The 72,089-nt window shown below is 40.8% G+C and overlaps 1 pseudogene across 1 annotated transcript; it reads right to left on the reverse strand.

The window, feature by feature from the left end:
• Positions 1–12,213: 12,213 nt before the first annotated feature.
• On the reverse strand, positions 12,214–40,235 carry LOC308650460 (charged multivesicular body protein 2a-like; annotated as a pseudogene). The gene is made up of 2 exons: positions 40,141–40,235; positions 12,214–12,881 (listed from the first exon to the last, which is right to left on the reverse strand). The product of its transcript is annotated as a charged multivesicular body protein 2a-like (transcript).
• Between the last annotated feature and the right edge of the window lie 31,854 nt (positions 40,236–72,089).

The following is a 72,089-nucleotide window of genomic DNA, read 5'->3' on the forward strand; positions in this document are numbered from 1 at the left end:
AATGCACCATCTCATCATTTCACCTCTGAACAGTCTTGCATTGTTTCACACATGAGCTTCTGGGCGCTCCCACCTATCTACACCATAACAACCTGTATATGAAATATAATTACTAAATGTAAAGGGCAGAAGTCGCTTATTGGCTGAATCTTCATCACATCTGCATGTGTAAGACCAGTGCTCTGCGGAGAGTGGGGGAGTATAACCAGTGCCAAGGGGGAGGACAGGCACAGAGAATGGGGATATGAACTTTAAAGGCACAGCATGGAATTAAAAATCTCTACCACCATCCTCTTTTCTCCTAGTAGATGACCATCCTCTCTGTGCTCCACAGAGTGGGCAGCTGTGGAACTCTTCAGTTTCCTGCTCATTTAGATCATTTTTTTTTTTTGTTGTTGTTGTTCTAAATAGAATGAATGAAAAAGACACACTCCCAAGAAGTAAAAATTTAAATTTCACGGATTAAGAAAATACATTCTATAAGGATGGAAGCAGAAAAAAATTCCAGGTGACACACTGTATTAATCAGCAGTCCCTAGAGCAACAGAATCAATAGGACATGCCTGTGTGTTCTGACAATGGTGTAAGCCCCAAGTCCTAAGTCGGGAAGGCATGGGTCCCAGGAAGAGCGGTGTTTCAGTTGAGTCTGAGGGAAGGAAAACAAAATAAAAACCAAAACCAAATCAAACCATAACAATTGAAAAACAAAAACAAGACCTCACATCCTAGTTCCAAGGCCACCAGGCAAGAGGAATTCTCCCTTACTCAGGGGATATTTTTGGCTTTATTCAGGCCTTTAACTGATTAAATGAGGTCCATCTACATTAAGGAAGGCAAAGTTTCTTTAATTAGTCTACCAATTTGAATGTTGGTTTTATGCAAAAACACTATCACAGGAACACCTAGAATCACAGCTGACCAAATCTATGGACACCCTGTGGCCTGATCCAGTTGGCACATAAAATTAGTCATCACATTAGAAAGGCCAGCCTCAGACTTTTTCTCCACTGCATGTATATTAGGAGGCAGTGGCTACCGATTTTGAGAGATAAAGATGTGGTCCGAAAATGCTGTATCCCACAAGATGTTATTCATATCACACAGTAATAATCTTGGTTTTCAAAAAGGCTTTGAGCCAGGTACAAGGGGGCATGTCTGCCATCCCAGCAGCTGGGGAGGCTGAGGAAAGAGGATCGAAAGTTCAAAGCCAGTCTCAGCCACTTAACAAGGCCCTGAGCAACTTAGTGAGACCCTATCTCAAAATTTTAAAAACTTAAAAAAGGGCTGGGGATGCAGCTCCGTGGTTAAGTGCCCCTGGATTTATTCCCCAGTAACAAAAAATAAAACAAAAAAGTCTTTGAATAGTAACAAAAATGGCAGAAGATAAGGCGTACATAGCTCATAAAGACATAAAATGATATTTAATGTTATAATAAGGAAGGCAAAGCAGAATAAAAAAACCTGTGCTGTCCAACAGGAAAAATTAAAATACTGAAATCTCTCATGATGTGAAGAGCTTGGTCTACTTGTAGGCATAATTTTTTGTGTGTGTGAGGAGGGGGCAGGATGCCATTTTGTAAAGTGAATTTAAAGTTATAAGAAATGTTCAAATCTTTTACTTGGCATTTCCATTTTTTAGTATTTTTTTTGGTTAAGGCATTAATAACAGGTTTGCATGAGGATGTCCGTGGAGGATTGGAACGACAGTGCTCTCCAGTAACATAGGAGGGAATATTTACAACAGCCCATCCACACCAGGGAATGTCACACAGCTCTAAAAAGCCATGCTTTGAAGACTAATGAATGACTCATGTAGCACTTGCTCTCTAATACTACATGAAAAAGGCAAAATACACAAATTGCAAATACAATACGTTCTCAATTTTGTTTGACATATTTAGAGAGAGAGAGAGAGAGAGAGAGAGAGAGAGAGAGAGAGAGAGAGAGTTGGAAATCTGGAAGGCTAAACACAAAGACGTCACCAGACCTTAGCTATAGGAATGAGATTAAAATGATCTAACTTCTTAAAATTTCCTCTATTCCTCAGCGTTTATTCTGTGAACTTCTATTTTAAAATTCTTTTATTTAAAAAAAAACACAGGTTGGTTATTTAACAACGATTATTTATAAAAGTGTCTTTTGAAAACGTACGTTGCTAAGAATTTCAGCAACGATTACTTATAAAAACAAATAATTTGTCCAGCTGATAAACTTATAAAGAAGCAGGATATTTTTTACTCTACTACTGAGGCAAAGTAGGTACAAACTAGAAAAAAAATCTTGCGGAAATAAATTTAGAAGTGTGTAAAAAAAGTAGCTTCAAAATACTTCATTCTTTTTGACCTAGAAATTCAGTATATTAAGCTGTACTTAAAGCATAGACTTTCACTGAAGTGTTTATATACATGGTAGTTATTGCTATGCATTTGGAGTGACCCAACTGTTAGCAGTAAAGTCATGTTTAAAAAATAGTAGACTCATTTGTTACAAGATTCATCACACTTTAGAAACCATATTATGAAAAATAATTCGAAGACTGTGAGGTAAATATGATACTAAGTAAAAAATGTAGATACAAGATTGAAGTAGGATAAAACATTTATATAAACAAATGAAAGAATTTATATAGTAATTCTTTGTGGATAGTGAAATTGTAGATAATTTTTAAAAATCTTGTAGCACTTTTAAAAGAACATGTGTAAGCCCAAAAGCAACAACAAGAGGTTTTAATGGCTCTCAGTAGCTTACAGGGTATCTCAACTCCCTAACAGTCCCCCAGTCCTATGCCCAACCTGTACTCTGAACACCTTGACTCATTCTCCACCTCTGTCAAACAGTACCCGGTCCTGCAACGGAGCACGGTCATTACACCTCTCCAAGCAAGCTGGGTTCTTCTTTGCATGCCTTCGGGTTAAGTTGTTTTGCTTCCGAGAATCACCTCCCCTCTTTTTCCAATCCATCCTGGTTAATGGTTCATTAAACAGATCAAACATCAGATTAAGTATCACCTTCTAGAGAAGGATTCTAGATCTTTCCAGATAGGCAAGTGTCCTTACTCTCTGCTCTGATATTCCCATTCTTGTAAACTCTTACCACACTGTCTTAAGATTAGTTTTCTATTTCTTTCACTAATATTTAAAAGGTTTGAAAACTTGCATGAGACTCCTCTGTATGTTCTATGGCACCTTGTAGGTACCAGGAGACTCGATTACAGGCATTCAGTTACATAGTTTTGGATTAATGGATTACTGGTTACACACATTTCAAATTCCTAAAAACATAATCACCTGTCAAAACAATCACCAATGAAAACAATTCACAAGGATCCATTATTTGATTAGAATTTTATTTTATGATATGAACTGTATTTATCAACTCCTGATGTATTTATTTCTATCACAGAGTTATACACAGGCTTAGTGAACAAGACAGACTTAATACTACGTGTGGAAAACAGCCATCCAACATGTTTGGTCTCTTCCACGTGTGCTGTTTGCAGCTCCAACACACATTCTTGTTCTATTACTCTATTTTCCATGTTGTGATGCAGCAGAAGCTCCTCACCAGAGGCTGCCTGATGTTGGATTTTTAGCCTCCAAAATTGTGAGGTTATTGACCCTTTTAAAAAAAGTAAATTACACAGCCTCCGACATTTTGTTATAGCAGCACAAATGAACTAAGACTGTCTCACAACTCAAATATCAAGACCCACTGAAATTTTTTTTTTTTTCGATTCTTTTCTGAGGATCTAATTCTACCCCACTATCCTGCAACACCACACTGTTCACCACCTCTTTTTGGTTAACACATCTACTACTGTGATAACCCCTCATTGATTTACTGCCTTACTTGGCTTGTATATTATTCCACAGAGCTTTGATGCTATTTACTCAGAAAAATAGTGTTCATAAATGTAATCAGAACTCTTTTCAGGCTGACATTCAAGGACTTTCATATCAGTCTTAACCGCTCTGCAATTATAACACCTGTTTTGCCCCTGCATTTTTCTGCTGTTTCAAATCAAGCTGATCCTCCTCCACACACACACATACATAATTTCCTGCCTTTGATCATATCAGATCCTCCCTGGAGCTCAGGTGCCTCCTCTTCCTAGAAGGGCCTGTTACGGTCTTGGTACACCCTTCTCCTTGTATGTACTGGCTAGGGCACCTATTTATTTGATTGTTCATCTGCTTTCTCAGATTTTAAGGTTCCAAAATCTGCTAAGGAAATTGTGAGTTTTGTATTCCATAAATTCTCAGTTTGACCCTGGGTCTTGCTAAGTTGCCCAGATTGACTTGGAACTTGTGATCCTCCTGCTTCAGCCTCCTGAGTCACCGGGATTACAGGTGTGTACCACCATGCCTGGATCCAAGTGCATATTAAAGAAATAGGAAGGTCAAGGTTCCTCTTAGTTCTGAATTAGCAATCAGAGCGTTCAGCTCACTGAAATGTTTAGTTTCTTCATTTGAGTGGTTGCAAGAGGTTCTATTTATTCAGGAGCTACTCTAAATCACCACTTGAGGAAATTTCTCATGGGTAAGTCCCACTTCTTACCTTACCGATCGGGCTGCCTGACCACTCCAGGGGTTTTGATCTTGTTCTGAGTAGGGGTAGGGGTTGGAGGTAGGCTTTTGGTTTGCAGTTGTCACATATTATATGTCAAGTTTACAGTCTCATACAGTGAAATAAATAATCTGATTATTTCTGAATGAAACAGGCTAAGAAAGTTTCTCTTTAAATAAAATAGACTTTTGTGTTTTTCATAAATTATTTGAGAATTTTATTATAAGTACCCAGTGTACATAAATACAAAAAAGATTTTGACTGTGGAATCAAACTTATCCCAAGAAAAAATGTGTTATTATAGTTGGGAAAGTCCTGTAATAAAATAAAATAATAAAAAAATATTTGTTAGTAGTTGAAATGTATTAAAATCCAGGACCCAATATCTCTGAATCCACAATCCTTATGTTCAATGTATGTTGGCAAATATTCCTTACCCCTGATTATCATATAGCTCATAGCCTAATTCATACCCCTAGTTTGTATTGATTATATCTTAATGTCCTTCCCCATTTCTTATGAACGATTTCCCCTGATGTTTAGATATTAGATTGCTGAAATATAAACCTTAATTCCACTATGGAAGTTGGTGTGATTTGTTTAATATTCTTTCAACATGTATTGAGCACCTGCTGTCTAGGAGATACAGAGATACAAATATAAGGAAAACAATATCCCTTACCCTCAAGTCAATTATAAGTTCATAAATAGAAAAATAAGTGAATAAAATGCAAATAAATAAATATCACATGCATAGACCCAGAATACCACATAAATCAAATATGTCCTTTCATTAAAAAATCAACAGATCTCAGAACAGGGTAGACACTGAATAGATATGTATTTTTTTATTAGATGTTTTTGAATGAATAAATAAATTAATATGAAAGGGTTAAGGACATGTCACATCACAAGATGCTCAAATGGTATAGTCATATTTTCAATCTGATATCACGTGAGGATCTCTAACTTCAGAAGGACTGCCCGGCCTGCTTTCTACATGCAGCAACAAAGCTTTATTTGGGCAGAGTGTCTTCTACTTCCAAGGCGGGAAGACAGCCTTAATCACTAGAGACTAGTAGTGAGATTGTAATGAATCTGAATAAATAAACTTATGGCATAACCCTTATCTTCCACTATGGCAGTAAATGTATCCTGTCATCCCTTTACAAGTTATTTATTTCTTTATTTATGTGATTTATTTTTGAGACAAGGCCTCACCATGTTACCCAGGCTGGTCAAGCTGGCCTTGAACTCTGAATCTTCACACCTCAACCTCCCGAGTCGCTGAGTTTATAGATATGCTCCACCACAGGGGCTCCTTGACAAATTGTTCTTTGTTTTAAAAAAGTATAAAACATCATGCTTTTATCTTTTATTTGGATTCCCGTTTCTCATGAAGTTTTTTTTTTTTAAATTATGAAATTTAGCGAAATTTGCATGTTTTCCCCTCATTAATCAGCTTTGTATTAACTGGGTTTCTAATCTAGCTCCAGAGGCCACATGAGTGCTAAAGGTGGAGTTGGTGGGGGGCGAAGTAGAGGGGTATCTCCCTCTCCTACAAATGCCTGCCATATATATATATATATATATATATATATATATATATATACACACACACACACACACACACATATATATAATACATAATAAAGTACATAACTAAAATATCAGAGAAAACAATGTTGGATGTTATCTTGGAAGAGATAGAACTAACTCTGGAGTGATCTCAAGAGAGGCTGAACATGGAGTTAAGGTCCTTCTCGTCAATGGGCAGAGTGGCCGTAGAGTGCAGTCCATTGGTCTCCAGGGCCCCACTCTGTCCTGGTTGGGGATCCCTGGAGGCCTGGCCTGCCTTGAACACATGATCTGGGGCTAGCTCCATGAATGACCCAAGAGGTTTCCTTCCTGAGTCATGATCAACCAGGTTCCCAAATGGGGCACTGGATCACTTTCCTTCCTGTGCAGTTCAGTGAGGACCTGTGATGTAGAAAACCCTCTGAGGTGGGGAATAAACATGAATTTAAAAGAATCCATCCTAAATTAAGTTACTAATGGTTTTGATCAACTGCATCACCAATGTTGCAGACTTTCATGAAATTCGTGATATTTGACAAATAGGTAAAGTCCATTAAGTATTCATTTGGAGAGAAAAAAAAATGTTTACTGAAGATGCCATAATGCTTTTGGACTATCTAATGACAGATAGGACTGGAAAGGCCATTTGTGAAATACATCTGACACAGTAAAAATCATCTCTTTCCAAGAAAGAGCAGGGGATCCTTCTCAGACTTGAGCTGGTGAGAAAGGATTGGTAGATCCTTCAGCATTCTCTGATCCTGCAGCCTATCTCCTGAGAGGTCTGTGCAGGGTGAACTTTTCTTTCTTTTCCTATCTTATATTTTGAGAATGGGGAAGGTCAAGGCAAAAAGAGCAGAGGGCTTTGCAGAGGAATTACAGATTGGGCTCCACGGAGTTCCTCTTTCCTCGGCTTGTTGTCAAAGCTGCCCACAGTACAGAAAGTGCTCTTGGTCACACTGATTTGTGCTTGTAAATGTGTTGCAAAACCTGGGTAGGACTGGCTAGAGCGGTCCAGTCTTGCCGGTGCAGTAAAAATAAGTGAAAGTTGAAAGCATTCTGGCAACCAAACCCCGACCCAATAAATTGAAGTTTACTGTTAACCATCTCTTCTCAAATTCATTAGGCAATAGTTTTAGTTTTAAAACTATCAATACGTGAGTGGCCTGAATGCTCACAGGGTGCTCAGGGACCAAGCCAAGAGCTATGAGCTCAAACTTTTTGTTGAAAGCAACTTTCAACTGAAGACTGAAAAGATTAGGAGAGGTTTGGAAGTTAGTGTCTGGCTGTGCCTTAAACTATTTTGCATTAAACGTCACTGACAAATTCATGGCACCGCCAATAAAGAGAAGATGAATAAAGCCTATAAATTCTCCTGGGCTGCTTCTGGCTATTTTTTTTTTTTAGTAAGGTGTTCTACAATAATAACATTGGAAGGATCAGGCTTAAAGGTTCATGCTCTGGATCCCTGAGCCAGGCAGGGAGAACAGAAGATACAGGGGTTCTTCCTCGAAACACACTCTAGGTAGGTGAAAATGTGGATGACTTCAGATCTTCTATTCAAACTTTTCCCAGGAACACTTCTATGCTTATTTGCATAAACATTCTAGGTCATATTTGTGTGCCACTCTTGCTGGCTTTTAACATTTTTTCTGTTCATGTTTCCTAAGAGCCTTCACTGAGGCTGGACTTTGGGGTACTCGTCAAATCTGCATTGGGTCTTTAAATCAAGGCTTGGGGGGTTGCTCTCACGTCTGAAACCTTCCTATTTTATTATATTTTTTGAGTATCTGGGATTGAACTCAGGGGCACTCGACCACTGAGCCACGTCCCCAGACCTATTTTGTATTTTATTTAGAGACAAGGTCTCACTGAGTTGCTTAGTGCCTTGCTTTTACTGAGGCTGGCTTTGAACTCGTGATCCTCCTGCCTCAGGCTCATGGGATCACCGACATGCGTCACTGTGCCCAGGTGGAACTTTCCTTTTTGATGATATTTCTCCCATTTTTTTCTTCTTTTTTTTAATTTTTAATTTCTTTCCATTCATCACCACTCCCTATTCAGAGATTTTCCCAGGGCCCTGCATCTCCTGGCTCACTTCTTGCATGGTTACCATTTGCTAGACTCCCTCCCAGGCCTGACTTCCCAGTGGGTGCTGGGTGCTGCCTCCGCTTTGGGCTTCCCTATGTCTCTGGGCCCAGGAGGTGGACTCTTGGAGACAGTGTGTATCAAGAGTCATGGGTGGAGCTTGTCTCCAGGAACAGATATGCTCCTTCCAGCCCTGTGTCAGGGATTCCTCAGGTTGGGGGGTGGGGCCTGGGAACTTCTGTGTTTTAAAAATGTTCCAGGTAATTCTTACGCAATCAGAAATCAGACATGTCTTTTGGAATGACTGTTTTTAACTCCAAGAGAGCTCAAGCATGATGAATTTGAGATAGGCAGATGGAGAGGGTGGGACCTCTCTGGAAGGTTTTGCCTTCTCTGACTTATGCTCCGAGGAGGCCTAGACCCAGGGCAAGCCTTTGCCAAGAGTGCAATGTGGTCAAGCCAGCCCAGGTGCAGCCAACTGATAGCCAATCAACAGGCGCCTGTCAGAAAACTCCCTTCTGAGTCATGCAACTCCCCTCTGTCTTTTTGCAACATTATTTTTTTGGGGAAAAAAAAAAAGATTTAGAGAAGAATGTTCCCAAGTTGACATTAATGTATCCAAGCCATTTGTGGAGTCCAGCCATTCTCACACTTGATATCAGGAATGTTTTGCACTTGAAAAGAATGGGTGACCCCTGAGAGCTTTTGACAATGCAGGCTGTATCTATTCATATTTACTGTGCTAGAAATTAAGAGTGAGACATATTTCCTTTCCTTTCTTTTTTTTTTTTTTAAGTTGGACACACTACCTTTATTTTATTTATTTTTATGTGGTGCTGAGGATCGAACCCAGGGCCTCACACTTGCTAGGTGAGTGCTCTATCACTGAGCTACAACCCCAGCCCTCCCCCGAGAGACATCTTTTCAATAGTCATTGAGTTCATTTATAAACAACAACAATAAACCATTATGTTCCTATCAATAACATAATTTCGAGAAAAGTAACCATGTTTTTCCAAGACAATAATAATGATGGAGAAGAATCATGTTGCTTTACATTTTAAAAATCTCTCTAATGTCTGGCTGGAGAGAAGGGAGCTCAGTTCTCATATGTGTTTCTGTACTCAGTAGCTGAGTTGGCTGTGACGTCACAGGCTGGAGGCTTTGGGAAATCTCATGACACCCTTGTGCAACATTGACATTTACTAAAATGGATAACATCTTGACATTCTCATCAAACAGCTTTGACCTTGTGGATCCCCTGCAAAGGTCATGGGGACCCTGGTCTACCACACTTTGGAAACCACTAGATAGCTCATCCTGCCCTGCCTGGGTTCTTAGTTCTCATGTGTATAAGAGATTATCTACAGATGTGGTGGGATATTTTCCTTGATGAACACACTTACCAACAGGGACTCCTAAGACTGCTTTAAAAGAATGTTCTTCAAGAAACATGTGGGAGCTGTACAACTGTCCTCTTTTGCTGAACTGGGCTGTCATGGAGCAGCAGCTGGATTTTGCTTGTCAAGTAAATGTCAGATGTGGGTGAACCTTCCCTAGAGAGTGTCCGCCGAAGATTGAGTAGAGAACTTTGCCAATATAAAGACTCCGAGACAGACTGGAGATGTGGCTCCGGGGCCAAGTGCTTGCTTGGCAAGTGTGAGGCCCTGGATTCCATCCCCCGCACTGCACAAAAACAACAATAACCAAAGGCCAAAAACCATATGAGAGTAAGTGGTGTACATGATGACGATGTGGCTCATGGAATTGTGACACAAACACCTTTATTTATAATATAAGCACAATGACTGGAAGGAAAAATATAGTTAATTTTATGAAAGCGATGTCAGTCTTAGTAATGTGCTGGTGGCAAACTTATTTATTCCACTTTTCTGTTTGAAGGGATAACTTTGCCTCTTCTGTCTAGACTCAGGTACGTATCACTGTGTTGTAATCTTTTTAATAAGTGAAAATTTCTCTGTGTCAGGTTGACTTATGTTCTGTCCTCTGGTTTGACAGGAACTGTGACATTAGGCTCTGTCAGAACCGTGAGTGGTCTTGTGAAGGGGTCTGTGGGGCCTGGGTCTTTGCATTGTGAATGGCTGTCCCTTGGTCAGTGTGGAGGACAGATGCAGCCTGATGGTGTGCAAGGATCCAGATGTTCGGGCTCAGCCAGCCACTCTCCAGGTGTATAGCTACCTTTTTATTTGACCTGTGTTGACATTTAAAAGCTAATTCACTTTCCTGTAGAGAGAAACTTATCAGAAAGTGTATATTCTAACACATCACATAAGCATTAAGACATTTTCGCTAGATATTGAAACTTGGGTCTTCACATCTTTACAGTTAATGACCAAAATATTTTCTCATTTTGATTTTAAAGCTTAAATTGCAAAAAAATAATTCCTTTGAATAAAAAAAAATACTTCTAGACATAAAACCATTTCAAAGTAGACTTTATTGTTATTTTCACAGTAGTGCTCAATGTCACAACCATAATTTCCATAAAATATATATAATTGCAATAATGTCCTACACTCTTAAGATTACCCACCTTGGAATTTTTCTTAGGTATGAAAAGCTTCCCCAGGTAGGAAATTACTTCTGTATTTCAAATGGCCATAGGACCTTTCTGTCCTACCTCAGCAACTCTGTCCTTGGCAGATGGTCTTCTCTTTCAGCAATAGCCAGTCTTAACCAGGGAGTGCTGGGCAGCTCCTGGCCATGGGTGGGGCCGGGTGTCCTCAGAAACCTTATGTGTCCCTCTCTTCTTATAGTTTCTAATGCTTCTCAAGGTCAACAGATTCCAACTCTGCCCTTGTTCTAGTTCACCACGAGTTTCTGTTCCTCTTCTGCATTGAGCCTAATTCTAGTTTTTAATTCTCCCCCCTCAAAACAACTCCTAGCTTCATGGTGGTCCCACTTCCAGGACCTGCACACACACAAGCATAGCAGGTGTGGGCGATGGTTTGACTGCATCCAGTAGAATGTGTACATGTGTGTGTGTGTGTGTGTGTGTGTGTGTGTGTGTGTGTGTAGTGTTGGGTTAGGGTGCATCATCCTGGTGGTACTGCTACAGTGGCTCTTCCTGTATCTACCCCATCTCTACCTTCTAATCAGTAAGGACACACTGGTGATATTCTGCCACCCAACTTCCATACTTAGCTTTGCAAATTCCATCCTTAGCTTTCTTGGGCATAGACCCAACAATGGGTTGGGGACCAAAATAATTCTGCCAGGTGCTAAGACTTTCCAATGTGGGACATAAGATTTCATCTCTGTGACTTCCTGTCGGCAGCCTGCCTGCCTCATTGTAGCCCACTCACAAATGTCTGGAAAGGACTGAGAAACTGAGATTCCAGGTGCCACACGGACACATAGCTGATGGTATAACCCTGAAGCAACATAAAGGGATCTGACAATTTTTTTTGTCAAGTGGGGGAGGTTATTTTTTAATACCAGACAAGATTTTGCAGAATAAACATTGTAAGCTAATGAACCTCCTTAAATTCCAAAATGTCACTGATTTGTATAGTTGCAAATTAGATATAGCAGTATGTGGTGCTATAGAAAACCCTGCATAATAGCTGGAGTCTACCCTTTGAGTTAATTGCATGAAAAATCTCTGCAATTATTTTATCAGACCAGATGCAAGGGAACGACTATTTCAGTCCAGATGAGTGTAGAGGGTGGACGAAAAGAGAGGGTGGGGGAGAGGGGAAGGGGGGAGGGAGAGAGGGAGAGAGAAAGAGAGAGAGAAACAAGAGAGAATCCCAGATAATAGGAAGTCAAGGTAACAACAGAAAATAAGGATATAGTTAGGATTCAGCTAGAGACTCAATCGCTCTTGGATAGGGATTTTGCCAATAGTATAACACAACATTTTTTGGCAGGGGGGAGAAGTTTCCAATTTTATTACAGAGGGGCATGGTAAAGACCCTCGGTGTCTGTTCCCCCACAGTCCCCTTGGCAGTGGGGTGGTTAGTCTCTTCTTAGGTTCTTGAGTCTCTCTTCCAGATCCGCGTCTGCATCAGCCAGGGCTGAAGCTGTGGCCTCTGCCTTCTTCCCACCAGCACCCACACTCAGTGAGCCTCCAGTGGAGGGGAGGTCTGAGGGTGCATCCATCAGGCTTAGTCCCAGCGCTTCCAGGACGTGGGACACAACAGCATCACTTTCCTCATCATTCATCATCTCCTCCTTCACGTCCATGATCTCTGCCTGCCGCTCAAACTTCATCATGATCTTCTGGATCTGGGGCAATTTCAGCGGTCTGTTCATGGTGCCCATGGCCTTGGTAACAAACACCCTTCATGGCTTGTGCCATTGAGTTGTTGGACTTCAATGTCTGTATCTTGAGGGACGCAGCCTGGATATTGGCACGCATCAACACAAACTTGCGTACCTCGTGCCTGGTACGCACCAAGGCTTTTGCCACGATGCTCACGGCATCCATCTGGCCCTGCTTGGCCATCTTTTTGAGATCTGCGATGATTTTCTTCTCCTGGGTCTCTGGTTTCTGTCTCTCCTGGTTCACCTCCCGCATGGCACAGTTCAGGGCCTGCTGGCTCTGCCGCAGTAGCTCCTCTGGTGTCCATGGTGGCTGGAGCCCGCTGGCAGGCCGGAGCTGGCACAGGGACTTGATTCTGCTTCTGGGTCACCAGCACAACATATTTTTAAACTTAACAACTTGTAGCAAATCTGGGATAGCCATGGTCCCTTAGTTCAGTTCCATTTTCGGAACATCCATGATGCCTTCCATCCACTGGGGTAGACATGTGGACCAAAGTGCCTCAGACATTCTGTGACTCCTGCCCTCGGGAAGCACACAGGTCTAGTGGAAAGACAGACAGATGACACTCTCCAGTGCAGTTTGACAAAACAGGAGATCCAGGAGTGTTCAGTTTGAAAGAAGCTGGTGGAAAAATGGGAGGGGGCAGTGGAGGAGGTCTGCTAGACAGGGGGACTGTAAGCGCAGACTCCTGGGGTGTGGAAGTCGAGGGGGCTTTGACTGCAAGTGACTTACTGCTGCTGGTGCCCCGAGGAGGCAGGGGAAGGCAGCGGAGGTCCTGGGGCGAGACTGGACTGGAGACTGGTGTGCGGGGCCCAGGATAGGGGAGGGCAGGGCCAGGCCTGGGGATTCTTATTTGCCGCTGTGTGAATGTGTTGATTGGCAGGATGGGGCTGGGAGGAGGGAGGAACAGGGCTGAGGGTGGGAGAGGGGCGTATCTTCATTATTTTGTTACATTGATCAAAATTTGGGGCAACATAACTTATTTTGCAGGCCAGTGCACCTTCTGCCTGTAAAGGTTACTTGAAAAACCAGTCCAAAAATCAAATATGATAAAGTCAAAGCATGTTAATAGGGAAATAGCCTCAGAAAATTAAATTTAAAAGATTCTTAATAGCACTTAGCTTTTAGATATAAGTCTTGGTGAGGTAGTTTCAGAATGTCATTCTTTTTTTTTTTTTTTTTTGGTCTCCTTCACAATTAAACACAGTTTAATCTACCATATTAAAACTAGTGACAGCTGCAGTAGTGCTATACGCCTGTAGCCCAAGAACTTGGAAGGCTGAGGCAGAGGACCTCAAGTTCAAGGTCAACTTGGGCAGTTTAGCAAGACCCTGTCTCAAAATAAATAATAAAAAGGACTGGGGAGGTAATCCAGTGGTAGAGAGCCCTCAGGTTCCATACCCAGTACCTAAATAAATACATATAATTAAAAAGTAAAGCTATTGAGTGAAGAATCATGATCTTAAACCCATGTAGCTATTTCTAGCTCCTCTCTATCGTACTGAGTGTATGAGAGTTGACTTACTGTCTCTGTCAATGGTATCTGCTTTTGCTTATTTTTATTCTTATTATATTCATTATCTATTCATTCACTTACTGTAAGAAGATCACTTTTTTTTTTCTATATTCCCTTCTTTCTTCTCCAGGATTCACTACTGTCCTTTGGTTATTTTTGTTTGTTTCCATTGCACAATTTCATCCTTTCCTACAAGTCTTTGTGTGCATACTCAATATTTTTTTTCATGGCTCTAAACTTTACATAAATGTTACTGCATTGAGTTTAGCCTTCTGCAATCAGCTTTTCTTCATCAATCTTATTTTTCTCACCTGTGGTAATACACATAGTTCACTTGTAATACCTGTTGTGTAATATTCCATCATATGGATATACTAAAATGTTTTTATACATCTAATTTCATCATATGTCCCAGGTTTATTATTTGAATATAGTACAACAGGCATTTCAACATCACAAAAACAGTTGGGATAGACATTTTTTTCTTCTTGAGAACATAGGCTGGAGTTTCTCTGGGACAGAGCTGGGCCGGAGGACGTGCACATCTTCCACTTGACTTCCTGTTGTCAAGTGATCCCTGAAGTAACTGTCTTGGTTATGCATCCCTCCCCCACCCCCAGCAAGTGGACAAGGATGCTTTGAAGTATGGTCAAGCAGTAATATTTTACAAATCTGATGGCCAGGAAGACAGTCGGATTCCTCAATTATTCTTTCCTGTTCCTTCAGGCAGCTTTCATTCATCCACAAAGTTTGTCTTATATCTGATTTAAAAACAAAACCCCAAAAGCCTATAACAGATGAAAAACAGGCTTGCATTTTCAAGACCGATGCACACTTTTCTTATTGCTAACGTCTAATATTCATTTAAGTCTTCCAATGCCATAGAATGCACTTGTTTGTGTCCATCTACTAAAAAAAATGATATGTTTGTGAGTGCAAATGGCTACCTTCCAATTAGATTTTTGTCTATTTCCAAAAAATGGAAAAACAGATTCAGTGATCCATAACTTCAGCTAAACATGTGTATGAACCCTCTGCGAAATACCATTTATCACAACTAAACTATTCCTGGATATGTCACGCAAAGTTCTAGAACAACAAAACAGCCAGGAATCTGCTACGTGCAAAGTCGAATATCCACAATTAAGACGACTTTTGAAAATGCAGTGACCTCAAACCATAAGCAGCTGCTCGATAATAAGCAAACAAACTTTGGCCAGGTACACTCAGGAAAGAACAAATAGATTAGCAGCTCAGCAGGCAGAGAGAGGATTTTCCTAAAAGAGAGGAGGCAATTTTCAGTCACTTCAAGCTTTGGAATAATATTTGTGAATCTTGGGCAGTAAGGAACGGGCCTTTTGTGAGGGTCGTGTGTCCCCTTAGTTAATGTTGTATACATGGTTAACAATGTCATTCACTGATGATAAGAACAACAATCACAAGCCTTAAATGTACACACGTGGAAGATTCTTGAATAATTATTCTTACAAGAAATGAGCTAATTTAAAGCAAAAAGGGAAAGTGAGAACCTTAAGATTGTCTAAATAACTATGGGGCATTTAATTAACTGCCTATTCAAAAAGAAAGGCAGATTTAAAGATTAGGCAGTAATAGAATTCTATTCTGTATTAAATATTTTGGGAAAAGAAAGTCTTAGTGATTTCAACAGTAATAGTTAATTTAGACAAAAAAAGCCAGGTGGATATCCTGAAATACTAATAATAGTCACATGGCACTCACCCCAAGCCCTGCCACTATTAACATACACACCTTAAGGTGATATCTCAAATATTTTAGAGGGAAAAAGCAAGCAAATGGCCACATGGATGACGGATACATCCAGAACTTCTATATTCAGTTACTGTTGTGAATCTATTAATGCCTCACGTAACTTATTTCCAACCATTCATCAAAAGTTGCTAAATACAATTCATTTTTGACATTTTACTTTCTTTCTGCTTACCTTGCTGTGCCTTCTTCGTCTCCTCTTGCTTGTATTACGATGTTAAATTACTTTCCTTCAAGATCTTTTTCATCTTCTATCATATTACATTTTTAAGTCAATTTCTAGCGCTATTAGGAAGAGATTTTCAAAGTCAAAAACATTATGTGCCATAATAATGCAATAATGCTCAAAAAATACTGCCTTTCGATAATAAAAACGAATTGGGCCTACTGGCTGAAATTCAAAACGAAGGAGAGCACAATGTTTTCCAGGATCCTCCGTGTATGCTGTTTAAAAATACACACACAGGTTATCCACAACACTCTGTCTAGCTCTGACACAACAGCTTTGTCTGACTGAACTGGTTTCCTTCAGGTTTATCCTTACGTTGGAATTAGTTGTGCTTTTAGGGTAATTCTGTGGAGCACTCATGAATATATTTAACGTATTTACATATTTATTTATAGAACCACACGACTTTATTAAATGTTTCTATACAAGCGTTCCTATGTGAAGAAAAAATGTATTAGTCTTTGTTTCTCATTTCAGACCTTGTAAAATATAGAAAAAATATATAAAAGTGACCAAAATTGCCCACATAATTAACATAATATTATGATGTTTCTAAAATAGTCTAATCTGAAAAGATTATATTGCTTTATAAACATTATTTAAGATATATTTTTAGATAAAATCAGAAACCTAAAAATCCAACCCCCAGAAGAGAAGGAAAAAAAATTAGAGATAGAGTTTCAGAAATACCTCCTTGTGTAATTTGAGAGATTGCCATGAAAACCAGGTGAGGTCAGGGCACAGAGGGACTTTCAGCCCAGATGTCAGAATCCCAGCAGATTTGACTTGGCTGTGACGCTCATGAGGGCTGTGCTCCAGGGCACCTCCTTTGCTGAGGCCCTTGGAGTTCCAGAGGTGGTCCTGTTTTCAAATCACCTAAATAGAGCTGAGCCTTCAAGGCTTCCATAGTTTACTGTGATTTATTTTGTTGTTCCAATAAAGCATCACAATTCATCCCGCCATCGATATTCCTAATTTTGTGTGCTTTTATTTAGAGCAAAGAATGCAGACACAGTCACCTGATGAAGCAAATAAAAATATATGTCTTAGTTAAAAGCAAATAATATTTCAGTGCAAAGTTTACTTCCAGAGAAGCCCATAGTAAATTAAAATCCCATCAAGCTGAAAACGCACTGAATGCACCTACCCTACCACACATCCTCACTTAGCTGCATAATACACCATGGCATGGGTCATTTCCCCAGGAGTCATGGGGCTGACTGGGGGCTGTAGTTACTGCCACTGCCTAACATTGAGAGAGGGGATTGGATCCACAGAGCCAGGCTGGTAAAAGATCCAAATGCAAAATTTGAAGCATAGTTTCTACTGAACTCGCACCATCTTCCCATTATCTTAAAGTAAAAAAAAAAAGAAGTCAAGCCAGGACATATGAGAGACTGTTTGGGTCAGTGTGTCCTCTGCAATATTTGGGACAAACTTATATTTAGAAATTTACTTGTTGCTTATCTGAAATTCAGTTTTAATCAGGCATCAGGGATTTACTCAGTAATCCTATAGCTGTTATGTAAGATTAAGATTCTAGAAAATCTGGCTCTTCCAGGTTTTTTCGCGTGCAAGAAGTAATCCATGAGCAAACTTAAGGAATCATTAGAATCTTTACTCTAGAACTGGAAGAAATACTAAGGACTTTCAAATGTGATTTCCTCAATCACAGATGGAGAACTGCTGAAAGATCAGACAGCTGGGCCTAGACCTTAGCAGGGCCTGTGCAGACTGTTAATAATGACGATAGCAACAGCCAGCTTTCAGTGACTGCTGGCTATGTCATGGGCACTAAGCACAGCCCTTTGACCGCACCTCTGTGAGGCAGATGGAGCTATCAACCCTGTTATTCAGGTGAGAACACGAAGGCTGAATTTTAATGAGTAGCTTAAAGCCAGGCAGGTTCAAACCCAGTCTAGGAAGCCACGGGGTTACACTCTGACCTCCAGGAGGAACCACCAGCCTCCCTCTGAAGGCTTCCTGACATCTGGGTTAGAGGCTGCAGGTTGCAACAGCTGTTCCACCCACCGGCACCTTACTTTCCTGCCCACTAGGTGGACATCAGGTGAGGGGACCGTCCAGGGGCTGCTGAAGGGCGTTGACTCTCAGCCTATTTACACGTGTGATTAGGGAAACCGCCAAAACCTGGTCAAAGCTGGAGCATTTGGAATTTACCCAGTTTCCGCTTCCCCCCAATTAAACAAAACAACCAACCAACAAACAAATAAAAACAACAACAACAAAAACCCTACTAAACAAAAGACACAAGGCTACAGTGTCAGTCAGAGGGTGGAAGAATAAGCTCTGGCATTTCAGAGCCACTTAAAAAAGTTCCTTATCCCCCATCCTGAACCAGCCATGTAGGTGAGAGAAAATACAAAATTCATTGTGTCTTGGCTTCATCATCTAGATGCAAATGGGATTCAGCGGGGGTGCGTCATTTCCTCCAGCCTCATTGTCCCCTCATTGTAGATCCTCTTGGATGCCTGTCTCTCCTCCCTCCTCCTCCGTTCCCTCCATCCCCCTCTCTCCTCCCTCTCCCTCTTTCCTTCCTCCTCTCCTCTCCCCCTCCATCTGTCCACCTCTTCCCCCTTCTCCCCTCCCTCCCCTATCCTCCTCTTCTTCCCTTCTCTCTCTTCCTCCCTCATCAGTCACTGACTTCCGGTTTTAGGGTCTCTGCCAGGATCTCTGCCCTCCTGCCTTGTGCAAGTGCTAGAAGATCCAACCTAGACTTGAGTTCCTCACTTTGGGAGAAGAAAAAAAAAATCAGGATATCCTCTGGTACTGATGATCCCTGCAGTGTACACTTGGTGAATTTAAACCTATTGTGGATTTAATGTGATCTAATGAGTTTGTTTAGGGAAAAAACTGTTCTTGGGTCATGGAATGACATCCGTGGCTCTCACCAGCTAGCTTTTAATTATGTGCTTTGATTACCAGGGCAACCAGGGGGAGAAACTGGGTCCCTTGGGTGAGCTCATCACTACCAGTTTAGAAAAAAAAGGAAAACAGAAGGCATTCTGTCTTAGATGGAGCCTTGCTAAAGCACATGCGTGCAGTGATTTTATCTCACTATGGCTGGATGGTAGCTGCTGCCATATTGGCGTCTGCCTCTTTCTAGACTGAACGGCTTGGAAAAAGAGACTGGAGTCCTTTCCTTGGAATCCTTTGGCCCCTCAGCTCACACCTGTACATTCCATCCCCCACCCCCGCCCCAGCCATAGTACCAAATACCCTACTTTGTACTAAGTTAGGATTTATTTTTCCTTAAATCAAACGGCATAGACATGTTAAATGTTTGGGGAAAGAAATGGGTGGCTTAGAAGCTTCAAGGGAGCAGCAATAGGGAGAAGCCATGTTTTAGCCTCTAGGAAGACAAGAATCTGCCTTGCAACCCTGAGATCACACTGGCCAGTTTAAAGGTGTGAGACACTGGCAGCAGTAGAATCCCTGGCTCTCTAGATCCACCTGCGTCCCTGGGTGTCTGCCACCTCATTGCACACAGGTCTGTCCTCCAAGGACCAGGGACCCTTCATTTCTTTGGGTAGTGAACCAGCTTTGTCCACTGGTGAAGCAGGGCCTGATGTCCCAGGAAATTCACACCCCTGGGAGCAGCTCTTGGCCGATGACTGACCGTGGTGTGTTGTGGTGAGCCGTTTCTGCGGACTGTGGTCGCCATTACAAGATGGCGCTGGCTCCGCTGTGGTCTGTAACAAACAACTCCTTATTTGGGAGAGTTGGCGCATGGTTTTTTAACACCCTATGAGAAAGCTCCACGTGGCAGCTTCGCATTGGGGCTTGAGATGCTTTATTAAGGCTGGGAGAGGCATCCGAGAGGAAGAAGAAGAAATATCAAGGACCTGAATAAACGGCTGAAAGAAGATTCCTGTTGTTGCGTCTTCCTTGCGGGCAAGGGGGTCGCGACAAGTGGTGCCGAAACCCGGGAACCAGAACTTTCAGTCGTCAGGGGTGGTGCACCGGATAGTCCCAGGTAAGTGGGACCCGCGACCAAAGCGGGGATAGTCCCAGTAAGTGGGATCCGCGACCAAAGCGGGGTCAGCTCCTCTACAAAGAAAGAGAGAGCCTCATATTTTATTGCAGCTGCAATGTGTACTTTCACTTTTGTTTTCTGTGTTTCTTTTGTCGTCTGTGTCTTTTGTTTTCTGTGTTTCTTTTGTTGTTGTGTCATGGGTGCCGCATCTTCAAGTCCGCTTCTCCTGGCCCTAGATGGCCTGTTACGTTCCAAGGGCCTGGAAGTGAAGCATCGTACTTTACAGAGATTTTTACAGAAGATAGATATTGCTGCACCGTGGTTTGCATTTTCGGGCAGCCTTACCATACCTAGTTGGGATAAATTAGGCAAAGATCTTGACTTTGCTTCTGAGCAGGGCATATTAGAGGGCGGGGTGATACCCCTTTGGAGAATAGTCCGTAGTTGCCTCACAGAGGACAGATGTCATGACGCACTTACTAAAGGACAGGAAGTTCTAGAACAATTACATGAGGAGAAATCAGAGACGGCAGGAAGTGAGGTATCTCGGGAGGATGGAAGTGTGCGGAGCGTGAAACAGGGGAAGAGGCGATTGTATCCAGATCTCAGTGCGCTGCGCACACCTCCATGTGAAAGTGGGTCAGAGGAAGAGGAGAATGAGGAGGAGGAGCTTGGGAGGCTGTCTCGCCAGCTAGGGAGTTTAGCTGTAGGAGAAGGGAGCAAAGATAAGCAGGGGTTCAAGAAATGTGATCCTCCGGATCCACCGCCGTATGGTGGGGGTGTTTCGGGGAGAGCTTTCCATGCTCAAACATGGAAGGCTGTTCACGCTGAGATGGGTCTTGCTTATCCAGTTTTTCAGGATGATAATAGGGGAAGATTCCATGAGCCTTTAGATTTTAAAATTGTGAAGACCCTGGCGGAGTCTGTGCGCACTTATGGGGTGGATGCCGCCTTCACACTAACTCAGGTGGAGAGTCTGTCTAGATACTGTATGACTCCCTCTGATTGGGCTAGCCTTGTTCGGGCTTGTGTTTCCCCAGGTAAATATTTGGACTGGAGAACATTTGTGTTAGAGGGCGCAATAGAACAGGCCGCCCAAAACCATGCGGCGGGACATCCTCATTGGGATAAGGACATGCTTTTGGGGCAAGGTAGATTTGCTAATCAACAGACAGGATTCCCTCTTGAGGTATATGATCAAATTAATAACATTTGCATTCGGGCATGGAAGTCACTTCCAAACAGAGGAGAGGTATTTGGTAATTTGACCAAGATTATACAAGGCCCTACAGAACCCTTTTCAGATTTTGTAGCAAGGATGGTGGACGCCGCTGGAAAGATTTTTGGGGATCCTGATAGAGCCATGCCCCTTGTTAAGCAATTGGTCTTTGAGCAATGCACCAAGGAATGTAAAGCAGCAATCGCTCCTTATAAGAACAAAGGCATAGAAGCATGGATGAAGGTGTGTAGAGAGATTGGAGGACCTTTAACTAATGCAGGTCTTGCAGCTGCTGTCCTTCGGATTGCAAAAGGGGGCGGTCCTGCCGCCGGAACGTGCTTCCATTGTGGTCAACCCGGTCATGTCAGACGTGAATGTCCCAAAAAAGACAATTTTACTGGACCTCCTCACGGTGGCCCTTCCAATGGCTTTCGTCTACCGGGGTTGTGTCCAAGATGCAAAAAGGGGAAGCATTGGGCAAAAGAGTGTAGATCAGTGAGGGACATTCATGGACAACCTATTTCAGCTGGGCCAAAAAACGGCCGACGGGGCCCTCGACCCCAGGGCCCACAAATATATGGGGCAGTGGAGAATGTTACACCCGAACCCGAGACATGGCCATCTCTACGCCATCCCATGAAACGCGGAGAGCCACTACAGGTGCCGCGGGATTGGACCTCTGTTCCACCTCCAGACTCGTATTAACACCTAAGATGGGAGTCCAATTGGTGGAAACTGAGTTCAAAGGGCCTTTACCACCTGGCACTGTAGGTTTGCTAATTGGACGTGCATCCTCTATTTTACAAGGTCTTCGTGTTTTCCCCGGAGTCATAAGTCCTGATACTGTAGGGATAGTAAAGGTTATGGTGGAAGCTCCAGGGGGCATTGTGTCCATCTCCCCAGGAGATCGGATTGCTCAATTACTAATTTTGCCTAGTTTGCATAATCACTTCCCTGCTGACTCAAGGTCACCGACAGGGAATGAGATTGGTGCCACCGGAGGGAATTGTGCTTGTTTGTCACTAGATATGAGCAATCGCCCTACTTTGGAATTAAGCATAGAAGGTAAATCTATTGTGGGATTACTTGATACAGGATTATTGGCTGCTAAATTAGAGCAGACAATTCATGAGGCCTATAAAGACCTAGTGAAGTTGTTAGCTCAATATGGACTGCATATTGCACCTGAAAAGGTTCAAACAGGGGATTCTATTAAGTATTTGGGAGCAACAATTGGGTATGGCAAATTACGACCACAAAAAATCACCATACGAACTCAGGATCTCCAAACTCTAAATGATTATCAAAAACTGCTGGGAGATATTAATTGGATACGAGGATATTTACATATTTCTAATGTTATGCTACAGCCTTTGTATGCTACTCTTAGGGGTGATCCAGATCTTACTTCCCCTCGTAGCCTCACTAAAGAGGCTAGAGCGGCCCTTATGACAGTAGAAGAAGCTATACAACATGCTACTTTATGCAGGCTCCAAAGTGATAAACCTTTCCAATTATGTGTGCTTGCCACTATGCGGCAGCCTACTGTTGAGCGTGCTCATCGCACCTTAAAGGAAACTTTACAAAAACAAAAGGGGGGAATAGGAGCTGAACATACTCCTAAAGAACGCCTGTCCTTAGCTCTCTTTACCATTAATTTTTTGAATTTGGATATTCACGGTCGCTCTGCGGCCGATAGACATGTGTCCCCTCAGCCCTCTGTGATTGGCTATGTTAAGTGGAAAGATGTTCTTACGGGCCAATGGAACGGCCCCGACCCCGTGCTGACATGGGCACGAGGATCTGTATGTGTTTTTCCCCAGGATCGCACGGAACCATTGTGGGTCCCTGAACGCCTGACAAGAAGAGTCTTGACGCCAGCTACTCAGCAACAAGAAATACCACAGCAATCCCGTGATGAGGATCTTCATTCTGCTGAGTGCTCTGGCTCTGGTGCTGGTGCCGATGACATGGATGACACCAATGCAGTGGTGGGCAGCGGCACGGGCTTGGCCAATGCCGATGCCGGTTCATGATTTAATGATTCCAGGAATGCCTCCCGTATCATTGGCGAATATTTGGCCGGAAATTGGTCCAGATAAAGCTATGATCATACAAGCTCTTGCAGCTTTAGAAAATGGCATCTCACCTCAAGTCTGGCTTGCGCAGATTAAACAGTAAATCTTTGACATGGTCGTTGCACCCCAAGTTTTATGAACATTGCACTGGGATCGACATGTCTTTCTTTGTTATTCTCTTAGTGTTGGAAAGCCCTTGCACTCTGCCGGCTTTACTGCCATTGCACGCAGATGGGTTTCCACACTAGTGCTTTTCTATCGCCTTAAGACCCGTGCCTTTCTTTTAGGGTGTTGCCAACTTGTTTGTCGTCGTATTTCTATACAGCCACAGTTCAGCCTCAGCCATCCCCCTTCGTCCACCATCATCACGATACAGGATGCGAGGCAAGGCACTGCACTTGAGTGATCCTTGAAGTGGACCTCAAGGAGAGCATGTCCTATTGCATGCGGGTTAGACGTGTCCACGCCCCGTCCCACGAAAAAAGGCGTCGGCTGATATGGCCTCAGATCTGGGGAAGGGCCCTCCTTGGGGCTGAGCCATACTATGCAGCCACTTCTGCACAGTGGGATAGGACCTCTACTCTCGCCTGTATTGTTTTTGGAAAACAAAAGGGGGAACTGTGGTGAGCCGTTTCTGCGGACTGTGGTCGCCATTACAAGATGGTGCTGGCTCCGCTGTGGTCTGTAACAAACAACTCCTTATTTGGGAGAGTTGGCGCATGGTTTTTTAACACCCTATGAGAAAGCTCCACGTGGCAGCTTCGCATTGGGGCTTGAGATGCTTTATTAAGGCTGGGAGAGGCATCCGAGAGGAAGAAGAAGAAATATCAAGGACCTGAATAAACGGCTGAAAGAAGATTCCTGTTGTTGCGTCTTCCTTGCGGGCAAGGGGGTCGCGACAGTGTGTGTGTGCTGGAGATCTAAGAAAAGGTTCAGGGATTTTGTACAACAGCAGTGGTTAATTTCTTCTCTTGATTCTGCGGGCCAGACCTTTCTGCATGGCCGGCTGTGTAGTCATCAGTGCTGTGTGGCCTGCGGTCCCTCCTAGTGGCATTCAGTTGGCAGCTGGAGGACTGGAGGGTCCAAAAATCTTCTTTCCTCCTGTCTGCACCTGGGTGTTCCTTTAAGGGGCCTTGCTGGCTACACAGCATCTCAGTTTTGGGGTAGATGAGTCTAGATTCTTCACAAGATGGTAATTGGCCTCCCCAGAGAGTATGAAAGTGACAACTTCCAGGGGTCTGACTGACTCAGAACTGGCCAAACATCACTTCTGCCTCGGCCTTCTGTTGAACGGTCTTTGTCTCAGCCAAGGAGAAGTAGACTTCACTTCTGGTGGTGAGGAATGGCCAGCCTGTGGGTTCAGCCAGAAGGAATGGTAGTTGTTACATTTGGAGACCATTTTCCACAGGGCCTAAACATCCAGGTCCCTCTAGTGTGTCCTACTGGACGGATCATCTACGGATTTTGGTACCATGGAGGTGGGAGGTCTTGGAACGATCCCCTGCAGATGCAGGGGGAATGCTTGTTCTCACATTCCCGCCATGTTTGGGAACAGGGTGCAGATGAAAGGGATGTTATGTCTATTTGCTCTTTTCCCAATCTTACAACCCTCAGGGACTCAGTGGCCTGTGATGAGGAATTAAAAGAAGGGGTATTACCTGCATCTCGTTTCTCTCCTGAACAGCCTCCTGGGAACTAGAACATTCACTGGATACATCCTCTCCATAGCCCTCCTTAAAGACAGGGCACTGTGAGTCACTCTGCATTAAGAGGTCATCAAGGTTTCCTAGGAATCTTGCTCTCACCCATCTTTTAATTAAACCACAGGTCTCCCATCCAGTGCACGGTGACTAATAACTTAGGCATGAGACACTGATGACAGGAGTGTGTTCCATGGTGTTAATCTCTGCGTGGGGAAAGGCAAAGGCAACCCCCTTGTAATATGTTCAAAAGATGGTTGTATGTTTCATACTTTAGGAAACTTACATACAAAAACCAAGTTTCAGTCCTGAGAAGACTAGCTCAGGGTGAATGGGGATGCTGGCTCTCGGGGATTTATTTTGTTCCAAATATGTCACCAGGTATCAAAAGCCAGGAACAAAAGCCCAGGGTAGGCACTCAGTAAATATTTGTTAAATAAACAAATTTCTGTATTCTCAAGAGGGATGACTAACGAAAAGGAAGCCTAACTAATCCCCCTGTTCTTTTATGGGTAATATGGCAGGAAATAAAGGCACCCTATAGGAAAATAGGGATGACTCCCTGGAATTGTTGAGGTACTTCAAGTCTACAAAAACTGATACCCACCTCACTGACATACAGGAAATCAAAGGTTAAATGTTTAAAATAACAAAAAAAAAATCTGACATAAAAAATAAGAGAAGAAAGAGTAATATTTTCAAAACAAGCAAACACAAACCCAAGAGGGGAAGTTATGAACTACCATTCTTGGATAGCCTCATATTCCCATGACCTTGACCTTTTTGAGTTCTACTCTGAAAATTAATTAACATAATTCACTGGGGGTTTTTCCAGGGGAAAGTCCAATTTTCATCTCAAAGTTTCATGGCAGGAAACCCAGAAGTAATGGATAAGCTGTCCCTCAGCATCAGTAGGGGATTGGTTCCAGGTCGCCTCTCAGATACCTATGTTCAAGTTCCACATACAGAATGGTGTAGGGTTTGCACAGAACCTATGGACTTTCTCCCATGTAATTTAAATCATCTCTGGATGATGATGATGATGATGATGATGATGATGATGATGATTAGGGATTGAACTCAGGTGCACTCAACCCCTGATCCACATCCCCGGCCCTATTTTGTATTTTATTTAGAGACAGGGTCTCACTGAGTTGCTTAGTGCCTCACTTTTGCTGAGGCTGGCTTTGAACTCACCATCCTCCTGCCTCTGCCTCGTGAGCCATTGGGATTACAGGCATGCACCACCTCACCCGGCTTGATTACTCATAAAACCTAGTGACAAGAAAAATTCTTTATATTTTTACTACAGGTCCAAGTTCTTTTCCCTCTGAATTACTTTTACTCTGTGGTTGGCTAAATTTGTGATGTGGAACCCACAGCTATAAATGACTGAATATGTTTATATATATATATATATATATATATATATATATATATATACACACACACACACTCAAACACATATACACATATATTAATATTTATACATATATACATATATATTTACGTTATCAGGTAAACTAAATTCAAAAGCAGATTTTTATACTGCTCTGGGGGGGGTCACTCTTTCCTCCAACTCTTTTCTCTCAGTTCCTCCCACATCTTGGATATTTGCTGTCTTCTTTGCCTGGGACCTTATTCATTCTACTATCTCTTGATGAATTTACTGAGCAGTTACCATGTGCAGGTGCTGTCTCCTGGAGTTGCAGAGGTGAGCAAAACAGATCTGATTCAATGCTTGTGAAGGAGCTGATCAACCACAGGGGAAGGCAGAGAATACACAAATGACTGAAAACCATCCCAGGAACCATAGTCAAGTTTGAGTTATTAAGCTAATTTGTGTCTTTGTACATTTGAACCAAAGGGCATTATGTACATGTTCTATTTAAAATACATTTTATGTATTAAAACATCACATTAAAAAAAAATGCTTGGCTACATCTGGGTACAGACCTAGCCTAGTAGCATTCAAAGGATGGGCTATTGTCATTGAATTCCAGCAAAATAATTATATTGTATCCAGTCCCTTTGCATTCTATTCTCTGTTAAAGGGAACTATGCTGGGTCATTACCTGATAATAAAGAGCTCTTTCCTTGACCCTTGTCCAGAGGTACAGTAACATCACACACATACACAAAAAGGAATATTCAAAGGTTCTGTCAGAGGATGGTTGGGGAAGAGAATAATGGGTTGACATCATCATCAAAAATAGCATTTAAAAAAATTTTTAGTTGTTGATGGACCTTTACTTTTTATTTATTTATATGCGGTGCTGAGAATCAAACCCAGTGCCTCACACAAGGTAGGCAAGGGCTCTACCAGTGAGCCACAACCCCAGCCACCAAATAAATAGCATCATTTTAGAAGATATGGATTCTGCTTGCTTGTAAGACTGACCTACTATGTTACAAAATATTTTTGTCATGTTCTGGCCATGCATTCAGTAACACCTCTGCAGTCTGAAAGAGATAAGAGGAGCTTCCGGAAGTGTTTACTGATGTGACTTCCCTGAAGTGATCTCTCTGCAGTGGTTTCTGTACCATGTACCTGTCAGAGCATTTCGGGGCAGGTATGGGTCCTGACCAAGCCAGGCTTCAAAGTTGGCTCCAACCTCAGAACATGGATGCCTTTCACATTTCTCCTTTGGAAATCCCAAAGCAAAAATAGTCTTCTTCCTGACTTTAAGCTGCATGCAATATTCTATTTGACTTCCTCTCCAGCAAGCTGTCTACCTCACGTTTTAAATTCACCTCTCACACTTCATTTCCTCTTGAGAGTTCTTCTTAGGCTAAGATAAACTCTCCTGGATGGTGTGAAACAGCTCCTTTCTCCAACACTGTGTTCCTCAGATGTCATGGATGAGTTTCTCAATCTCCCCAGTGTAAATGCTTCTGCACTCGAGTTTATATTTAATTTCAGCTCAAAGTCCGTTTATTACTATTGTTTCCATGGAGCTGAGTGCTTATTGCCACTCCCCCTGAAATTGCAAATTAATGTTTTTGCTATCATATGTGATTATTATGCAATTCATCACCATCATTATCTTCCTCTCTGAATGGAGGTGTAATCCTAAGAACCCTTTCAAGTCCCTATCTCATTTGTTCTCACCTGAAGTTGCTTATCATATTCATTTCTTTTTAAATAGCTTTATTGTTTTGTAAAATTGCTGAATGTTCCTTGTAAAAATTCAAGCAACATGGAAAAGTACAACAAAGAAAGTAAAAATCTCCTTTGGTTCTACAATTCCTTGAAAATGATTAAAATTTCGGTGAACATGTTTTGAGATACTCCTCTATTTCATATAATCACATAAATGCAGCACAGCTATATATATACTGTTTTATAAACTTTATTTGTAGTTAATTAAATGTATTGGATATCTTTCCATGTCAATATGTTCATAGATCCCCCCCTCCTTTTTTGCTGTGCTGGGGATTGAACCCAAGGCCTTGTGCAAGCTAGGCAAGCACTCTACCACTTAGCTACATCTCTAGCTCTTTTTATTTTTTATTTTTTTTAATTTTTATTTTGAGTCAGGGTCTGGCTGCCTGGACTGGCCTCCAACTTACCTGGCCTCAACCTCCTGAGTGGGAATCACAGATGTGCCTCACTGCAGTCAAGACATTTTAGACACTTATCATCACTTTTAATGTTTTTATAGCACGATGCACATTCCTATATACAACAGATTGCTATAAGCATCTATGTTGCCTCTCCATTTTCATTAATCTAGACAATGCTATAATGAAGACTTGTGTGTATATCTGTTTGTATTATCTCCTTAGGGTAAAGTCCTAAAAGTGGAAATTAGCACACCAAAGGATACAGGTAATAATAAACCTCCATACCTATTGTAAAAGGCATTAACAATTGGCTGTCATCAATTCACACCAACAGAGGATGACAATTTTCTATTTATCTTTTCTCATAGCATTGTCACCATGCATGAGAATATTGTGGGGCTGCTAATTGTCCTTCGGGGTGAGGCATCAATCAATAGCGGTTTTGGACCTTGCATTTCTCATCAACAGTGGGGAGGTTAGCATCTCCCTGCTCTTGTCACCAATCTGCTCTTTTGCTTTCATCATCTGAATGAGATGATTTCCCTACAATATCACACAGGAGGATTTTATGACAGTCGATTTCTATGGGCACCTGAACCCATTACCCAGCATAATTTATACCTGATAGAAAGTGACGGTCGATAGCAGATTGTATTGCCATTCCCTCAGAAGATGATTGCTCAACGGGAATCATTCTGAATCAATTAACCAAGCCACAGCTCAGCCTTAATGCTGTGACATTCTGCCACCAATAAAAAAGGAAATGCTTGCACTTTCTATTTGATGTCTTTGCCAATGCAGTTTTTACGTTGCTCTGCTCATTAAGTCCATTAGTTCCTTGATGGGAATTGTATCCATTATCCATCGAGAAGACACTCAGCATCCTTCAGTGGATATGGGAAAGGATGGCTCTTTTCCTATGAGTTTTGTCTCCATTTAAAGTTATGACAAATTGAAACAATGTGTATAAATATGTACCTATAGTCATATATATATATATATATATATATATATATATATATATATATATATATATACACACACACACACATACATATACACAGACACATATGTGTGCATGATATGAATGAAATTGAATGAGGTATAGTAAATCATGAAAAGCAAACCTCTACCTAGTGTTATCAGCCATGGAAAATTCTTGCATTAAATTAGCTACCAAATATGCCTCAAAAGGCTCAGAAAACCAGGATTTGAGCAAGTTTGTAGGAGGAAAGAAATATTTTGGAGATGGTAAAACTTACAGTGAGGGAGACAGGCTATGATCTCTAGGTCAGTGGAGTTCTTCTTGATAATGAACTTTATCTCTGCAATCTTGAAAATAGTCTTTATGACTCTTGTCTAGCCTACTCAGATCGGTGGACTAGCCCTGGTTACAGGACTGATGTCTGTGTCACATCCTGGGAGATTCTGAACTCATCTCTCTGGAGGCAGCCTAAGCAGTGTCATTTGAGGAAGCTGACGTGGAGCCAAGATTGAGTGTGGGGAGCCACTTCAAATGCACTTTAAACCCTGATGAACCACGGGGATCTGAAAGATTACTGTAGTCTGGCTCGATAGTGCTATGACTAGTAACTTGGGCTTTTCCCTGGCTTGGATAACAAGGCTTGGCCCTAGGAGTTGGCGGCACTCAGAGGGATTGAGCTACACTCACGTCTTCCTTTGTAAACCTACCCCTTGCCTCATTTGAATGGCTTCTCCCCAATAAAAGGGTTCAGCATGTGCTCCTCTCTCTCTTTTTCCATGGACCCCTAAGGTCAGAGGAGCTGTCGCAGGACCCAAAGAAAAAGGTATTTCTCTGTCTCTGTGTGATTATTTCATGCAAGCCCAGCTCACCTGGAGTGACCCTGAATATTTAGACGTGGAATGTGACAACTAAGAATGATTGATTTAGATAAAGACAACCAAAATGAACAATTAAGTGCTAAATATTTTTGAAATGTCTTCAGTTTTTCCTATATCTCATTCAACTCCAACTGGTTAAAATTTTCTCATTACTGCAATTACTTACATATTTTTTCCATTTAAAAGCAGCTTACATTACTTATAAATAAGGACAATGGACTATTTCTTTTTCATCGTGGTAGAAAATCATTACTTAGGTAATTTCCGTGTTGCCACTGCTGATGGTATAAATCTAGGCTAGGAGTTCTTAAACTCTGCCCTGCACATGAGTCTCCTGGGGAGTTAATTAAAACCCAGTTTACCAGGCCATGCTCTTAGAGATTAGGATTTCAGGCCCAGGAGGAGGTTTTTGTGACATGCACCTGCTTTGGGGACTTTACCCAAGGCAATTCTGATGTGAAGGGACCCTGGACCACATTTTATCAACATGGAAACATAGGGGTCTGGATCTACTGCAGACTACGTCCTGGGCCCTCATGCAGTAGACTCTCTGAAGACTTGGTAAGAGCCATTTAGGAAATGTTAAAGGGACTTTAAAACATTTTCTTTTGTTTTCCAGCATACATAAGACTTCCTCTTTGGACCTTTCAGATAACTGCCTAAAAGTTCAGTGTCAGGAAGAATTACACAGAGAAAGAGGGAAAAATATCACATACAGCTCAAATATATTGAAAGGAGGGGAGATAAGAGAACATGGGAAATAATGCAAATAAGTACGATACCTATAATTTGGTTAGAAGAGATACAGAAAAACAGAAGAAAGAAATTTTTTCTATTTGCCAATGGCAGGCCGGAAGGTAAAATTAAATACAACTCTGGATATTTTTAGGTGATACATAATTGACAGAAACACTAACTCAAAACTGGCTCAAGCAAAAAGAAACGTATTGGCTCAATTACTTGGAAGGTTTTGGGCAAGGGTGCTTCCTGCTCCGAGTGCCACCTCTACTCCCACCTGAGACTCTTTCTCCTTTGGGTTAGTGCTAATCTGGGCCACACATGAGGCAACTGGTAGTCCAGGCTCTCTCCAGATAGTTAAATCCTCATACCATTAAATATAGTGGAAGAGAGGGAATGTTTGTTTTTCTATCTTTCCCAGTGGGCTTGCAAAGGTGTATTATTATGACCGTGTAATATGAGTCAATCGAGATGGCCAGGGTATGAGGTTTGCTAATTGGCTTAAAGATCAATGAGACCCCACTGTGGGAACTGGGAGAGGACTCCTCTCCATCTTGGAAATACAGGACAGGAATTTTCCAGAAGTCTTTTTACCTAAGAGCAAGCAACATACGTGGTGTACTCATTGACCCAAAGCTTAGATTGTCCACTGGATGTAACATTTGCTAAAAGCCATTTCCCCTGTAGCATTAGGTGTGTTTTGGAACATATTGAAACATCTGAGAACTTAAAGAACAACGGCAATCACAAGATTTTTCTTTTTTTCCCTGCACAGAAAGGGTGAGGAGCGAAGCAAAGCATTATGGATGATGACTCAACAGCGTAACTTGGTTTTGACCTCCCTGAGCAAATATGGTATTAATTTAAGTTGAACAAGAGATAGGAGTTACAATAACTAGAGATTTCCTGTACCGAAAACCCCAGAAAATATAAATTGGCATTTCTGTAGACATTTTAAAACATGAAATGTGCACAGAATAATGAGAGGTAATTATTGTGTTAAAGAAGTTATAGAATTCCCATATATTCTCAGCTCCTTCAGCCTCTGTGCCCCAAACTGTTTCCAGAAGATAATTCAAAACAATGCATCTTTCCTCTTTCAAATAATAGGTTTCTGCATCTATTTTCAGTTGTCATTTAGGGTCCTCTTGTCTTCATCCTTATCTATGTTACCTACTTTTGGTTTTAAAACTTTCTTTTGCCCATGAACTCCACAGTTAGGAGTTCTATTAAGTGTTCTGAGAATGATTTAGAAAGACTGACAGCTCATGTAATTGTCTATTCCTAGTAGCACACTCAAATGCAAGACGAAAATAAGTGAACAGGATCTAGTGAAATAAAAACAAGCCCTGGGAAAGTAAAATCAAAGGAAAGGCTCTGCTAGCATGTGCCAAAAGACAACAATAGGTTTTGGGAGACCATGAATGTAGCTTTGAGCAGCAAACACAAAGAAAGAAATTTTAATGATTACCTATCTGAGTCACAAAACAGTTGAGGTCAAGACACAAGTTTTCATAATACAGGTTGAGTAGCCCTAATCCAAAAACATAAAATCCCAAATGCTCCAAAATATGAGACTTTTTGAGTACTGACATGAGACCACAGTGGAAAATTCCACACCTGACCTCATGTGAAGGGTCACCATCAAAACACAGGTCCACTAAAACTATTTACAACTTCCCCTTAGGCTATGTATATAAGGTGTCTAAGAAACATGGATTATTATTTTTTTGTTTTGACCTGGGTCTTATCATATTTATGCAAATATTCCAAAATAAAGAAAAAAAATACCACCCCAAATCTAAGATCTGAAATACTTCTGGCCCCAAGCATTTTGGATAAGGAATATCAACCTTAAGAATGTCTTCCTGGTCCTTGACAAGAAACTATATATGGCACAGTGGTGGGGGTTCCCAGATTTCTTCTGTTTGTTTTTTGCAGTGTATATGCATGCAGGTTGATGACATAATCACATAAAAAGAGCCTATTCCAAGAAATTCTAAATGGGAAAGGCAAGAAGGGCGGAATTCAGCCTTCAGAAGGTCTGGCTTCATCCTGGAGAAAGTTCAGGTTAGTTGGAGGAATGAAATGGATGGGCAGCACAAACTTCAGGCAACCCCGAATGTTATGGGTTGGATCTGGAGTGTCCCCCAGAGTCTCCTGTGTTCAGATAGGGCAGGGGAGCTGGGCTTTGGGAAAGCGGATGGTGTGGTCTCTAACCTTATGGAATGAATTACTCCACTGATAGCTGAATGGAATAGTGGGAGGTGGGACCTAGCTTTAAGAAGTAGCTCATTGGCCATGGAAGGGTTCATCTTGCACCAGATCCCTCTCTTCTCTCTGCTTTCTGGCTGAGCTCAGCAGTGTTCCTTCACCATGCCCCTCTGCCATGATATTTCTGCTATAGTTGGAGCCAGCCGGCCATGGAATGAATTCTCTGAAGCTGTGAATCCAAACAAATCTTTCCTCCTCTAAGTTGTTCTTTCCAGGTATGAAAGCTCACCAATACACCCAGAAAATAGTGCTGTCTCTGAACTTTTCATAACATTAAGTAGCAGTATTTTGAAGTTGCCTTTTCTAGAACTTTGTGTTAATGGAATCATCTAACATGTACTATTTTGTATAAGGCATCTTTCATCTGGTATAATGCTTTTGTGATTTGTCCACAATGTTGCAAGTATCAGGTAGTTTCTTTCCTTCCTTCCTTCCTTCCTTCCTTCCTTCCTTCCTTCCTTCCTTCCTTCCTTCCTTCCTTCCTTCCTTCCTTCCTTCCTTCCTTCCTTTTTTTCCTGAGGATGCATTTACCTTTGTATGCATAGACCACAGTTTATCCATTAACTGGTACATGGATCCTGGACTGTTTCCAGGTTTTGGCTATTATGATTAAAGTTAAGCTCATCATAAAAGTCCTGGAATATGCTGACCTATCCACTTCAAAAGATAGCCTTAAAAAATAGCCTAACTGGGGAGTAGGTGGGTATCTTCAATGAACTTTGAGAAATCTGTTGGAAATTAGCTACCTTTGGCCTACCCCTGTGAATATTCCTTGAAAAACGTTGTGAGTCCTTTCTGTTGATAAGAGCTTTTTGCAGAACTTGAAGGAAGTTGTTTTTTTTTTTTTTTGTAAATGCAATTCATAGGCTTTAAATTTAGCCTAAAAATCTTATCCCCCTTTTAAGTTTAGCAAGCTTTATCAGTTGTTTTTAAAAGGAATTTTGAATGGAGTTTGGTTATATTTAGATTTAGTTAAACGTTTAATGGTTCAAACATCTTAAATTTCTTTCATAAAGTGGATGTATTTAATTTTATATTACAAAATTGTATTTCAATTTTTCCAACAATCGCAACAAAAATTAAACCCTTTCTGAGTACTGAACTCATTTATGTTGTGAATTTTCCAATATTAAAAGAAATTTAGTAAGATCTTAGCTTAATATAAAAAACATATTTTGTTATTTAGATTTTAAAAATTTAGGTTGCAAAGTGGTGTGGTGATTCTATTAGATAAAATCTCGAACATTACATCAATCTGAAATATTATATGCACCGAGGATTTCTCAATCTGGAAATATTAATATTATGGTTTTGATCTTATAAGCTTTCTATGCTTTTTTTTGGTTCCTGGGGATTAAACTCAGGGGTGCTTAACCACTGAGCCACATCCCCAGCCCTTTTTTATATTTTATTTTGAGACAAGCTTTCACTGAGTTGCTTAGAGTCTTGCTAAGTTGCCGAGGCTGGCCTTGAACTCGTGATCCTCCTACCTCAGCCTCCTGAGCTGCTTTTCTACACTTTTTCCAGGTATGTTCATCAGCATTTTGCTACTGTGACCAAAATACTTGACAATAATAATTTAAAGGAGGAAAGGGTTAATTGGGGGCTCATAGTTTCAGAGGTTCAGTCCATGGTTGGCCAACTCCATTGCGCTGGGCCTGAGGAGAGGCAGAACATCATGACAGGTGGTGGCAGAGGAAGGTGACTCATTTTTAGCAGCCAGAAAGCAGAGAGAGAGAGAGAGAGAGAGAGAGAGAGAGAGAGAGAGTGAGGAAGGGGCCAGGGACAGATGTACTCCAAGGGCTTGCCCCCAGGGATGTACTTCCTTCAGTACCCCTAACCCCCACCACACACACACACCTGCTACAGTGATCACCCAGGAGTCCTTTCAAATGATTAACTCTCCAAATTGATCAACCCACCAATGAAGTTACATCTCATAATCCAATCATTTCACCTCTGAACATTCCTGTATCACCTAACACAGGCATTTCGGTGGTGGGGGGAGATATTTCATATCCAAACCCTAATCAGGCTAAAAGCTACATAGACTCTAAAGAAGACAACTACCTTCCTGGTTAACTGCAGTTATTTTGGCTAATAATTCTGTTTGGATATTTGCCTGAAGCTACTCAGACACTCACTTTGACTCCCAGCATATAAAAATGTTCCAACATTGCAAAACTGAAAGAGTTACACAGGGAATATTCATACTCACACCACCGAGATTCTACTGTTAACTTTCGACTTCACTTGTTATCATCAAATATTCATCCTTCAGTCACTTGTCTGTTGAATCCATCTATTACTTTTATATATTTAAAAGGACTTTGGAGACACCAGGGCACTTCCTCCTAAGCACATCAGCAGACATGACATGAACTAGATAAAGCTCAATAACAGCACCATTTCTTCTTTTGATATAAAATTTATAATTAATCAGATGCATACATTTTCAGTGTATGATCACTGAGTTTTGACAAATGATCACACTCGTGTAACCACAGTTATTTTTAAGTGACAGAACATGACAATCTCCCCTGAAAGATTTTCCATGTCCCTTCTTAATCAATCCCCACTCCCACACCCACAGAAAAACCTCAGTTTGGCCTTTTTTCTAACAGAAATTAATTCTGCCATTATATATTAATGGATAACCCAACATGTACTATAGAAAGCATTTGTCATAATGCTTTTGAGATTAACCCACAATACTGCATGTATCAATAGTTTATTTCTTTTTATTGCTGAGTATGTATATACCATTGTATTCTTTTTTTCTCTTTCTTTTTTTTTATTGGTTGTTCAAAACATTACAAAGCTCTTGACATATCATATTTCATACATTAGATTCAAGTGAGTTATTAGCTCCCATTTTTACCCCAAATACAGATTGCAGAATCACACCACAGTTTTATCCATTAACTTGTGGATATATCCTGGACTATTTCCAGTTTTGGCCATGACGAATAAAGTTGTTGTGAACATTACATATAAATCATTTTATTGATTGCTGGGTCTCTTTTAAAAGATTTTCTATTATGGGATGCTAATTTCAAAAAACATATAGGGGGGATATAGCTCAGATTAAGCACATCTGGGTTCAATTCTTGGTAGAAAACAAACAAACAAACAAAAACTTAAACCATATTGGTGTTGTAGGCACATATTACATGGATAGCTTTGAATACACAGAAACCTGTACCTCCTACTCTGTTTGACTAATTTTTTATTTCCATCTATCCATATTCCTTTTAACTCTAGACTTTTGATATTTAAATACTAATAGAACTAAATGTCTGACATAATGAAATCTTGAATTCTTTCATAATCTTAGATAATGCAACTCACAGGAAAATTCAAAGTGGAATCCAATAAAAAGTTATAGCCAATATATGTCAATAAAAATTAATAAACTTCTAGATAAAGAAATATATTAGATTTTTGTCCTTGTGACCAAAACAATGTAGAGGAGGTAATGCTTATTTGGGGCTCACAGTTTCAAAAATTCAGTCTGTAGTGGGCCAGCTTCATTGCTCTCGGCCTGAGGTAAGGCAGACCATCATGGCGGAAGGCTGTGGGGGAGAAAATCACACAGCACATGATATATGGGAAGCAGAGAGTGCGATGAGCCAGGAACAAAATACATAATCCCCATGCCATGTTCCCAGTGACTCACTTCTTCCAGCCACACCCCACCTGCCTACAGTTACCACCTAGGAATCCATTCAAATTAATCAAATGGATTAATCCACTAATCAGTTCACAGCTCTTGTAATCTAATTATTTCACCTCCTGCATAAACGCAGGAGCTCTGAGGGGGGACACCTCCTATCCAAACCATAAGAAATGTCCAGAGTCTTTCTTTTATTAATTTAATTTTTTTTACACAAATGGAGCACAATTTTTCATTTCTCTGGTTGTACATGCTGTAGAGTCAAACCATTTATTCAATCATTCCCATATATAGGGGTAATAATGTCCATAACATTCTACCATCTCCCCCACTGCCCATTCCCTTCCCTTCCCTCCCCCACCCCGCTCAATCCAAAGATCCTCCATTCTTCCCAGTTCTTTCATTCTTCTCTTGCCTACCCGCACCGCTCCCCCATCATGGATCAGCATCCACTTATCAGAGAAATCATTTGGCCTTTGATTTTTTTGGGATTCACTTACTTCACTTAGCATGATATTCTTCAATTCCATCCATTGACCTGTAAATGCCATAATTTCATTCTTCTTTAAGGTTGAGTAATATTTATATATATATATATATATATATATATCTCACAGTTTCTTTATCCATTCATCTATTAAAGAGCATCTAGGCTGTTTCCACAGTTTAGCTATTATGAATTGAGCTACTATAAACATTGAAGTGGCTGCATCGCTGTAGCAAGCTGATTTTAAGTCCTTTGAGTAGAGACTGAGGAGTGCGATAGCTGTGTCAGGTGGTGGTTCAATTCCAAGTTGTCTAAGGACTTTCCAAACTGCTTTCCAAAGTGGTTTTCCCATTTTGCAATCCCACCAGCAACGAATCAGTGTACCCTTTTCCCTACATCCTCGCCAGCCCTTATTGTTGCTTAAATTCTTGATAATCGCCATTCTGACTGGAGTGAGATGAAATCTTAGAGGAATAAGAAATGTTCTAAAGACTTTTAAAAATCTAAAAAAATCTAAAATAGAATCTATTTTCACTTGGAGGATTAAGAGACTTATATGTAAAAGATTGTTATCAATCTGTATCTATCTGATTTTTTTTCTTGTTTCTTATAACAGGACTCTCAGTTTTGGAGGAGCCAGAATTAGCTAGGTTTCTCAGCCATTCTTTCTCTGGGAATTCTCATAGGACTAAACTCTAGCCAGTAGAATACTAACTAAGCATCTTGAGTGCAACTTCAGAGCAGAGAGAAGAAACCCAAGCAGCACCAGCCAGTCCCATCGAGCGGAGGAGATGGTGATCCGTCTTCCAGAAGGCAGAGGTGGAGAGCATCTGTGAACTTTTACAGAAGAAGGAACAGCACACAGAAGAGCAGAGCTTTGTGTTGGGGCTTTCATGAGTTCTTACCCTTACATGGATGGTGGTCAAGGCTAAGGAAAGGACAACCAGGAAATTTAACCTCAACTCTTATTAAGATATAGAACATGACCTTATTCCCCTGAGGTTCCTCCATGCCCTCTCCTAATCAGTTTCTACGTTTACCCTCAGAGACAGCCATTCTTCAGCCTTTTATCCACCATTAGTTAATTAAGCCAAGTAACTTCCAGAGTTCACACAGGGATGGGAATAATTTGCAATGTCACCAGCCAGAAGCAGTGTCCTCAGAATATAAAGGGTATTTGTTAGAGACCTCAGAGTAGTAATGCCTCATTGTCATGGCTAAATTACTCCCCAAGTCTCCTCTAGATTTGATTTAAAAGCATGAAAGGAGTATAAATAGGTACAATGGATGTGCAAATAGCAACAAGCTGAAACAAATTCTAGCACTCTTTAAAATTAGACAAAAATCTAAGCCTCAGAAATGTGAAAATCCAAAATGTTTAACATCCAACCAAACTTTAAGAGAAATATAATGGAATATGTAAACATGACTCAAAAGCACAAAATCAAATAAATAAAAACAGATTAAGAAATGACAGACATGATAGAATTAGTGACCTAGACCTTTATCAATTTTAAATACTCTGAATATGCCCCAGGATGCTAAACATTGTTAACATACTGAAGTTAGTGAAGAATAAAAGGGTCCAAACAGAATTTTATAGATATGAAAAAACTGTATCTTAAATGAAAAATACACCGGATGGTATTAATTAAGACCTCCTCTCCCCTCAAAATCTGTGAATCTGAATATATAATTGGAGAAAATATCCAAAGCAAGTGTAGAAAATTTTCACAAAATGAATAGAAGCTTAATGATTGGTGGAAAATAAATTAGGCAATATAATACATATGTATTTGGGGACCTGGAATTGCAGAGTCAAAGTGTGGGGTGGGGAGGCCAAATTATTTGAAGAAAGAGATGTCAAAAAGTTATAAATTTGATGAAAACTATAAACCTACAGATAAAATAAGCTCCCAGAATCTTAAGTAGAATGAACATTTAAAAATGATATCAGCATGCAATCATTTAAAAGAGCAATCAAGAGAAAAATCATAAATTCAGTAGGAGAAAAAAATAGTATGTACAGAATAAAACGTAAGAATGACAGCTGAACTCACACCTGAAACAATGTGGACCAGAAGACGATGGATCGACATTTGTAAAGTACTAAAAAATAAAACAAAAACCTATCACCCTGGAAATTCATAGTGTTACAGTCTTAATATGAAATGCCCCCCCCCCAAGCTCACGTGTGAGACAATGCAAGAAGGTTCAGAGGTGAAATGTTTAGAAGAGTTTTCACCTCTTAAATTCTTGATAATCGCCATTCTGACTGGAGTGAGATGAAATCTTAGAGGAATAAGAAATGGGTTAATTCTCTATTATGGATTAAGCAGGTAGGGTGTGGCTGAAGGAAGTAGGTCACTGGGGGCCATGCCATGGGGTACTATTTTGTTCCTGGTGAGCAGAGCCCTCTCTCTGCTTCCTGGTTGCCGTGTGCTGAGCTCTTTCCCTCCACCAGGATCTGTCACCATGGTGACCTTACCGCAGGTCCAGATCTATGAAGTCAGCTGATAGCTGAGACTGAGCCAAAAGAAAGATTTCCTCCTCTAAGTTGTTCTTGTTGGGTGTTTTGGTCATGGTGATGCAAAGATGACTAAAGGACTAAGCCAGTAAAAATACAGTTGAGAAGCTCTTTCCTGTATCCAGCATCTTTCTTGTAAGTTGGGAATGTTACCCCAGGGGAGTGTGCGACTGTCTCTGCTTCTAGCTCTACAACATGATGCAGAGAGGTTTTGCTCAGAGGAAAGAGAGGTCATAAGAACACAGAACTTTATATTTCTCTGCAGAGGGACTGATTTTATCTGGGACAGAACATGTGGGTGTTGAAGCCTAAGAGCCCTGTTGAGTGCCTAATAGCCCAGAGTAGATTTGCTATTATCAATGAAGATTTTGATGGTGAGAAATTAAAGTTGGGTGGTTTTCCCAGGATAACAACCAGATAAATCATAGACCAACTAGAAGATTAACAGAGTGACCCAGGGAAGGAAACAGCCAAGAATAGCCTTCCATGGGGTCAGAACAAGTCTTACTGTCTGTCGTCAAAGACTACTCCTGCAAAGAGATAGTCCTGAATCAGATGGCAGAGAAATTTAGGGCCCAGGACATTGTGGAAAATGAGAGAGCAAAATCAGCCAGAAATTAAATATCTTGTGATACCAATAGGAGCAGACAAGGTAGAAGCTTACCAGAGAGATCATGGAAAAGAAATACTGAAATAAAACATATGAAACCATTGTCATCCCAGGGTGACTGTGGCATGACATTTCTCCTTCTGAAGGAATCAGAGGCCGCACATGGCAGGGAAAATGCACTTCACTGAAGTAGCTCCAGTCAAATCACTCAACAGACAAACACAACTAAATATGACAAATAGTAGTCTGAGGAAAGTGCCAGTACTCATAGATTCTACAAAATATTATATAAAATGTCTGGTTTTCAACAAAAAAATTATAAGATATGCAAAGAAAGAGGAAAAGTATGACCCATTGACTAGAAAATAGTAGGAAACAGAATTGCTTTGGAGAGGTCCTGATGTTAAGCCTGCTTCAAAGCAGGTTGGGCATAGTGGTGCACACCTGTAATTCCAGCAACTTGGGAGGCTGAGGCAAGAGGATTGCAAGATCAGAAACTAGCTTCAACAACTTAGTGAGACCTTTTCTCAATTTTTTTAAAGGGCTGGAGATGGATCTCACTGGTTAAGCACCCCTGGGTTCAATGCCTAGTACAAAAAAAAAATTCAAAGCAAATATTATAAATATATTTGAAGAACTAAGGAAAATCATGCTTTCAGAAGTAAAAGAAGATGGCACATATAAATGCAACAAAATGTAAGATTAATATTTACATTGAATGTAAATGGACTAAAGGATCCAATCAAAGGCAGAGACTGATGAGATTTTTATCAAAAGCAAGATTCAATTATAGGCTGTATACAGGAGACACCCATTAGATTCAAAGATAACAAAGAGCTTAAAAGTGAAAGAATGGAAAAGATATATATCACACAGATTGCAACCCGAGAGAGCCAGAGTAGATTTGCTATTATCTCACAAAATAGATGATAAACAAAGAGTATTACTAACAACAAAGAGAGACATCTCATGATGACAAGAGTATCAGTCTATCACAGTATACCACAAAGATACTAGTCCCAATGTACATGAAGTCAAAGCAGAACTGAAGAGAGAAGTAGACCATTCAACAATAACCCCACTCTCAAGAGGGGATCCAACAACTAGGAGCAAGGTTAGGAAGGCCATTGGAAGGTCAAACAATACTATGAACAAACTAGATTTACTAAACCACCTGATATTATGCACAGTTACATTGAACAGGACATCCGGCAATAGCATTACACATATTCTTCTGAATTACACATGGAATATTCTCCAGGATCGACCATGGTGATGGTAATGCAAAATGCCACTTTGGAAAAAAGTCTGGGAATCCCTCAAAATTTTATACATAGGATTACCAAGTTACTACATGATTCAATAATTATATTTCTAGATATACACCCCAGAGAAATGAAAGTAGAGTTCCATCTAGGACTTATACATAAATGTTCTTAGGAGCTTTATCCATAATAGCAAAAGAGTAGACACAATTCAAATGGCATTAATGGATAAATGGAAAAATAATAAAATGTTTTGTTTATAACAAGTTAAATATTATTTGGCAAAAACATAATAATATATGTTACAACATGGGTAAATCTTGAAAGATTATGCTCAGTGAAAGAAGACAGCCACAAAATACCACATATTATATTATTTCATTTTTATAAAATCTTCTAAATGGGCAAATCTGTAGAGACAGAAGGTAGATAATTGGTTGCCCAGGCCTGGGTAAGTTGAGAGGAAGTGGATAATGACCGCTTATAGGTACAGGATTTATTTTGGGCTGAAGGAAATGTTCTAAAATCAATTGTGGTGATGATTGAACCACTTTTCTTATACTAAAAATGCATTAAATTGTATACTTAAGATGAGTGGGTTATATAGTAGGTGAGTTGTATCTCAGTATAGCTGTAAAGGAATGTCTTAAAACTGATTATCCTGACCCAGTCATTTGATTAGATACTGGATAATCAGATATAAGTCGAAATTTCTTATGAAGGACTTCATTTTCAAATAAGATGATGAAATTTCTCAGTAGCAAGCACTTTGCCCTCTGTTTTTCTTGCTGTCTTAAATTTTTATGTGATATCTGGAGCTGTAGCAGTTTCTTTATAGCCAGGAGGCAAGATCATAGAGGGAAGGTATCGGGGGAACTTGGTCCTTGGTGGCATGAATAAACAATTGAGCCAGTTCTGGCAACCATCTCCAATATATATCTTGTTATACGAGTCAATTTTTTGGCTGGTTTTCTGTTAGTTGAAGACAATGCATTCCTAAGTGATAAGAGAAGAAAAGGTAAAAGGTTTCTCTAAGAAAATGGACAAGAATATAACTTCTTGAATAATTAGCTTTGTTTATATAAAAAAGAAACTAACATTTCCTAATATTTACTTTATTCCAGGAACTTTCAAATATGAATATGTTGCTTTACTTAATCTTCACAAAAACATAATGAGGCAGTCATGGTTATCTGACATTTATAGGTGAGGAAGGTAAGGTTCAAGGGGAATAAATTACTTTCAGAAAAATTACAGGAAACAGCAGAGAGGAATTTGAACACTGGTTTGTTTGACTCTAATGTCTATGTTGCTATGATATTCCTAGTGCTACTTCCATGACTTGGTTTTGAATATACAAAATGCTTCATTATAACCATGTTTACTTCTCAATATTTATAAGTTTTTTTTTTAAATCAGGGGTTTTCTTTTTAAAAAAAAACATTACTAAAATTTCTGTCTCATTTCTAATCAATGCCTTAGCTTAGACTTATATAAACTGGTAATTCAGTACCTTAGCAACCAATTCTACCACAGGATTAAATATAAAATTGCTTTAGTTACAGAACTTAGAGTACAAAAATATTGGCTTACACCAGAAATTGTTTTTCCAAGTTTCAACATCTCTCCTAGAAGAAACTATCTCCAATTAAAATTTAAGCTGAAAATGTAACTTTTTTTATTTGTTTTTTTTTAAGGCATACGTGACAGTAGAATGTATTTTGACATATCATACAGACAGGGAGTATAGCTTCCCATTTTGTGGTTGTATATGATGTGGACTTACACTAGTTGCACATTTATATGAGAACATAGGAGAGTTATGTCTGATTCCTTCTTTCCTATTCCCAACCCCTCTTCTCTTCATTCCCCTTTGTCTAATTCAATGAACTTCTATGCCCCCTCCCATCCCACCCTGCCTCCCGCTTATTGGGAGTTAGCATCTGCGTATCAGAGAGAACATTCAGCCTTCGGTTTTTCTGGGATTGGCTTGTTTTGAAAATGTAACTTTTTAACTTAAAAACTCAGCTCTAAAGGGCAATTTTACCTTATACAACAAAATGGTTTTTTTATTAGACAGAAAGATGATAAACTCATCACAGAAAAATTTGAATCTACAAAAGAGAATAAAGAAAAAACATTCACTAATTTCCAGCTCTAGCAAATAATATTTTGATGTATTTCCTTCTGCTCTTTTTGCTATGATATGTTTGGATTTGCATAACTCTGACCTCATGATTCCTTGCTGTTTGCAGAATTTTGTATTCTTCCTTTTAAGAGACTTGTTGTATCATCAGCATTTTTACATATGGCACATTTTTATAAATTATACACTCTTCCACTTCCTTCTTTTGAGCTACCCAAACACTTCTCAAATATTTGAGGATAACTAATAGTCTTCAAAATTCTCATAAAAGAGAAAAAAAGTTATGATAGCAGAGATTTTATGAGTGTGCCTATTAATACATAGAGTGTTTTCTTATTTGCTACATCTATTTTATTGTCCTGTTGGCAGCTTAGAAATTTTAAGTTGTGTTTTTGTGTTAAATTTCTTCATATGTATTGCAAAGGGGAAATGCAATATACAAAAGAAAATGGATTAAAAAGTAGAGAGTGTTTTTTTTTCTGTAATAATTTTTTATGCTCTTTATTATATTTAGACAGCTGAACTATTATGGGAAAGTGGGTGAAACTATTTTGCTTATTCCTAGATCGGCAGAGGAAGGCCAGTCGAAAGGGTAGTCACAAGAGGATCCTTCTGGAGAATATGAATCTTTCTCCATTACCCCGAAGCACCTCATGGTAATCCAGTCACGGTCATGATGTTGAATAAAGAACATTATGATTTCCTAATGTTCCAGATATGTTGAGATTTTCCAGAATTTTTCAGAAAATTTTGCAGAGGAAGATGTTTATAAGTGAACTGGAAGGAGTCTTGAAAATGAATTATGTATTCGTGTGTGTGTGTGAGTGTGTGTGTACATGTCTGCCCATGGGAATCCCTGCAGTAATTGATTTGGATGCTGTGTGTGTAGTAATTGCTGACTAAACTCCTTTTCCCCTTTAGTTCTCACATGTAAGCCATAACCCCAAGATAAATGTCAATAACCTTCATAATTATCCTTTCAGTTATAATCATGTAAATGTTAAAATATGTAAATCTATTCCCATATCTAGATGTGTATGTTTATGTATACTCAAATATAATGGTTCGTGTAATTAGGCATGTATTTATAATGCTCATTGCATATAGTACAAGCTGTTGAACTCTGCCACACTGGCTTTTAAAGGTCAGCCATTCCTACTCTGTCAGAGAGCAAAACTAATTCACTTTCAGGAATTTGGGGATAGAAATGAGCTTGGCTTACTGGTGGACAGGAACGTATCTGCTGTGGTTTGAGCTGAGGATATCTGATGGGTGTATAGAGAGTCTGGTGGGATACATTAGGTGAAATAATTAAAATATAAAATAATGAAAATTTAAACTTAAGCTGCTTGTGTCTTTCCCTAATCCCATACCTTGGTAGCAATGATTATAAAATACTCTCCTGAATATCTGCAAGCTCTGAACAGGCAGAAGAACCCAGGGTTCCACAAAGGCAAAGAAAGGGTAATAACTTGGGTTTGTCCAGAGTGGACCAGTTAAAGAGAACTTCCATTGTATTATGAAACTCAAAATATTCCTTGGAGTAATTCCACTGAATGGGGCCAACCCCTGGGAGACTGGGCGTCAGAGAGAAGGGAGACACCTTCAGTGGCCCACGGCAGCCTGGGCCCTTCCCACCCTCCGCCATGTTGTTTCTGAATCCTGCAGAAGTGATTCACCTGGGTCTGTCTCTGGTCAGCACCGTCCTGGTTTTGCTCCAACTTTCCCTGTCCACCTTCCACTTATCAACTTTCCCCTACAGAACTCTGATCCTTCAGATCCCCAAGGTGGCCAACTTGTTAGCAGAATTCACAAACCTGTGTAGATTTCTCGAGGTGATCGGCCAGGGCTCACTTTTCTCCTCTCATCATCTGAACTGGACCGTGTCCTCCATTCCTTCCTCCTTCTCATTATTTGGTCCTTCATCAAATCTCTTCTATTTCCCTGTAGATTTTATCTTCTACCCACACATTATTTAACAGTGTGTTAATTTCTGGGTGTTAGAAGACTTCTTTTTTGCGGGGGGGGGCAGGAGGGATGTAGAACAATCAGCCCCTTTATTACCTGAGCCAGGACAGGGGCGAGGAAGGACCTCTTGGCCTTTCTCCTCTCGGTTGTCTTCAGGTGGATCTGCGTCCTCTGGTCACAGCCATCTCTCAGCCACACCAGCTGTTCTTGCAGCAGCTCACATGACAGGCCTCTGCCCTGTTGGACCTGCTCCCCTAAAGGATTTCCGGTGCTGTATTTCTTTTTTTTTCCTTTCATCATATTTCTTTTGAATTTTCTTTGATCTCACTTTTTAAAAATATCTCTTCATCCTCAGTCTCATCTCAGCTGGGCTGTCCATGAGCACAGTGTAGTTCTGCACCAGGGTCTTGGTGTGGACTCAACACTGGGTGCACTCTGGACACCATCCTGATGCTCATTTTGTGAAAACATTGCTCTGAGCCCCAGGAGAGGTTTCCACATTCAGCCTCAGGCCTGGCCTCTTTGTTAACCTGGAGATGGACAGAAGGTGTGTATGCAGCCGGGGACACTTTGCTGGCAGCTGGGTGCCCAGCTCATATTTCCACTTTTTATGGCAGGGCCTTTTCTTGCTCACGAACATGTGCTTTGTCCCAAGAGAGGCCTGTCCTCACACTGGCTGAGAAGAGCAGGTTGGAAACATGTTTTCTTTCTGTTATTGAGTTTCAGTGGACACCCTGTGGGATTCCATGTTGGAGTCATCTCCTACTCCGCCCATTGGTAAGGGAGAAGTGACTACCCTAGGGTTACCGAGAGGGCTACGTTGATGAGACTGAGGCTGGACAGGCTAGGCTGACAGCAGTTACTAGTCACTTCTGCTCAGAGTTGGGAAGCGGGGGGGGGGGGGGGGGGGGGGGCTGCACACCATTTGGGCTGCATTGGGGTTACACTCAGGAACGGAGGGAACCATCGTGCATTGTGGGAGGCAGGCTGTTATGGCTTAGATGTGAAGTGTCCTCAAAAGCTCATGGGTGAGACAATGCAAGAAGGGGGTAAAATGATCGGATTATGAAAGTCTTAACCTAATCAATGCATTCATGTCCTGATAAGGATTAATTGGGTGGTAGTTATGGGAAGGTAGGGTGTAGCTGGAGGAAGTGGGTCCCTGGGGGCATGCCTTTGGGGTATGCGTCTTGTCCCTGGTGAGCTGAACACTCTCTCTGCTTCCAGATGGCCACATCCTGAGCTGCTTTCCTCCACCATGATAGTCACCTTAGGCCCAGAGCAATGGAGTCAGTCATCCGTGGACTGAGATGACCTCTGAGACTGTGAGTGCCAAATACACTTTTCTTCCTCTACATTGTTCTGATCTGATCCTTGGTCACAGACGCAAAAAAGCCGACTAAAATATAGGATTGTAGTATCAAGACCTGGGAAGCAGGTTGGGGAGGAGGGAAGGGGAATGAGATTGATCAAATCATGTAACCTGCATGTACAATATGGCACCACGAAATCAATCCACTAGTATGTATAATTATGTTTGTAATGTACCAATTGTTTTTAAAAAAGAGGGTTGGTTTCTTCTGACTTACCACAGGAGATGTGATTGACTTGTGTGAATAATTCCATAGATGTCAGGGGATTTTTATTACTTAGGGATATGCAAGAATTGCAGCTGTCTTTCTAGGTAAGGAAGACTTTTGGCTAGGGAAACTGATCCACCATAGCAGAGTGGAAAGGGAATTTGTGGTCAGGCCAGACTGGGCCCTTTAGTTTTACCAGACATCAAAGCAGCAAACAATATTGGACTATCATTTTAATTCTTAATCCACATTTCAGTTATTTTAAATTTATTGGAGTTTGTTTTACGGATCAGGATGTGGTCTGTGTTGATCCGTGTTATGTGACCAGTAACTCTTGCTGTTGTCTGGTGAAGTATTCTATAAATGTCCCTTGGATTATGTTGGTGGATGGTGTTGAGCTCTGTTAGTTATTGTGACAGAGATGCTGAGGTCTTACCTCAAATTGTGGATTTATCTCTTTCTCTATTCAATTCTGTCCTTTGCTTTATGTATTTTGCACTTCTGTTGTTTGGTGCATACATGTTTAGGATCATTATGTATTGTTGGTGAATTGAAATCTTTATCATTATAATTATAATTTCCTTTCCATGATCTGATGCAGCCACTTCTGTCTTCTTTTGATTAATTTGTAGGATACGTATTTTTTTATATCCTTTTCCTGTCAATGTGATTCTATTGTTACTTTTGAAGTGAGTTTCTTTTTAAATTATATTTTAGGTTTAATTGATGCATAATAATTGCACATATTTATTGGGTACAGTGTGACCTTTCAATACATGTATACAATGCCTAGGTTGGTTCCATACTTGACCATTGGGAATGGTGTTGCAATAAATATGAGAATGCAGATACTTCTTGAATATTTTATTTCTTTTGGGACAGGCCCCGTAGTGGGATTGCTGTTAAATTCTAGGCCCATTTCTAGTTTTTTTGAGGACTCTTCATACTGTTTTCCATCATGACTGTACTGGTTTGTGTTTCTACCAACATCACCTGAGAGTTCCCCTGTCTTCACATCTAGGCCCAGCCTTTGTCTTTTTCTTTTTGGTCTTTTTATTATTAGTAATTTTGAGTGGGGTGACATGACCTCTCACACTGGTTTTGATTCACTTTTCCCCCCGATCATGGGTGAGGTTGAGCATTTTTTCCATGCATGCATTAATCATTTGCATGACTTTTATTGAGGAATGTCTTTTCAGGTCACTTGCCCTTTAAAAAATTGGATTATTTGTGCGTTTCTCCCCCTATGGAGTTGTTTGGATTCCTTATATGGCCTGGAAATTTATCCCTTATTAAATAAATAGTTTGAAAAAATTTTTACCCATTCTGCAAGCAGCTAGCACAACAGGGATGACGAACACAGGCCTCTTTTCTGAGATCCTTGGGATCCTTCTGCTCAGTGACGTGATTCCCATCAGCCTGGGAATTTGCTTGAAGATTTCTTGGAATATTACAAGACTTCCTATTCAACCAACTTCCTTTCCCCTTGACTTCAGGATCCCCTCCCTGCTTTCTCCCCAGCTTTGTAGCCTGGGGGCTCCACCTGCCCATTCTGGTTCTCTGGCCCCTTTTGGTTGACAGACATTTCTCTCCTGCACAACCAACCCCACCTCAGCCCTGTTTTTCAGAGGCCTTGAGCTAACACCATCATCACATGTCATATTTTATGTCTAGATCTTGCTAGGCGTATACACATGAATGGGTCTGTAGCTGTCTCACACACCATCCTGTGTTACTATGTAACACCACGCACAGAAACATGTTCTGGACAATTTGATTGTCACAAAGTGTCTTTGAGATGGCATTTCTGATGGGAGTAGAGAGAATGTCACTCACCAAGAGCTAAGTCACTATCTCCCACATGGGTTCAGATTCGTGTCCCTCCACCCTTACAAATTCTCTGTCACCAACTTTCACAGTTGATCAATGGTTTTCCAAAGAGCAATTGCTGACACAGCCTCCATAGGCAGCGTGTTCCACGAATGCAGGAATCTGCTGTATTTGCACAGTGGAACAAGGTGGCCACCAGCAAAGAGTGGCTCTTGAATCCCTGAAATGGGACCCATGCAACCGCAATTTTTCTATTATTTAAAAGCTTAATTTTATTTTGATTAATTAAAATTTAATCAGAGTAGTGACAGGTGACCAGAGGCCACCATATGGCACAGCGCCGGCGGCTGTGTGTCAGAAATCCTCCTCTGAGCCTCCATCTCGTTGACTGCTACAGGAGATCAGGCCATTCTCCCTGCCTGTCTGGGCCATTACAATTGCTTTCTGGGTCTTCTCCGGGTTTCCTTTCTCCCAACTCCCATTTGGTCTCTAATCATCAGGGCGATTTCTCTAAAACTCAGAATCAGGTCACTTCTCAGCTCAAGAGACATCCCAGCGGCTGGAGACGGCCACTACGCTATGTTCTCTCTTCCTCTTATTCCTGGCAATGTTTAAGCCTGATACATGTCTCTGGGGGGGAAATGAACATAATTTAACCATGGGGCATCCTGGAGGTACTTTGCCTTAAATTACCCTAATGGGAGGGGGATTTAGGATAAGATAATAAGGGAATGTATTGGGCAACTGGCATAAGCATGCATCATCTTTATCAGGCTTATTACATTCTGGAGAGCTGACCCTATTCCCAAGGATCTCCTCACTATTACACAGTGTGATGATCGGGAGGAAAAACACATTTCTGAACCTGTTCCAAAGCAACCCTCCGTAAAACTGCCACTGTGGTTAAACACGAAGGGAATGAGATCCTCCAAAAGGAAAAATCACATTTGTGAAACATTAGATGCCATTTTTCAACCCAATGAACCATTTCATTCTCTTATTAATAGATCTACTATTTTCCTTAGTGAAGCCTTTTCCTTTCCTTTGCGAGGCAAACCCTGACTAAAAGGAGCACAGTCTATAGCCAAGCTTATTACGCTGGATCTTGGGCATAAAAACCATCCTGAGTATTAGCAGTATTTTCGGTTTCTCAGGGAGAAGTGTACTGGTGCGCGTGCGCGGGCACACTCACAGGTGTGTTGAGTACCTGAGATCAGCAGATGTGCACAGTGTTTTCCTCTTCTCTCCCCCACCACCCTCTGCTCTCAACCCAGACGCAGGCTCCCCAGCAAGACAGCACGGTCCCCTCTGTGCGCAGTCTTCTCAATGGGGAATGAGCTTGGTTTTTCAGCTCAGTGAACTTTCTTTCCTTCAGGGAGGAGGATTTAATTGCAGGGTTTCACATATTCAAAGAAAAATGTTTAGACTGGGAGGGATCAGCCATATTAGAGAAATGTGGTTTGCTCAAAAAATGAGTGGCATGAATCCCCTGTTCTTGGCTGGCAGGGAACTCAGGAGAAACTCTTTGGCTGTTACTGAAATAATCCCTATTTGATTATATTTTCTTCCAAACAAGTGCTTGATTCACTTGGAACCCAGTTCTTGGGCTTGCGGCGTGGTCAAATAACTCTGAGATTGCAATACGTTGTCCCTGTGCGCATGATTGGATAATCCCATAACTTTCGCACTGTAAAGTGGGCTCCTAAATATTTCTGTACCCAGCAGTCACATTTCATTGTGTTGCAGCTTGCCATTAGGACTCTGACTGTGTTAAATCATTTGCTTCACTTTATCATTAGTGAAGCTGTTGTGCCGTTTTGATTCAGCTCAAGCATAAAAGACGATTTTCTTCTTCTTCTTCTTGTTCTTGCCTTGACCAATGGTTTAAGGAAATCACTTGTGTGATAAGCCAGCTACAGACTGCAGGAAGTGAGCTCTCATTTGCAGTGGCCTATTTATTGGGAACATACTGATAGAAGATGGAAGGAAATAGCACTACCTGCAATTAAGCACCAAGTTTTCATTTTCTATTCTGGTCCATCAACATTTCAAGCAATAAATCTCACTTTCTTGTGCACGTCGCTAGCTCTATGCTCCATCTCAAAGAGCAAAATTTTCCAAGCTGGTCTCCTGCTGTCCTTTAACTTTTCATTGTGGCTGCAGAACAAAGCTCATTTTCTCTTTCTCCTTTAGAAAAAAAAAAAAACCTGCCGGAAGTTCCTCTCCTCTGTTAGAAACTGGACCTGCTTATTGGCAGGCTCAAGCCTGTAATGGGGCCATGTATACATTTACTTCCAAAGTGAATGTCTTTTCTTGACACTTTTTGGAGAGAGCAGGCGGTTGCAGATGAATGATTTCCTCATCAACAGGACAGTGATGGAGAAGGCTTTGTTAAAATTAAAAAAAAAAATGCTGCCTATTTGAAAAAAGCCAGATGCAAGAGCGAATATTGTCTGATTCCATTTGTACAGGGTTCAAAACAAGCAAAAGAATCCCAGGTGTGGGAAGGCAGGGACTACTCTAGAGGGGCTAGACTGGAAGAAGGAATCCAGGGTGCTGAATGCCTCTGGGTGCCTGACTCCTGCTTCCTGATCTCAGTGACAGCCATGTGGGTGTGGTTTTTGTGAAGCTGCATTATGCTAAACTATTGTGCACTTTCTGTTGTATGATACAGATTATGATCTAATCAGAGGTTGACAGATGCACTGAAATTGTTTTCTGAATAGGTCAACTGTAAGTATTTGAGGTCTAAAACGGCCTGTATTTACAGCAAGCAGTGTTTATGGCTGTTTTCTTCTTTACCAAGTTCCATGTCTATTAGACATCAAAATGCGACAACTAAGTGGCCAGTTGCTGGTCTTTTTCCTGAGAACATAAGCTGATTGCTGGCTTTCTTGCTTCCCTGGGATATAAGCATGAATAGAATGTGATGCATTTTCCAAAGTGCCCTTTCTAGGGCTTAGAAAGCTCCAGGAATGAACCCGAGGGGGCTCTACATTTTAAGTGACATTCCTGCCACCTCCCCAATCTGACTGCCACCAAGCAGTTAAGCTGAACGGTAAAACAAAAACACAAAAACAAAATATCCAAGTGTGCTGCAAAACCAGAGCTCAGGAGTGGGAAAGCTTGGGTAATGATATTTACTCAGAGCTAGATGCACATCCTACTTAACTCTACGGGAATTCTCAACAGTTGGTCTTGACAAACTCTGGCAATTCTGAGGCTCATTAACCTATTTGCAGGTGCTCTGCTTTCCGAGCTGCCCCTGTGCAGAGAGGAGCGTCCTTGAAATTCTCTGACGCAGGCTGCAGCCCTGGTTCAGAGCTAATCATGACGTGTTTCTGGGCTCAAGATAGGAAATGAAAGCTCCGGGTGAGTCTGAAGTGGGAAGTTTTTGAATTAGGAATGCCATCAAATGTTTCCTGTCAGTCCCACCGTAATCAGAGAGAGAGACTTGGAAGGGAGTCTGCTTTTGTGGTAGTGCAGACCTTCCTAAGCTGCTGCTGATGAGATGAGGCTGTGCTAAAACCCCAAATGGCTGAAGGGTTTAGGCAAGACAGAGGAGAACCACAGAATTTCCTCTTGTTCTTCCTTTATTTCTTAGGACATATGGCTGTGGTTTTCTGCTGAATCGCAAAGTGGGATTTCTGAGTTAAATTGTTCTGCCCAATCAGGCTAAGCCCTGGGGAGCTGGACAACTCTTGTTCAGTGGTTTCTATTATGGGCTGCCTTTGAGAATCACATTATTTCTAAAATGCAAGAACTGCAAAATCTTTTGCTGGGTCCACTCCTTTTCTGAGACGTTTTAGGATTTGCAAAGGTCCCTACATTCTTTTCCTCTGTAAAAGGAAACTTGGATTCACCCTCCATAATGGGGTCTCTGCCACACCATAAATTTGGTATAACAAGGTGTTTTCCGGGATTGGCAGCAATGAGCCCCTGGATAGGAATGGAGACAAACCTGTTTTATGTTGACTTCCGTGTAGCCCCAAGAAGGGTTGGAGATGGTCTCTTGGATATTAATTGTCAGTTTGCTCTAGTTTTCAAATTTTTCCTTTCTGAGAGTTGCCTCAAATAGGCTTTCTCCCAGGAACACTTAGGAGATGTTTTGGTACCTTAAAATCTTAACCTCGTCCTTGAGAGTGGAAGCAGAAGATCAGAGTATCCAGGGAAAAAGGACTAGATCATACTTTGTGGGTTTGGAGGGAGGAAAGACGTATATAGTTGGCTGTCCACATTTGAGGTTTCTGCATCCACTGATTCAACCAACTATGGATGGAAAACATTTGAAAAACATTTCATCTGCACTGAGCATGTGCAGACACTTTTTTTTCTTGTCATTCTTCATAAATAATTAGCATACCAACTATTGACCCTGCATTTATGTGAGATATTATAAATAATCTAGAAATGATCGAAGTTATAGGAGGATGTACGTGGGTCATATAAAAATACTGTATCATTTTATATTAAATTTTTTTCAGATTCATGGATTTCCGTATCCATGGAGTTTTTGTGGGCTGAAAACAATCCCATGTGAATACCAAGGGGCAACTATACTATATTTCTTTCTTTTTAAAAAATATTCTTTGTAGTAGATGGACACAATACCTTTATTTTATTTTTATATGGTGCTGAGGATCGAACCCAGTGCCTCACATATTTGAGGCCAGCGCTCTACCAACTGACCTATAACCCCTCCCACTGTGCTGTATTTCTTGGCAGACCAAGGGGTGGGCTCATTCCTGTTGGAGAGAGGTTACCACCAGCTCAGATTCTACCTTGTCCTGGGCTTACTTCTGTGAGACCAAATTGATCTGAAAACTGAAGTAGGTGGTACACAAATCCTGGGCAGCCACAGGATCACAGGGGCCAGCAGGAGTATCAGGGATGAGGGTGGCATTTTATGGATTTTTCTGACAATGCTCTGCCAAGTTTCCTTGTTAAATCAACAGACACCTTGCAAAGCCAGGAGGCTAAGTCTTTGCCACTAGGCCTTCATGTTGGTCCCTTAGTGCTACTTTATTCATGTGACACTGAGACTATACCCTTGACGAGCAGCTTTTAATGTATGTCATAAAGCAAAGGAGCTAGATAAATATGGACCCTACTAAGAGAGGCAGGTTTTCTTTGTTCTAGAAGACAGTCTGAAGTAGGTTTCATCAGTGTTGTGTCTTGGAGTCTATGGTTTGACTCTGATGGTGCCTCAGGGGCTAAGCTGAGGGAAAACGACTCGATGTATTTGGGATTGTTTCCCTGGGGATGAGAAGGGAGAAATGCTGTATGCAGTGTTGACATCAGATTGGAGCCTGGGTCCCTATGGAAGATGGTAACTGGGCCAAGAGCATAAGAATGGAAAGACATGCATGATTGGGTGACTTGGGTGTTCCCTTGGATCTGAGCTAATGGGTGGCATGAACTGGAACTTTGGGTCTTTGCTGGTTTGTAGTGTAGACTGGTTATCACATATCCATTGGAGCCACTTAGCATCTCTTGTTAGAAGCACTCTGTTAATTAAGAGGTAAATTAAGCATTTACCTTATGATTGGCTTTCATTGGAAGCTAAACCAAAACCTTTCAGTGCATCTGAGTGAAAAGCCAATATCTTCATGAAGACCTGTAAACTGGAGGACACTCTGGCCCCACACCTTCGACTCCCACACTCTCACTCCCTTTCTTCTGGTGATCAGCCTCCTTTCGAGTCCTTGAATACCCCAACATGCCCCCTCCTTGGGGCCTTACTTGTCTCAGTAGCTGTCTCTGCATCATCCCTCGCATCCTACCTGCCGCACTTTTTCACCTCTTTCAACTCTTTGCTCACGTGGGAGCTCAGAGACCCTGCCCTGCCCATGTGCTTGAAATGCAGCCTTGGGTTCCCCACCCCTATTGAGCATGGTCATTGATTGGCACGGATCTTTGCAACTTTATTGTCAGTGCAAAATCCACATTCTGAAAAAAAAATGATACTTGTTCATTATATTTATCTCAAATTATGGACTCCCCCTCCCCCCCCCCACTAGAATTTAAGCCGTGAAGGAGCAGGGATTCTTACACAGATGTTCTGCAGAATCTGGAAGGATTACCCACTCAAAGAACTTACTACATGTGTGTCTGTTGAGTGAATGAATGACGACTGAATCTGTTAGAGCACCGATGGGGAATTAGATACAAAGAATAGAAATGTGAGGGATGACCAGCACCTTCAGGAAAACCCAGAACATCGCCTGAGATAAGGAACATCATCTTGGCTCGGAAATGAGCAATACTTATATAATCAAAACGAATACTGAATATTGACTAGTCAAATATGTCTCTTGATAGAGAAAAGAGGAGACAGGAGGGAAAAGTGAATGGTGATGTGAGAGAACTGATCTGCACTAATGTGAAGTCAACAGAGAAAACCTAAAATTGGTACATTGAGAAATCAGAGCAAAGGTGTATTATTTAGAATATGAATGTAACTACCAGAAAATAGAACCAGAAGTTGGAAAGGTCGTTTCTGGGAAAGTGGGGAAGAACAGGGTTAGGAACTAGTGTTTTGCATTATAAAATATCTGACTTTTGACTGTGTATATTTTTATCTTGATGAAAATTTTAGAAATCACCAAAAGGAAACATTTCCCATAAAACACCTTTTCCAGAAAGTACATTTGCCTTCAGGTTATTTTAAATAATAAATGTTTCCTAAATGTTAAACTTTTCTCCTTGAGGACTACTTTCACATGATTATTACTATTTATTCCATGAACTATAAAATCATATATCAAAGTCTTAAAGTCACTAGGTTATTATAATTATTAAAATTGTTTTAAGTGCAATTTGTAGAGAATGCTAAACAATTTTCAATGTTGCCTGGATGTTTATATTTTCAAATGATATTTTTTGGGTAAACATTTCAATTTGCTATTATTATTAACATCAAGGAAAGGAACATGCCTTGAAGAAAAACAAATAAATGAGCTCAGAAAATGTAGAGATTGTCTTGTCTGGCAGTTACAATGTCATTTAGATGAGTCAATGACTCATTCTGGCTATAACTCTATAGTGCATGAATGAACTTTAAAAATAAAACAAATGATAATAACAAAAAGTCATTAAACATACATATGTATAAATATAAATATGAATAATGCTATATATTCATATTTTTATAGTTTACTGATTTTAGGTACAGGATACAAAAACTCAAATTCCATCTTCCAGAATGTCTGTGTGAGAAATGATCTTGGGGTAGTCACCCCAAACTTGTGATTACTGATGAGAGCACTTTGGTTGTGTTCAAGATCTGGAGCCATTTATCAAATAGCATTGTACTACCAACTGAGTCATGTTAATGATTACTGAGACCCGGTATTGAACTTTTAAAGGAAACCATTATGTATGTATTACTTAATACAATCATCTCTATACGTGTATGTTGAGAAACCCATGTTTGATTCTTTTCTTAATATTAGGGTTAACATGCACACATGTATGTGTAGATATGTGGACATGATTGCAAAAAAAAATTAGAATACACACATGCATCTATGCAGTATGTATCCACGAGCATATTGTATTTCTTTTAGTCATTACCTTGCAATCAATTGGCATGTGAGAGAACTTTTAATTCAATCAGGCTGTGAATATAATTAACAAACATAACAGATGTAAATCATTAAAGATAAATTATTTACGATGATTTCAAAAGGCGATTGCACTCTATTTTGTTGTAGAATTAACTTTTTTTAACCCGAAAAAGTACGATGAGGTCTTTCAAATATATTTGAAATATATTTCTGAGGTCTTTAAAATATAGCTGTGTGCTTATGTCTATCATTGTGTACATTGCCTAATATTGTAACTGACTCTTCTCTCGGGGCCTGACTTCCAGGTACCATTTGAATTGTTGAAAGGAAGAAAGGAAGGAAGGAAGGAAGGAAGGAAGGAAGGAAGGAAGGAAGGAAGGAAGGAAGGAAGGAAGGCCATCTCCAGGGAGAAATTCCAAGAATGAACAATTCAGGGATCTTATTCAGTATGAGACGGGAGTCACATGGCTAATACGAAACAAAGTCATTACCTAATTCTGTCACTTTAGGGTAGCAGATTGTCTGGATCAAATGGTCAGTAGAAAAGTCAAGTGAAAAAACCTATTTTTCTGGAAATGTAGAGGCTGATGTCTGTAATCTCACAAAGAATACAGAGAAAATTGAATTTGAAAGGTACAACCATCTCTGAAAGGACTTCAGAAGAGTTCTGGAGGGACCCCTAAGGCATGTGTCCATCGGTGGAGCCCAGGTTGGTGGGCACTGGGGCCTCAGGTGGTCTGGTGTGGTGTGGTGTGAAGGTGACACCTGGGAAAGGGTTTCCTAAGCCCCCACCAACATTACTGTGTTTCCTCCTAACATCACTGTGCCCAGGTTGGATGGGGGACACCGGGAGCCACCCAGTCTGTGACTGCATCTGTGCCAGGAGCATCCATTCTGAATCGGATGCAGGAGAAAGTCCATGGCGTCTCTCAGGGATGGGAAGAAACCATTTCCATAGACAAGGAGAGGCACATCCTGAGGTCCAGGGCCAGTTAGAGATGATGAGGGACTCGGGAAGAGTCCCAGGGATGAAAGGACTTGGGATCCTGGCCGACGACCTGTGTGAGAGCCTGCCTGGGGCCTCCTCCTCCTGTCTCCCCGTGTCTTCTCACAGTCTCCGAGCTGTGCCTGCTGGACACTTTCTTTGAAGGCAAGGAGGACCCTTGGGAAGTATTGAGGGGATGCTTTTCTGCAAACCGGATCAATAGAATCATCCTCTAAAGGGAAGGAGCGGGAGCTGTCGGAACAAAGCGGCATCCGGTGGCTTTTATCTTCTGTCCCTCTGTCCAGGACAGGTGGGAAAGAGACACATGGTTGTCGTCGAGCAGATCCAGGCCGAACACATCCATTCTCCATGGCAGTTCCCTTGCTCTCTGCTTGGCCTAGCTCTCAGAGTCCTGGAAAAGAGACAGTTCCTCTCCTATTCATAGCAAGTCACCATATATATCACGCCTTCAACTCACAGATGTGCCATGGTACCTGAGTGAGGTGAAAGTCAAATGCCATTGCAGCAAATTCTCAGAACATCTCCTAGACTTTGGTTGCATCGAATCATAGAGAGGGTTACCCTCGAAAGGTCAGGAACGTGATTATGATGGTTACACCTATTAGGATCTTATCTGACTTGGGTTCACGGTGGGAGTTAGGCAGAGAAGAATGCCTTAGCAGACGACTTCTATGCCACCCTTCCCTGAACGTGGCTAGATTTAACTTTACCCTTCCTGCATCTGGGACTGGCATGTACGTTGGCTTCAGGTCAGATTTTCCCCAGTTTCTCAGCATTGACTCCATGCTACAGGGGTCAGGTTACAAATATTGGGAGGGAATGCTTCAACACAAACAAAACGTCTTACTGGTTAAATGTCAGAACGTGACTTTCTTCCTGAAACTCAGGGAGAGGAGCCAGAGACTGGGCTCCGTGCCCACGTCTTCTACTGACATTCACGGTGACCTTGAGGAAAATGCTTTAACTGCTTCCTACCCTGTGGTCAGTGACATTTGGGGGCACTGCAAACATGTCCCTAAGGTTTGCAGGGTCCTGGTTGGTTTTTGGCCATGGGTTTTATGGTGTTCTTGCTTTCTTGGGTCTGCTTCTCTACATGAGCACCTGAGGCCCTTTGTAGAATAGAATGCTAGCCACGAGTTCCAGATAACAGCTGGTTCTGGTATTAACGACATCAACAGTAGCATCAGCTCCCAGGAGGAAAAGCAGCAAACGAATATATATCACACTTTTTCTTGAAGGTATCATTTTTGACCAATTTAGAAGAAAATCTATTTTTTTCCTATAAAATAAGGCAGACATACTTATGGTACATATAAAGCATCATTTCTTCATTTTCTACAGCACCAGGTAGTGAGTTACATAAGAACTTGGACTAGAGGCTGCCTGTGTAACAGGACTTCGTAAAGTGACTGAATTTTTCTGTGTCTCAGTTTCCTCTTGGACAAAACTATACCCAACTCAAGGGCTTGCCGTGAGAGCAAACCAGTTCATGCATTTTACATGCCCAAGACAGCACCTGGCACTTGGTAAACACAAACGCTACCCTGATAGCTGTTTTTATTGTCATTAATTGGACAAGCCCCAGGAAAAGCGCCTACTGTCACACTTTGAAAACAGAGAGGACCTGGCTGCCCAAGATAGAAGGGATAAGAAAAGTTGCTTACGGGCTGGGGATGTGGCTCAAGCGGTAGCGCGCTTGCCTGGCGTGCGTGCGGCCCGGGTTCGATCCTCAGCACCACATACCAACAAAGATGTTGTGTCCGCCGAGAACTAAAATAAATAAATAAATAAATTCTCTCTCTCTCTCTCTCTCTCTCTCTCTCTCTCTCTTTTAAAAAAAAGGAAAAAAAAGAAAAGTTGCTTACAAGTAAAGAGAAGTGTTGCTCTAATTCAGTACAAGCCTGGAAGAGACCACCGATCCTCCCCAGTCAACGAATCGAGGTCCCACAGTGAGATGCCCCCCTGGAACCACATGGACACTACTAGACCTCTCACGGTATTACTTGGTTTTATAGTCAATGGAGCAGATGTCTCTTGTTAGGGTAAAAGCAGGACAGTCAGGAGAAAGAAATGTCATTCATATCTGGGGTGTAGCCCAGCAAATTGGAGGCTTAGATGGACACCAAGACCATGACCAAGGGACTTCCACTTGGCTTTGTTCTGTCAGTGGTCCCAGGAGATAAGAGATGGCTGTGGCCACTGTCCCCCTCAATATGGCTGCTCCCTCTCTTCCTTAGGACTAACCTGGCATCAGACAGAGAGTCCAAATACCTCTCCTGACTAGCATTTGCTCATGCTCCAGACAGGCACTCGCCCACAACCTTGTCCAGTGTCCTTGAAGCAGTTGGTGACCGCGTCTTGCCTCTCCTCCTGTACGAATTGGTGGCCCTGGAGACCCTCAGGGATCCGTGGTCTTTTCACACAGTGATTCAGAGACGTTTCTCTATGTTAAATGGTGATTATTGACATCCAGTCTTTGTTGGCAGCTGGATGAACCCCCTAAGGTACACTTGTGAAGAGTTTGGTGAGAACACTTAATAAATGTGACACATAGATTCTGTCTAAATATTTTTTACTTGATATTTGCTATTCCTTCATCCTAATTTCTATTTATGTAGTTTTTATTATATATTTTATTTCACAAATCACTTGCTTTTGCTTCTGGTTTCAATAGAAAATTTGAAATGTTTTAGAAGGAAAATAACGTTGAGATGTGAAAATAATTTCAACGTTTGAATGTTCGCATTTATTTGAATTTGCTTTTTAGATAAAAAATATATTCATATTTTACATGCATTTCACACAATTATATTTTGAATCCTTTTTGGTTTATTCTCGACCATAGAATAAGTTATATAAAGCTCTTTATTACAACAGCATTATTAGGGTCTCTGTTGAAGTGAGGGCAAGAAAAAAGAAAATATATAGAATACATAGAGGACGGTGCACAGATCATGTGTGTCTTTATTGTTGTTCCATGTATTGCCATCCTACTTTACAGGACCTCACGATACCCTTATGGCAATTAATTCCACTTTCTTTGATATTTCTTTTGATATTTTAAAATATAACATTGGCTCACCTAAAACCATGCACATCTTCTTTTATTTTTTATTATGGATGTGTATAGGCTAAGATAGGAGACAGGAGGAGTTGATTCTCGTTGTTTAGAGTACTCACACGCTACAAAAACACAGGACACCGAATTAGTACACCCTGCCCCAGGAAAATGCAGGGCTCGTTCCAGCCGGTATTTTCATCAAACAATCAATATATAACTTTGTTTTATGTGTGTTTCTGTTTAAAGATGTCCCACTCCCCCAACATCTGTGGCTTTGCTTTCAGCAATTTCAGTTTCAGGCTGTCAACCACTGTCCAAAGATCTAAAAGGAATAATACCAGGAATAAATAATAAGTTGTAAGTTGTGTAGAATGATGAGATCTTGTCCAGCTCCTTCCCCATCCTGCCCAAGGCATGAATCTTCCTTATCCAGTGGATCAGAGCTGTATATGCTACCTGCCCGTTTGTTACTTTGTAGCCATCTCAGTTATCAGATTGTATCATAGAGCTTGTATTTGATAATCCTCATTTTACTTAATATTAGTCCTAAAGCACAAGAATAGTGATGCTGGCAACTCAGATATGCCAAAGTGAAGCTGTGAAGTGCTTCTTTTAAGTGAAAAGATAGAGTGGGTTTTTAAAAAAAATTTAATTTAAATTTTATTTTTTTACACAAATGGAGCACAATTTTTCATTTCTCTGGTTTCATTTCACCCCTCTCTCCCCTGTCTCCCCTCTGCTCAATACAAACTTCCTCCCTTCTTCCCTTGCCCCCCTGCCCATTATGGATCAGCATCCACTTTTCAGAGAAATCATTTGGCCTTTGGTTTGGGGGATTGGCTTACTTTACTTAGTATGATAGTCTCTAATTTAATCCATTTACCAGTAAATGCCATAATTTCATTCATCTTTAAGGCTGAGTAGTATTCCATTATGTATGTGTACCACAGTTTCTTTATTCATTCATATATTGAATTGTATCTAGGCTGCTACCTCAGTTTAGTAATATGAATTGAGCTGCTATAAACATTGAAGTGGCTGTGTCACTGCAGTCTGCTGACTCTAAGTATTTTGGTATAGACTGAGGAGTGGAATGGCTGAGTCAAATGGTGGCTCTATCCCAAGTTTTCTAAGGAATCTCCGTACTGCTTTCCACAGTGGTTGTACCATTTTGCAATCCCACCTGAAATGAATCAGTGTACCTTTATCCCCACAACATTTATTGAGCTTGATTTTTTTTTGATAATTGCCATCGTAACTGGAGTGAGATGAAATCTTAGAGTAGTGTTAATTTGCATCTCTTTTTGCTAGAGATGTTGAACATTTTTCATAAACTTGTTGATCAATTGTATTTCTTCTTCTGTGAACCATCTGCTCATTTCCTTAGCCCATTTATTGATTGGGTTATTTGTGGGTTTGTTTTTTTTTTTTTTGGTGTTAAGTTTTTTTGAAGTTCTTTCTATATCCTGGAGATTAATGCTCTATCTGATGTGTGTGTGGTAAAAATTTGCTCCCATTCTGTAGGCTCTCTGTTCACCTCACTAATCATTTCTTTTACTGAGAAGAAGCTTTTTAGATAGGAGGAGGAGAAGGAGGAGGAAGAGGAGGAGGAGGAGGAGGAGGAATAATAAAAAATCCCCTAGCAGAAGCAGGGTTAGTGCTACCTGCGGTTTCTGCACCCAGTAGGGCTGTCCCTGTGGGTAAGGAGGGACTACTGTTATGCCACTCATTGGTTAGCACTGAACTCAGGGCCAACAGCACAGTCACTCATGCCTGGTGAAGCTCAAGCACGAGGTGTGTCAGTCCTGCCCCTAGGAGCACTGGACAGCAGCCAGCATTATGCTCAGGACCATCCTAAATAGTGAAGCCCATAGAGAACATGGCGCTGAAATGACCTTGAGAAGGGCACCTCTGTACAGGACGAGAGCTGAAGGACAGGGCAGAGCATCCCTCGTTCAGGTTCAGCTGAGGAGCTGGGTACTGCAGATTCACACGCTTCACCCTCTCTGCATGTCTGGGAAGGACCATGGAGCAACTCACAGAGGCAAGGGCCAGAGGTTGCCCTCACAGGCGGAAGCCAGAGAAGAAAAGGGCTTAGGGAAAGAGGGGATCTCACGAAGAGAGGAGGAGATCCATGGAGGAGAGAAAGAGAAGATCCAAGGGGAGGAGGAGACCCAGGGGAGGAGAGGGGAGGGGCTGATTACTATGGACATAGAGAAATATATATCACAGTGAAGTCCTCTGTGCCGTATGATTATAATGCACCAATAAAAGCAAAAAGAACCGATTTGGGGGGTTATAGGTGAATTTTAGCCAGTAGGTAAATTAGTAAATACCAAATCTGCAAGAGGGTCAGCTGCACCTATTTTAGGGAATAGCTATCTATTAGCTTGATTTATATTGTAAATATTTACCCATCATAGGATGCGTTGACCCCACCGTGTGAGGACTGGGACTGAGCTTAGCAGGAAGTTCCCAGTAGGGTAGTTATTAAAAAATAAAGAGGGATGAGGACAAGAAAGAACTTAGGGTATGGGCAGGTGACTGGAGGTGTGGGGGCATATCCAGGGATGATTCTGCTGACAGCCTTCCTATAGCACTTGTGCTATGGTAGCCGACAACTATCGTGATTCAGCAACTGGGGCACAACATTTGCTGCTGAAATTACATATTTTGCTATGTTTGATAAATTTGAGTCAGTGTCATAAGGGAGATAATTCATTTTATAAGAGTTTTTCCTTAAAGACATTAATTGAAATGCTAACGAAAATCTGCGGCAGCCAATGCTCTAAGAGAAAAAGTTAAAAATAATCCCCCAATTCACTGTGTTGTTTTTCCAACTGCATCATAAATTTCAATATTAAATGAATGTGTCTCTTGATGCCAGTAGAATTAGAAAATGTTTGGTATTCCAAGTGGGGAGACAGAGATAAGTTGCTGTATTTTCAGAAAAGTGTAAGCAGGATCGTGCCCCTGGATGGAAGAAGAGGATTCTGCAGGCATGAAATGGGAACAGAAGTTAGGTAAAATATCCCAACCAGGTAACGTTTTAAGAACTTGGTCCCCAATTTCTCAGATTAACAATAAAGACAAGGAGTTGTAAATCCGGTGGTTGTATAGAGGGTAGAAGATGCTGTAACTATGGCAATAAATACATGGTGAGGGTGTGTGTGTGTGTGTGTGTGTGTGTGTGAGAGAGAGAGAGAGAGAGAGAGAGAGAGAGAGAGAGAGAGAGAGATGCAGTCTGATGACTAGATAGATAGTTTAGGGGGAAAACAAGTTATCTCTAGACCCATTTGTCTGCTTTTTCTTTTGTTACCTGTGCTCTTGAGTCATATCCGGGAAGTGTTTTGTGCATCAAAGAAAACAAACAACAGAGTAAAAAGGCAAACTGTGGAATAGAGAAGATATTTTCAGATCATAAAACTGATATGATCTGAATATGTAAAGAGCACCTACAATTCAACAACAACAGAAAACAACCAACTAACCAGATTAGAAAATCAGCCAAGTTTTTGAACAGATATTTTGCCAAGGAAGATATATGAATAATCAAAAAACATGTAAAAGTTGTTCAACATTACTAATCATTAAAAACTAAATCAAAAACACAATAAGATATGGTCTCCTACCCATCAAGATGGCTACTATTAAAAAAAACAAAAAGAAGAAGAAGAATTGCCAGTGAGGATGTGAGACGATGGAACTCTGCACGTGGTCAGTGGAAATGTAAAATGGTGCAGCTTCTGTGGAAAGCTCTGAAGATTCTTAAAAAAAAAATAGAACTACCAAAGTTATATTTCAAAAATTATTTTTAAAAATCACATTTTTCACAATGGAGCTATGCAAATATGCTAGTTTTCACTAAATGTAGAATATCATAAGGAAATGGAACTACAACATGACCCGGCAATCCCATTTTTAGGTATATCTATATGAAAGAATTAAGATCAGAATTTGGAGGAAATATTTTCACCCCTGTGTTTGTAGCAGCATTATTTATAGTGGCCACAAGGTGCGATGAATGGAAAAACCAAACGTGGTATCCACACCCAGCCTTAAAGAAGGAATTCCTGTCACTTGATCCGTCCCAGATGAACCCTGAGGACATGTGCTAAATAAAGGAGGTAAGCTGGCTACCAAGATACAAACACCGGAAGGTTCCCTGTATGTGGGGCATCTGACAAGGTCACATGGATGGAAACAGAGAGTGGGATGGTGGTTGACGACAGTGAGAGGGAGGAGGGGAAACGAAACGGGGGAGAAATGGCTGTTCATTAGTATAAAGTTTCAGTTTTGCAAAATAGAAAAGTTCTGCAGGTGCATTGCATAGCATATCCTTAACACTGCTGAGCTGTACACACAGAGATTCAAGTAGTACTTATTTCCCTGTTCTTATATCAAAATAGCATGCCACAGTCCGGCTGCAGCAGAATAACTGGGGAGGTGACGAGCAACTTGTGTACATTGATACAGCAGGAGTGGGAGCCGTTTATTGTAGGACAGGAGGGGTATATATACATTCCACACAGCTTATCTTAATTAACATAAACTAGATACAGCAGTCAACCAATAAGGAATCTCCACACTTAATGGCTCGCTGGCACCACTTCACAAACCACTCCCTCTGGCAAAATGCCAGGCGCCATCCAGACTTGTTTACAGACTCTAACAATAGCATATTGGATTGATACATTGTTAATATTTTCTGAATATATTTCTGTATCAGAGAGAGAGAGAGAGCTGCTTCCTCCTTTTCCTGCCTTTTTTGATAGCTGTATAGTATGCCAATCATTAGCTGTGCTGTGATTTATTGAAACAATCCTTTACTGAATGACATTGTTTTAAACTTTTGCTAAAAACAAATGTCACAATAAAAAATCTGTTCATATATAATTATGTAAAGGTGTGTGTGAGATGTATGTGTAAGACAGATTTCTCAAATTGGATTACTAAGTCAAAGAGTAAGTATATTTTTAATGTTGGTAAGTGTTGCTAATTTGCTGTCTATAAGGGCTGTGAAAATTTGTGTTCCTCCCTGGTAACTAATGAGTCGATGTCCTATCACACATTTATCATGGATTTCAGGGCTTTGTTCATTTACTAGATAAAGCCTGATATCACAGTATAGTTTTAATGTGCATTTCTCTTACTAGGAGTGGGGTGAAGCGATTTTTCATGTATCTAAATGTTGTCTATTTTGATTTTCTGGAAACTTCCTTTCACTCTCGTTGCCCAGATGACTGGTCATTTTTTAACAGCCTCTAGGAATTTCTTATGCAGTTGGATGTCAGCTGTTTTCCTGTGAAATGTGTTAGAAATATTTTCCCCAGTTTGTCATCTGTCTTGTGACTTGGCTTATGATATTTTGCCCTGGAAAAAAAAAAAACAGAAAAAAACCCTGGTTTTTACATAGTTGAAATGGTTGATCATTTTTGGTGTGGCTGGATCTTTGAATATTAGTAAAGGATTCTGAGTTCCAAGGTTGTAAAAGATGTCATCGCTGTTTTTCTTAGTATTTCAGTGGAATTCTTTAAAAAAAAAAAAAAGATCTCTTTCCTAGATAGCTTTGGAGCTTATGTAGAATACAGGGAGAGGTAGGGGTCCTCTGCCATCTCACTTCCGTTAGCTGCTTGGTTGTCCCCAAAACATTGGTTAAAAAGTCCTCCCAGTGCATTTGTTCTATATCTCAAAAGAGCTCAAAGAGAGGATTTTGAACGTACCCATCCTATAGAAATGATGGAGAGGCCAATGAGCCTGATTTGATCATTGCACAATGTCTTCAAAAAAATCAAGCTCACATCGTACCCCTTAAATAGATACAATTTTGTTTTCTGTATAATAAAAAAACTAAAGAGAAATAAATGTGAGAAAAGCCCTCTCTTAGCCCACCATCTGACACATCATCTTTATTATCTGCCTGCTTTGGGATGTAATTTGGATGATGTGGGGGCTCTCTGTTATTTCCCCGTTATTGGTCTGTATCCATGCCACAGTACCACACTATATTCACTATTGAGATTTTTGTTGTGGATCTTAAATTCTTATGTGAATAGTCACTACTCTTATCAGCGTTTTTCTGGCTAGCTGCTATTTTTATTTGGAACATATTACATGCATAAAATAACTTGGGAGGGCCCCCTCACTTCAGCACATTTTTTCTTTCTGCTCGTTGGATTTGACTTGTGTTCTATCAGGAGTGATTTATTTAAAGTTCTCCTCAGAAAGGTTGTACGTGTTTCCAGTTTGTGTCTTCCTGGTCATTTATCTCCTGCTATGTTTGCAAAGGCTGTCATTTTTAACACTGTATGAAGACGATCAATTTCTTTTTTTTTTAATTATTTTATTGTTGGTTGTTCAAAACATTACATAGTTCTTAATATACCATATTTCACAGATTGATTCAAGTGGGTCCTCTATCAAGATTATATACTAATTTACCGTCTGCGACAGTTTTTCAGAGGATTTGCTGCAGCTTTACAATTATGGAAGCATGTTATCTACAAATCGTTATCATTTTTTTCCACCTCCCTTCCAATTTTAGACTTGTAATTTATTTGTTTTATCAAATCTCATTGTCTAATGCCTCTAGGGAAAAAATGTTAAACATTAAGAGCTACAAGGGGGCATTTGTACCAAGCTGTGTCATTCTAGACTTTTAATTTATCTATTTTAGACATCACCTCTTGTCATCTATTATAGAAAATTAAGCATTTTACTTAAGTACAATATCTTCTCTCTCTCCCCTTTTATTTCCCAATTTGGATTAGTCACATTATCTTTTATTGCTAAAGTTTTTAACATTTGAATTCAATTAGCAAGCTTTAACTAACTCTTAGAAGCTTTAACTAACTCCTTAGATATTCTAAATGAATATGTAGCTATTAAGATTATAGAAATCCTATTCATAAAGGAATCCATAAAAGAGTAACATGATCAGGGCTCACTTGCTGTTCCCAGGAGAAATGTCCAATTAATGCCTGTTTGATTCTTTTGCAGATTTTGTTCATCTATCTTTTTCTTCGCATTCTATTCTAACCCTTTCTTAGGTCTCCTGTTTTTCTCTTTTGAAAATTTCTTTATTTCGGGAGTGAGCCTCTCAGTGAATGTTTGTGTGTGGAATTCATGATTGGGAGCTTTTTGTGTTACTGTGTATCAAGAAATGCTTCCGTCTGACCCTTGTGCCTCATGGACTATTTGGCTGGGTATAATATTCAAGAGCTCCATTTGTTTTCCTTCAGAACTTGGAAGCCTTGCCATCCTGCCTGCTTGCATCTACTGTGGCTTATGGAAAGTCCGATAGCAATTTAATTTTCATCCCTTGGCGTGTGGATAATTACCTTCCTACGCTTGACAAGTTTTTAGAACTTTCTTTTTTCCCCTTTGGAATTTTGCCATTTATCAGTATGAATTATGTAAAAATGTTTCTTTTTTTCCTCCTATGTATCTATTGAGTAGATATCTTTTATCTGATGATGTCTAATATTTTTCAATCTATAACAACTCTATAGTAGGCATAATTTATAAATAACATTCAGAGAGATAAAACAATCTGCCCGGGTCAGTGTTCAGTCTCTCCATTGAGTTATGCTTATGGTAGCAAAAATATAGCTGAAGGCCATAATTGAGACTGCTTGCTGAAAAGTGTAAACCCTTTTCATTTTACTTGGGAAATCTGGGCTGTTTCAGCCTTAAAGTCGTGGTATTCATGAGAGTAATGATGAACAATGAGTTAATATGTTCATATTTGCAAGTCCTATGTAAAAAGAAAAACAGAAGAAATAACAAAGAAATCCTTGAATAGTTACATTCATCCCATGGGCCCTTCCTTGACTATATCTCAAGCGAATTGCTTCTTTTATGGGGCAAGGAGGACCCAGAAGTGGTGCACCTAGGATTTGTTAGAGTAAGCACTAGTAGAATTTGTGGGTTCATCAGGCCCTAATCAAACATTCCCTGTTATTTCAGGGAGACTGAAATTTACATAGAAAAAAATATAGAGATAGGGAGTTGACCTTTTAAACAAAATAAAATAATAAACGGATAGAGGCAAGACCATGTGCTCTCAATATGTCACAGACCATCAAGAACAGGCGAGTCATGGTGTTTGGAAGCCAGGGGGTTCCCTGAGGTCATGCTGCGAATCAGTGGTAGAGTAAATACGAAGTATTTTTGAAAGATATCAAATTCTCTTCCCATCATATCAGCTGAGGGCATATTTCCGTGCCTCTCTTCTCTGCAGGCAGTCGGGACCGTTGCCATGACTAACAAGGAAAGCACCACTTTCCCGGCGCCATATTGAGCTCTTCAAGCCCTGAGTCCTGGGAGCTGGCTCCCAACTTTGAGCTCAGCAAAGGAGAACCCGCACACACAGGGCCAAGGGACTGTCCTTCCAGAGGCCCTTGGTGCTTGTTCTGGTATATTATAGGCAACATTGTCTCCTGGATGGAGTAAAACTATAGTGTTGGCTTCCAAACCAAAATACTCTCTACCTGGGTACCTCCCAGCCTTGGCCATATTGACCCTTGGGCTGGGTAAGCCTTTGCTGTAGAGTTTGTCCTGTGAATTATAGAGGTTTCTATATACTAGATCCCAATTGTGACAACCACATGTGTCTTCAGACATCGCCCAGTGTCCCTTGGGGAGCCCAGTTAGAACCTGCTGAAAAACCACTGATACACACATTTGGTAGAAAAAAAAATTGGGGGTAAATAACTCTGGAATAGACACAAAAGGCTTTCTGAAATACATTTTACTTTTCACACTGGAGTCTTTGAATCTGATGTGTTAAAACATAAACATTCCAGGCTTTGGAAAGAAGCGAGGAATCTTTGTATAAATACAGACAGCCCTCGGGACCATCGGAGAGCAATACTGAAGTACACAAAATAAAATTCTGTGTGTGGCATGAGGAATAATTCTCTGAGCAGATTATTTATCAGAGCCCGTGTTACTAATGGTCACAAACACAACAATTAATCTCTGTGCATGCCTTTAAGATACACAGTGTCTAAACATGATCAAAAAATATACTCTTACTTTGAAAATAGAACAAGTATCCGAGAGGATGGCTCAGTCAGCAGGTTGCTTTCCTGGCGCTCCCTAATTTCTATTTTTGCTCTGAAGAGCGGGCTGCCTTTTCAAAAGAGGCACCGAGCCTTAGAATATGTTAAACCACTTTTGCTGCACATTGTTTTTTTTTTTTTTTTTTTTTTTTTGCTTGGTTAAATTTGCGTAATGGTCATAACTTGTGCCCTGAAAGATAATCTTGTGCCAAATGTTTGGAAGGTGAATGAAGGAATTAGTCAGCCCAGGAGGCTGAAGTTAGAACAATTTCCAGAAAAGCATTTGAATTTTTTCAGTCTTGCCTAAGACTGATGCTTCTGACTTCCGTTCACTGCGTTGACCATGGAATGCTGCCTAACTTGCCTATAAAAGGAATTTTCCGTTACTCTGATGCTGATCTGATCTATCCTTTCTAAGCTGGGGGAGGGGGCGGGATGGAGGTGAGGGTGGGGGGAGAGGTCACAAAATGTAACACATTTTTCTGATGAAAGAAAAAGAATCACTAAGTGAAAATAGCTAATTGATGAGTTCAAAGTACTATCCTATGCAAAGCTCTTTAAGAGTATTAGACCCCAGACATATATAGGTAAGTATGTGTGTACAGGCAGATGCCCCAATATATATCCTTTATATAAAATCAGATAACTCTCATATGACCCATGCACACCTTCCAGTACTAGATAACTTAATATATAACCTAATGCTCTGCTCTGTAAACAGTTGTTATACTGACTTGTTTAGGGAATAATAGCAGGATGCAGTTATTATTGTACAGATAGATATCATCTTTTCCAAATATTTTCTGTTTTTGGTTGAATGTATGGTTCAGACCCATGGAATAGGGTATTACTGAATATGTATGTATGTACACACATGCATAAACAAATATTTCTATATGCACACAAGTATACACACATATGGATTTGATCTCCTTAACAAAATCTAGTCCCAAGAAACCACCCTTCCAGAACCCTGTGGAAAATGAATCCTGTTTGGTTCGTGGGGTGAAGAGGTGGTAGGTGAAATTTTTCTCTTTGTTTTTAAACATTTCAACCACACTCCTATCATGTCATTCGCTCAGCAGCCGGTCCACTAATTAACCCCCTGGTTGTTACTGAAGGGCCTGCAGGTTTAAGAAGGGGAAAACGCAAAGCTTTTCTGAAGGAACATGGGTCTGGATCTTCAGTTGGAAAAATTCCACCAACTCGGGAATCGTGACTCTGAGCCCTTCTTCGCAGCATTTCTGAATGTGTAGAGGACTAGTTCACAAAACAGGCATCGGTACCTTCCCCCACAGAGTGGAGGAGATACAGGAAACCCCTATGTAACTGCAGGACAGAGAAGGTGAGGAGCCAAGAAAGGAAGCTATTTCCAAGTCTCTGCCCAGCCTCACCTGTCACAGAAAGGGGCGTCCTGTCCTTTCTTGTAGCTCAGAAAAGAGAAAACTGGAAACTCCCAAGAAGGGGCAAAGGCCACATTGCTTCTTTCCTAACAGAGGCAGTAGTTTCAGATCAGGCCAGAAATTTTCCTAAAAATAATTAACTAAGTAAATGAATAAGCAAATGAATAATAACACTCCTTGGAGATGCTAGGACACTGAAGAGAGCCAAATAGAGGAAACCCTGTGGGGCCTGGATTGGATGCTGGTCTTTCAACCTAGAGCTGAATGAGAACCCTTGAAACTGACCTGCAGGCAGTGGGCCAGGAGAGCGGCAGAGGTGCCCAGTGGGCGAGCTGGGATGGGTGGGTCTCTTCCTAGATCTTAACCCCACTTCCTCCACTTTTCTCCCCCATCCTGCCCTCCTGCAGC

The sequence above is a fragment of the Spermophilus citellus genome (assembly GCF_964194105.1).
Source record: "Spermophilus citellus genome assembly, chromosome: 5".
NCBI lineage: Eukaryota > Metazoa > Chordata > Mammalia > Rodentia > Sciuridae > Spermophilus > Spermophilus citellus.